The sequence below is a fragment of the Manis javanica genome, chromosome 9, assembly GCF_040802235.1.
Source record: "Manis javanica isolate MJ-LG chromosome 9, MJ_LKY, whole genome shotgun sequence".
Taxonomy (NCBI): Eukaryota; Metazoa; Chordata; class Mammalia; order Pholidota; family Manidae; genus Manis; species Manis javanica.
Window position 1 is genome coordinate 120250138 of NC_133164.1, and position 72089 is coordinate 120322226.

Genomic DNA, 72089 nt, shown 5'->3' on the forward strand with positions numbered 1-72089 from the left:
CTGAAGTGATTCTCGTGATGGAAGTCCACAGCAAAATTCAGTTAGGAAGATAAAACAGAGCTCCTATCATCTGTGGGAGGTGAAACCACACGGCTTTTACCCTTACAAATTCCAAGTTACCCTACTGGTTTTGGGAATGGAAGGGAAGCTCATTTCATTTAGATTTCATATTTTGGTGTAATGTTATTATATAGACTCACACGGATGCCATTTTTTTAAGTTTATATTCATTTAGATCTATGAATGAACAGGAAATTTTGATGAATACTTTTTCAAAGGAATTTTGACAAGACTTTTTCTTTTTCCTTTTTTTGAGTGGGTGAGGACTGGATCTGACCAATCACATCATGGGTAGCTAAATGTGACTGAATTATAGCCCTCCATTGGCAAAGGCAGTAGATATAATTTTTGGTGAAATATGTCTGCAAAAATTACATTTCAAAAGGCTAGGCAAATATATAAATAGACTTGATTAATGATTGTGGCCAGCATCAGTTAATGTCTTCACAGTGTTATGATCTTTAAAAAAAGGTTCTGAGCATGAAAAATGTAAAATGATAAAACCGAAATGGAAATCACATTTTCACTTACTTCAGTACATTTCATGTGCTTGCTCCTTAAATGCCAAGAAAAGTAATTTTAAGAGTCTCAAGAGAACTTATAGGCTTGATTTTTAAATTTTAAAATACGTTTGTAATATCCCATTTTAGTAGCAAAGTGTCAGCTTTAGAAATAGAGTTCCAATGACAAATAAATTCCTACATAAGCTAGATAAAGGAGCAAAAACTCATTGCAATTCTATGGTTATTCCAGTTTTACATTTTCACAAGTGTTTTTACAGAATGCACAGTAAAAGCTTTAGAGTGATTCAGTGTAATCTGCTCCGAGTTCCATCATTTATTTACACCATCTTAAATATAACAGAACCTTTAATTCATGTGCATCTATGTATTAGATTATTATATACTTCCTATGCTGTAGAAATAGAAACATTAACTATTTATTCATGGCAACATTATTGCAATATTTATTTCCTTATAAAAGATTGCAGAATTACGGGGATGCAAATTGACAGAACATTCTTTGCTGCTTTTGCGATGCAGGAGGCATGCTGGAGCAACCCATGCGTTTGTTTTGATTCTATAAAGTGATTCATCAGATTTCTCTTCTAACATATTTCTAGATTCCGGGAGAATGTAACCAATCTATGTATTTTATTTTATATCACTCTGATAAAAATCAGGTGTATCTGTTCATGTAGGTACAGGTAAACACTACATATGCTATAGTTATGTATGTGACTTGATATCAAGGAAATAGTACAAATAAAATTATAGATTCAATAAAGGTTTTGGTTTGCTATGTGTATCTTTTATAACTTTTCTGATGCTTGATATCATTAGATTTAGCTGCAAAAAAAATTTTCAAATTAAGTAAATATATAATCTCTACAGTGTTCCATTAGAATTTGTCCATGCCAATATTCAGTAGGCTTCATCACCTTTGCTGTAAGCAGCCATACTAAGTACAAACTTTAAAAATGTGAATAATTTCATTATACATGAATACAAAAAATATCAGAATGCAAAAAAGGGTCAGAAATTACAGATGATAAATACACTTTCTTAGACCTGGGGTTGAATTATCAGGGTTGTGTTTAAAATTAGAATATATTTAAAGTTAAAAAATAGTATTGTTTTAAAAGAATTTACAGTTTCTAGGATTATCATTTATCAACTAGACCAACTTGTTTCACTTGTGTTAAAAATGTTCTAGTTGTGTATTTCTATAAAATGTTGGTATTACATACTGGAACAGAAAGGTGGGCTTTGAGCCCCAAGGGGTAGTCAAATAACATAATTGAGAACTGAGTTAATATGAAAATATATAGATTTTGATGTGTTCATTTTACCATCATTCTTTTAAATCAGATTTCCATACAGTGCTACAGTTTTAATAAGATATTCAAGAATATGGAAATTTACTTTCACATAAAAATGTCATCCTGTCATATATTCATTTTAAATATTTCTCATAAATGTCAGACTGAAAAAATCTGATTTTCCAGAAACACCCACCCTACCCTATAAAGCCTGTTTTCAGGTTACTTTGCGGTTGGTTCCCTGAGCACTTCCGTGCGACCCTCCCAGCAGCCAGGTGGGGTGTTCAGAAAGTGCTGGTGTGACTGTCCTGCTCTGTGGATGGGAGAACTGGGGCTCAAGCTGGGGCTCCGTGATCGGGCGACGGATAGCGTAGATGGGGCTTTCTTTTCCCAATTAAAGGAAAATGTATTTCCAGTTTTGATCTGTCCTATATTTTTACAGCCCACACACAGCAGCTTCATCTCACTCAAGATTCTTAGCCAAACAGAACCTTGGCAGATGCTGCAGTGAGTGATAAAACTTTTGGAACACTAGGCCCTGCTTCTCCCTAATGTCAGTTTTGGCATCTACCTCAAAAATAATAGGAGTGGAATAAACAGGATGCAGCTTTTTTCCTAATAAAAGCTACTAAAATATACTTATTTTTAGACTGGTTCATTTAGTAACTGTATAACTGTAAATATATGTATGACCTGTACATACATACAAATATGTGTACTACATATAAGTAAACAATACAAATAAGGGCTCTTGTATCTTTCAATCTCTGAAGTGCTTTGTCCCCTAATGAGGTTTGCTATTTGTTTGAAATTGAGCAGGTTAATAAAATAACAGAAAGGGGACTAAATAACTAAGGGTGATAAAACACGAAAGAGATGTTAGCTAACATCCTGCTGTTTATGTCCTTAGCATACATAAACGATGGTCATGCCTAGGAGTGTCAGTCCCCTAACCAGAGTCCCAATATCCCAAATGCTTTTTGGTTGATATTTCTTGATTTTATTTTTCCCTATCAAAATAGATCCCATTATGCTCTGCACCACAGGCCAGTAAAACTTAGACCATTAGTCAAACTATATTTTTTCATTTATAAATCCCCACTGCATTTCTTATTTGAGAATGAAACCCAGTGCGTGCCCATCCTCACACCTATCTCAGAAACAACTGATGCTATATTCAAATGTTCTTTTCTCTTAGATTTCATTTAATCAGTTCTCTGATTAAAATACTGACTTGAATTTGCAGCACATTGTGGGTTATCGATGACAAAGCAGATTGCCTATCTATAAACCCTTTTCAATGCCATCTCTTCACACAGTATCTCAAAAAAAATCTTCCATTGTAAAAAATATGTATGTATAAATTGAAAAGTCTGTAAGTGCACAAATTCATTTAGATCCACAGCTAGATCTGCACACAGGGGTGTGTTCAAAGAGGCACAGTATGCATTTCTCTGTGTTCCCCAAATCCTTGACCCTTGGCGTTTACTTACACACATGTTAAGAGTTGGGAGACGATGTGAAGGGAGAAGAGCGAGCCAGACATCAAACCCATTTATTCTGAATCTTAAATTATGACTTTTATCATCAATATTTGGTTACATTGTTACACAAAGGACAAATTAGCATCCAGTTTGAGGTCTCTTCTTTGATTGCTTTGGGATCAGTGACATTTCCTTGGCATACGAATCCTGCCCCCGTCCACTCTCAGCTGTATATTAATAATATTGTTGTACAAGGTGGCAGAGCAAGGATTTCTGACACGCGTGCTAGCGCGCTGCTTCCAGTACTTCCAACCACTGTGACTGCCAGGTGGCTTCCCGCCAGGTGCTCCCAGGGGAGGGCCAGCTCATTCCTCGGCAGGTCAGCAGAGGGTCTTGAGGGAGGGTGGCTCTTGCTGGTGCCTTTGAGCACCTCATCCTGATGTGTTCACGCAGAGATGGATCCAGGTAAATGGGACCTGCTGCTGGGGAGATCCAGGCACCCTCAGCACAGAGACCGAGGGCTGAGGAGATGCGCTCATCACCCACCGTCCTCACCTTACCCCATTCAGGACGCCCAGCAGCACCAGGTTCTGGAAGTATTTGAGAGCGCACGTTAAAGAAAACCAGATCCAGGTTGTTAGCTCTGCAGGTGCGTCTGAGAGCATCTCTTTGAGAGAATAGGCAGAATCGTCCATTTGCCACCTTCCTTTTGTTTGTTGACAGCTACCTTTTGTTTCGTTGGGTCTCATGAAAACAAAATACACAGGTATTTTTCTTTGTTTTGTTTTGCTTGGTCTCATCTAGGAATTTAACATATATTTTCTCTCCCTGACCCAGCACAAAAAGTAAAAGTAGGGGTGAGGAGAGAGAGCTGAGTGTGGGAAAAAAAATAAAGCTTTTGAGGGAAAAAAAACACACACAAACAATACAAAACAGAATTTGCAGTCCAATCGTGCAAAATTTGCTTTTCCGGATAAAGCACTTCCTGACAGGTTCACAATGTCCCTTCCCCTCGCGAGTCCTCCCATCCACCCAGGGGAAAAATACAGAAAGAAAGTGAAGCCATTCTCTTTTCTTAAGGCTGAACAGACACACAAAGAACACATTTCAAGGACTGTCCGACGGGTGGTGATCTGCAGGCTCCTTGCTTTGAGCCCTGCCTGCAACCTGCCGTCCATCCTGGGGTCAGCGGCCCTCCTCGCACTGAGGGGGCAACGATACAACGTACAAACAAGAGAAGAAAAGCCAATGTCCCAACAATAAAATCCAAGATTGACTTTACGATCACAGGTACAAATTGCTCAAATCGATCATTTCATTTCTCCTTAAGACCTTGTTGCCTAAAACTAATTAGAGGCCAGGTTCCCGAGGAATGGTCAGTATTCAAAGAAAATACTGGAGGTTTAGAAGGAAATCATTCTTCTACAGTAACAGTCCGACAGAGGCTGGAAACAAGGTGTCCTATTCTGGTAAGTTCAGGATGTGAGGAAGGGTGGATTCCTGGGTCCAGATTGCAACATGCCCACCATCCTGGGCTCTGTGTCTATAGCGGAAAAACCAGGAAGCCAGAGAACGTGGAGTACTTCCAGCCCCCCATGAGATTGCCCCTCTCCAGCTTGAGGTGCACTTTGTCCTCTCTTTCCATCAGCAGCAGGACGCCGTTGCTGGCAGCTTCTCTGGTAACGTCCTGGTCCCCTGCAAATGCTGAGATCACTGGGTAGCCGTTCTGCATTAAACTGACCTGCAATGCAGAGAGTAAAGCTCAGCAGACCACGGGGGACCCTGCTTCCACCCACTTGCTCTTCTCTCCCCGACTGCCCACCCTGCCTGTGGAGTCCACACTGGGGGCCTGGCCTGGGGACGCAGCCCCTTCCGAGTCCCAGGTCCTGGTCAGCCCAGTGTCCCAGTTCGCCAGCCTCTGGAGGCTGTGACAGGCCCTGCGGCAGTGAGGGGCTGTCCACCCAGTGCCGAAAGGATCCAGGCAGCTTTCAAAACTACCCACCTGGATGGTCTGTCGGTTGTACACTTTGACCACGTGGAAGCTGAAACTATAAATCCCTTTTCTTGGAGCTACAAATATACTGGAGGCAAGATCGAAATGGTTGCCAATATTTACCAGGACCTGAAAAAGAAGAGGGAATACAGCACACCCATACCAAGCCCCGGCTCAGCGTATGCTTTCCCCCAACTGGCGAAACCAGGACCCTCATTTCTGTATGAGCTGCAGGCAGGGGCACCACCTCAGGTGCCAGAGATGCCCCAGGGGTGAGATGCTGGTGACAAGATACCCTGCAGAAGGAGCCATTCCAGAGGCAACCTAATGGGTGCCAACTAGTACAGGTTCTATAAGGTGTGTTTTATTTATGCACGAAGAAGTGAAGGCACATTTAGTATGTTGGGGGCAGAGCAGAGAGAAAGAAAGGGAAGACAACCAGGTCAGTGACAAACTGCCAATTGTGTCTGCTCAGAGAGTGTGGGGCTCCGGGGACTGGAACAGGGCCCTGCTGCCTGGCTGGGGTGGGGCTGAGGAGTAGGGGCCAATTAAATGCAAGAACTTGGGTCAGTTCAGGCTGGGAACCTAACCTCGTGTGCTCCGAGAAAGAAGGACAAAGCAAGACTTCCATCTCCATGCCTCCCCGGCCCTGGCACACTTCCAGGCGGTCCCCAGTAGGTGCTTGGCAACGGGTGCCAAGACCACAGTCAATAAACATTGGCTGCGCCTGCTTCTCCTCCCGTTCCACTGAGCAAGCATTTGCTCCATAGATGAGCTATGATGTCATGCAACTCAGCTTGAATCAATAGAGAGTGGGAACAGCAGCTTGCACACCCCTAGCTCCAACTGCAGGAATTCCACGCCATGCAGGAACATGACAAAATTAGCCATGGGATATGAGATCATATGCCCCACAGGGGACACGAGTGTTACAATGTCATAAGCAGACTTGGAAGAGGGGAGGGTCCCCCATTATGACCCAGGTGCCTTTCAGATGTGTGAGACAGAACACGGCCACCCTGTTAGGACTGTATTACCCCTCCCACTCACACACAAATGCACGACTTGATTAAAATAATTTTTTTTTAATGGCCCTCCTGGTGTTCTTGGCTTTTAAACCAAACAACAAGCAACAAAACCCTAGATTAGAGATCCTGTCATCTGTTCAGAAAATACATTTCAACAGAATACCTTTTGCTGGTATTTCCTACACACTCATTATAGAGGGGTGACATGCAATTCCCGAAGCGGTGAGCAGGGCTGCCCATAACGGCTGGGCTGTCTGGGGGACTAAGCCTGCCCAGCTTCAGCAGAGCTGAGAGCCACTTGAGCACCCCCCTGCCTCCCACACACACCCCGGGGACTGCAGGGCACCCCCAGCCCCCCAGGCTCTGTTGTTAAAGGCATGTGCTTAAGAATGCCTTCTCTCAGATCTCCCAGGCTGTGCTGTGAGGCTGCCTTCCTGTGCTTTAAAAAAGCACAGAGGATTCTCCATCTAAGCCCGTAGAATCTGTTTCACTCAACTCCCCTTGAATCAATAGAGAGTAGGAACTACCCCAACTCTTTCACATCAGTTTCAAATTCAGGCAACTGGTAAATTCAGGGCCGGGCTGCAGACCAATGAACACCCCATCAGCCCCAGAGAAGCGGGGTTCAGTGCTCCGCTACTGGGGAGCCAGACGCAGCAGTGCCCCTGCCTGTGTCACAGTTTGCTCATCTGCAACATCAGAATCCTACTGCTCATCCCATCCTACTCACGGGGTTTTCTTGACACCCAAGAAGACATAAAAATGCTGAGAAAACTATTTGTAGGACATTGGGAGGTGAAAAAATAATAACACATAAAGAAGAACTTATTAGTAAAATAGTTACCAAATACCTATTTCACTGTTGTCTACCTTATTTGGACATAATTAAAAACTTCTATGTTTTATAAAAACCAGAACAGATTTAAAAAGACCCTCTCTCCCAAACAAAAACAAAACAAAAACTCTTCAAATACATAATCCTTAACAAGGACTCAAATAATGAATACACCGGCCTAAAAGGAGGCAGAGGTGTGTGGGGACGTGACCTCTCGGGAGGGAGAGTTGGTTAATAGAGAGAGCATCCCTGTGCGCTGTGAGCCCAGGGCTCCATTGTGTGGGAGGCATTTTGGCAAAAGAAAAAGACCGAAGACTTTGGAAACCACTATAATGTTTCCAGTTTGCTTCTGAAAAACAGCAGAAACCCAGGCGGGGGGAAGGTCACCACCTCTGATCCAGAAAGACTGCCGGACCTGATCATCTCCCAGCCCTTCTGCCTTGAACCACGTGGGAGAAGTTAAGTGGCTTAGGGCAACTTAAGTCATTGATCTTTATTTTTAAAAATTTATATAACCACACTACATAGTATATTGATAGACTACACAGTGTATCTGTATGTTATGCTGCATACATTGTATTTACTATACACTGTATTTTTGTAACCATGCTCTGTTGTGTTGTGTGTTTATATAACCATCTCTACAATCTTCCCCACATGGTTCCCCACTTATGTTTTGGAGATAAACGTCCTCTCCTAGTCTGTTTTCTGAGCGTTGGCTGAGACCTTCAGAGAAACCCCCTCTGGAACGTGGAGAGTCTTAACTGACTCAATCCGCGCTGGCCCCGACCCCAGGGAAAAGTAAGATTTGCAGTTTCCTTTTTGGGAAATGCATGTCCGATCTCTTATCTTTACGGGACTCTCGGAAAACATAGACAGCTTGATGGGACTCCCGGTCATCAAGTGCCAACTCTGCTGATAGTTATAAAAAAAGCTGCCGTGTGGAAAGGGGGACTGGGAAGGCCAGCTGACTGGAGGAAGGAGAATGGCCTCAGCAAGGCCGAACAGGGGCAGCCGCCCCCGAGGCCAGGCCGCCGGCGACCCCACCCACGGCGCGTCCCCGCCACCCCGGCGGCCGGCCGGCTGACCTGGTCGAAGTAGATGGTCATGGTGCGGTTGCTCATCTCGGACGGCTCGTGGTTGGTGCTGCGCGTGGCGGAGAAGGCCACCTTGGCGCTGCCGGAGCGCACCGAGATGCCCAGGGACGAGGTGACCGCGCCGTCCGCCGACGGGCTCGAGTCGCACACCACCAGGCACTTGCCCTCCAGCACGATGGGCTCCGTGTCGTTCTGCGCGAGCGCCGGGCGGCCGGCGGGCAGCAGCACCAGGAGGGCCAGCGCCGCCCCGAGGCAGGGCCCGCGGCCGCCCGGCTCGCGCAGCGCCCCCCGGCGCCCGGGCATGGTCAGCGGGGGGCCCCGGCCGGGCGCCGGCACGCGGGCTGCGGGGGGCGCGCGGGGGCGCAGCAGGGCCGGCGCCGGGGCCGGGCGGGCTCGGGAGGGCGCGCGGGGACGCGCGGCGCCGGGCGCGGCCTCCTCGGGTCTCGGTGCCCCGCGGCGGTCAGGGCCAGGGTCGTCCTCAGGGGAACGGCGCCAGCGGACCTGTCGGGCAAAGAAGCGAAACCCTCAGGCTGCGGAGGGAAGGTGTGGGCAAGGGCGCGGGGGGCGGGCACCCTCCCCGATGGGCAGGAGGGCAGCACGGGTCCTGGGCGCGAGCCGGCGCGGGTGAGGGGCGCGCGCTCCGCACGGCCTCGGCACTGGGGCGGGTCGCCGACCTCCGGGACGCCGTCCCCGCCGCCCCCGCCCGTCCCGCCCAGGGCGCAGCGGCGCGCAGACCCAGGCAAAGAAAAGACCCACTCCTGCGTTCCCGCCCTCGTTGGAGCGGCATTTTCTTGAAAGCCACACCAAGGGATCGCTTTTCCTCTCTGCGCTCTCCCTTCCACCCGCTATTTTCCCATCCTGGAGGTTTGTAAGCAGACCACTCGGTGACGATCTTACCCCTTTTGCACCCAAAGAACAAACCCTCCAGGAAGCTCCTTAGGGTTTGTAAGACCGAGAGAGGGAGGGAGACGCTCAAGCCGAGCCCCCACCTCCCCGCCGTCCCGCAGCCGCCCGACCGCGGGCAGAGCCCCCCAGGCGCCCCCGGCGCAGGGCCGGAGCCAGGAGGGCGCGCCGCGTGGCCGTGCTTCCCGAGCCCGGCTCCTGCCCCGGCCTGGGAAGCGGCCCCGCAGCTGTCCGCTAACGTGCGCCCCGGTTGGCGCTGCCCCCGGCCCCGCTCCCCCGCTGAACACGGCCGGCCCTTTGAGTACCCGGCCCGGCCACGGAGGGCAGAGGGGCCTCCTCGGTGCCCGCGGCCTCCGGCAACTCCTGCAAGTCTGCCTAAGAGGGAGAAGTTGTTCCCCGACGAGAGGCCGCTCGCCGCGCCCCCGGCGCCCAGGGACTCCCACCCTCTCTCGCTCTCTCCCCGCTCGGAACGCGGGTCCTCATTAACGTCCACGCGGCAGTGCGATCAGGGAGCCCCGCGGAGGGCAGGGCGGGCCGGGGTACCTGGAGCGTCCATGAGGAGCGAGCGCCGCGGTCCGCCCAGTTGCTCTGCTCGGAGGAGACGAGCGGGGGCTGGCGGGAGGGGACGCCCGGCGCGACCCTGCTCCCCGCGCGCGGCCAATAGCCGCGCCGCCCCGCCCTGCCCCTTTCTCCGGGTACGCCCCGCGCCCTGCGCCGGACCCGCGCGTCCAGCACCCCGCGCCCGCACCGCGCTCCCCGGACCCGCGCGTCCTGCACCCCGCGCTCTGCACCAGGACCCGCGCGTCCTGCACCCCGCGCCCTGCGCCGGACCCGCGCGTCCCGCATCCCGCGCCCACATCCCGCGCCCTGCACCCGGACCCGCGCGTCCCGCGCCCTGCACCCTGACCCGCGCGCCCGCACCCCGCGCCTGCACCGCGCGCCCCGGACCCGCAGGTCCCTTGCCCCTCGCCCCGGACCCTGCGCCCCGTGCCTCGCGCTTCGCACCGGTACGTTCCGCGCACCGCGCTGGGCTTGCACCGCTCGCGGCCGGGTGTGAACCTCCCCTGGGTCGGCAGCCTAGGGGCCCCCGGCGCCCGTCCCTCCGCTGGGCCCCTCGGTACCGGCCTCCCCGTGCGTCTCCCGAAGGCACAGCCGAGCGCGGCGAGCGCCCCGAGGACCCCACGCACTGCCCCCTCGCCCGCCCCGGGCGCGGCCCGCTCTGCGACCCCCGCCGCGCCCTGCGCCCAGGTCCGGCTCTCACCCGAGCACCCAGAGCGAAATTCTCCCAGACGCCTCTTTTAAAAATTAGGCTCCCTCAAAGGCACCAGTCGCGCTTCTTCTGGATTCTTTTTCTTTTCCAAATTCCTTCCAAGTCTTAATCCTGAATATCGTGTCCACTTTCATAATTAGGAGGTAACGCAGTTTTTCTTTTCCTTTTTTTTTTTTTTTCCTTTCCTTTCCTTTCTTTTTTTTTTTTTTTTTTTTTGTCCAAGAGGACTGGGATGGCGAGAAAAGCTTGGGATCTTAGTGGTTCCGGAATCTTCGGACCGGGAAATGTGGGGTTCGGGCAGGGATTAAGGAGGCGCCTCCGCCCGGGTTTCTGCGTCTGCTCCTCTGAGCCTCGGGCCTCCGGGAGCGCCTTGGCACCCGCGCTTATTTATTAAAATACCTGCTCTGAGCTCCTAACGACCTGGGAGAAGCCGGGTTCCCGAGCTGCGCCCGGGAGCGCGGACCTGGAGTACAAGCACGGAGGTGGGGCGCCACCTACGGGAGCCGGGGCGTCCCTGCCGCGGGCTGGAGGAGCTGGGGAGTCCCAGGGACGGGGACGACGCTGGCTGAAGGTTTTCTTTGACCACCAAATGCAGCCCTGGCCTCTACCAAAACATAACGACAATAAAGGATCGTTCCGGTTTCCTTCAACACCTTCGCCCTGAGAAAATGCACTCCTGCACCCTGCAGGTCTTTATTGCTCTGTCACCTCTGCCAAGACCATGCCTGCTCAGCCGGTCGTCATCGTCGCACAGACCCCTGGGCTGTGGACTCCCGGCCTCCCTTAAACAAAGACAGTATTTAAATGTGCAGTCTCCTTTACAACCAGGTTTTTAAATAATTGCGCCCCCTGACTTGTATAGTCTGCCTCTGCTGATAGGCTGATAAAAAATAAACTGTGTGTCAACGGATGCTGTTCCAAAGAACAGAGCAAAAGTATTTCGTATTCCTCCAGACTACACACCGACACCTCTCTCCTGGAGACTGCAGCCAGCGTTCCGGTTGCACCCTGTAACAGGGGTCTTTTCAGGTAGGGAGTTTTCACAGCCTCGTTTCCCATCGGCTCTACATGGCGCTTCTTCCGATTTAGAGCTGCCACCGACTGGACTCACCTCTAAGCACGGACATCAAATCCACTTCCAATCAGTTCAGCCGAAATGGACGTGCAGAGGACAGAGACGAAGTGAAAACACAATTGCATTTATTATTAAGACAAAATATTTAGTACAGTTGTAAAAATGTGATTAAGGGACCTTCTGAGCCAAATGTTGCATACTTAACATGCAAAATAGTACAAAACAAAAGATAGCTCCTAAATCTATTATCCTGCTAAGGATATTCACTCAAAATAGGGACTTCACTTTTTTATAACATTTTTATGGCACGCTGGTTAGATGTACTGGACTTTGCCAGGAAACTTTCGAACTTTTACTACCATTTTTGTGAGTTAAACACAGTGGAAATTATTCATTCTTACCTTCAGGTAGTTACTTTATTCCAATATCTCATCAATTTGCTCATCTCATATTGCCAAAGTAAACACAATTCTATCCTTCCATCACAGAAAGCACTGATTCATAGGCTCACATAAATAACAAAGGAAACTACATCCATGAATGAAATATGAGGCCCTGACTGATAATTAGGCCACTTTGGGGATATTAATTAAGTGCAATACCTCTTATACATCTATACATCTTTAAGTAACACCTCTATTAAACATCATCTTTAAGTAACACCTCTATTAAACATCTCTCTTAAATGTTGTGCTTTAATCATTTCCTTTGACTAATACAAATGCAGACATAATAAAGCAGATTATTAATCACCACCTTGGGGAATAAAACCAAAGCTGCTTTCTGTATGGCAACAAGAATGTTTAAATTATACTTAAAAAAAGAAACCTTTAATCTCTATAGTGAACTAAACTATGGAATTAGAGTAAGAACTATTCTTATATAATGGGAAAAAACAGGCTAGGTTTAAATTTAGGCTTGACATTATTCTTAGAAGGAAGTTGGTAATTGTGAAAAGTAGCAGATGGACAGAGAAATGGAACATTATTCCCTGATTGATTGATTGTTCTGTCTATAAGGAGATATGTAGGTAGTCTCTTTATACAGTGTGATGGGATTTTAGCCCATAAACATAACTCAAAAGATTTTCAGAATATAAATGAAAGTACAAATGTTTTCTAGTTATTACAGAGATTGCTTTTTGTGTCGCATCTTCATGTTACTAGTAATTGTTGCCATTACTACTAGGACGGTAGTAGGTAGAATATTCTTTTACATGTAGGGACATCCCTATAAACAATAACAGTATCAAGAATGCCATTTACTGAGCATCTGCTGTGTGTCAAATATTGCACCATTTTCTTTACCTAGGACATAGTATACAGTTTAACACCACAATCACCAGTGGTAGACAGATGGTCACATCAATATTCAGAGGGAAGTATTCTAATGTTTTTAAAAAAAAGTGGGAGGGGGAGGCTAGGATAATTCAAATTATCTTCCTTTCATTCATCTTAAATATTTATCTCTGATAGAGATAGAGCTTCAATTTGTTTTCTTTGGATAGAATCCATCGCTGAAATGCATCTTCAGCATCCATTATAATCTTTTCTTGCTTCTTTAAACTAATCCATAATGTTTATGATTTCTAGGTATGTGGTAAATATCATCTGTGTATTTCATACTTTTGGATATGAAGACCATATACATGCTTAAAAAAATAAACATTTTAAGCATTAATAAGCAAAAATAATTTTATTGGAGAATAATTGACACCCTAATTGCATATATTTAAAGCATAACTTGGGATGCTTAGATGTATATGTATGTGGTAGAATGAATACACCTCACACAGTGATCATAGCTAACTCTTTGGCTCTTTTATGTGGTGAGAATACTTAAGATCTACTTTCAGCAACTTCCAACTATACAATACCATATTCTTAACTATAGTCACCAAGATGTACATTAGATCCTCAGAACTGACTCTTCTTACAACTGAAAATGACCCTTTGACCTCCAGCACCCCACTTCTCCAGCCCTGGCAATCACCAGTCTATTCTTGGTTTCTATAATATCAGCTTTTTTTTTTTTAGATTCCTCATGTAAATGAAATCAGACAATATTTGTCTTTGTCTGGCTTATTTCCCTTAGCATAATATCCTTCATATTCATCCATTTTATCACAAATGGCAGGATTTCCTTCATTTTTTGTGGCTGAATAATATTCCATTGTATATATGTACCACCTTTTCTTTACCCATTCATCTGGTGAAGGACACTTAGATTGTTACCATATCTTGGCTATTGTGAATAATGCTGCAATAAACATGGGGGTACAGATAGCTCTTTGAGATCTTGATTTCACTTCCTTCAGACATGTACTGAGGAGTGGGATTGCTGGATCATAAAGTAGGTCTAGAATTTTCTAAAATTCTTAGTAAATATAGTTCCCAAGTGGTCCAATGCTATTCTGGAGGGTTATGAATGTGGAAATCATTAATTCTAAATATTGCATATCCTTAAGTCATACATACTAAACTGTGTAAATAATACATGTTCATATTTCTCAGCATAATATAAACATATTGAAGTGCATATTCATTTAAAGATGTATAACAGCAATGAAAAGCATATATAGTCAATACTACATGGAGACTTCAATGAATTAGCAATATAAGGCCCCATCTTTAAAAACTGGGACCAGTTCCACTTCAGTTCAAGAGAAGGCCAAGAAAACTTTGTCTATAATAAGCAACTGGTTTGTAACTTTTGACTGGAAATACTAAATAATCATGATAATATGGTCAAATGAGCTAAAATTTTGTTGACAGCTAAATATTCCAGATTAGCTGAATTTGATTAAGACTTTGTATTATATAGTCCTGTTAGACTAAACAAATTTCCTCTGCCATTCAAAAAGCATACTGAACTATTTCCAAAGACCATATGCTAGCTTTTTTTTCAGACATACATCCAACATTCAATAAATATTCTTTAAAAATGTGATTCAAAAAATTTTGCTTTTATAAGCCAACTGATCAACTATTTCTACAGTCTTACTAATGAATATATTACCTCATAGAATACATTTTGTTTTTCCAGAATGCATTTTAAACTTCACAAAAAGTCTTGCTATCTTTTTTGGGGTAAATATGCTTTATGGCTCAGGGTATTGAAAATATACAAAGTAATCCATGTTCTTGTTACTCCAATGTCACCTGCTACCAGATTCTTAATAAGGCACATCTTGAAATTAGTATACAAATGAGCAACTTAATGATTCCTAATATTTGAAATAGGGTACAACAGCAGGCATAACAACTATTATCTGGAAAAGAAACAATTCATCTTTACTCTTTTCAGCTATGTCTCATTGTCTTACATAATCCTAATATTTAATTTCTTCTATTTTATGGCCGGAAATGTCTCCACTGCTTTACCAAATTGGGTCGAGTGCCTAATGTTAGTCATTCTAATCCTATCAAAACAAAAGTTTTATAAACAAAGATGCCATTTGTCAACTCCTATTTCTCAATAAAAGCTCGATTGTATTGCTAGTTGAAACTTCCTTCTCCAAGCTCTTGCTAAGAATTTTTTAGGGTTCTGAAGGTAGCAGAGAATCACTAATATGTGGTTAAAGCATTTCCTGGAATTTTATTTAAATGCATTTTCTTGTAGCAAAACTAGAACTTCTGTTATGCAATGAGCTATGTGTATGTTTTCAAGGCTCTTTGTATTCAGGATATTTTGAGTCCAGGTGATACAGATAAATCATATCTTTTTACCTAGAAACTCATTTCCAGAAAAGAATATACATGATTTAAGGAAAAACAAAACTGGTAGCTGTTGTACTTTAAACTATAACATGAGGTTATAGGTCAATGTCTATTTCCATGTCCTATAAGAAGAAATTATAAAGGTATGTCATATTTGTAATTGCTCAATAATGCTTTAAGTCCAAATTTTGTGTAGCCAACTGCAAACACTTTTAAAATCATTAGGCATATAACCATTTCAGCTTTCTGAAATATGTCTTATTTTCAAATTGTCATTTAACGTGGAAGCTAGTTGTTTTTACCAGAAGACATGCCTACATCCTCAAAATGAGTGATCTTGTAGGTTCTTTGTTTGAAGAAGGCATGAGGCCTAAATGGGGCCAGACTCTCAAGCAGGTGGTCTAGAGTCAGCAGAGCTTCAGTGCACTCCTTGTCACTATCTCCCAGCTGCGTCCAGCTAAGCTCCTTCCATCACCTCAGTGACCTAAGAATCAGAAGGTATTTCTATTGTGTTGCTGGAGCAAACCAGACTGTGGATGGGAATTATTTAGTCCAACATAGAATAGATGTAACTCAAACTCTCTGTTGTTTCAGAAGCTATTTGGTAGCAGGAACTAATTATTTCATGCTTGACATTAACTGTTGATCTGAGGCTACTCTTTAGAAATAGAGCATCCTAAGGGAATATCAAGTAAGCATTTATAGGACTGTTACATTTTCATACTGAGCAACTTGAAGGCTAGTGTCCCACAGAGTTCCACCTTGCCCAGCTAAGAACAGCTGGTTATCCTTTGGGAGCTATTCTTGTGATGTAAACCAACTACAAAAGCCATTTTATGCTGATCAGAAGTTTTTAGGAGAAATATGGTTATCCTCTGCCCAGAGATCAAGTGCAGAAAGAAATATATTTAAGAAATGTTTCTTTACGGGAAGTGAGCAATGTGCTGCCTGGTCGTTTGAGCAAGCAGTGAGCTGGCAACTTCTAAATTCTCTTTCTGATCATGTCCACGTGGCATCTCTGTTCCCCAGATGCTCGCTGCACCCCTCCTTCATTTGCTCCCCTCCCTGTAACTCACCCAGACTCTGGGGATGTATATCCATGCCATATTCTCTTGGAAGGGAGGCAATAAATTTGAGGAAGGGGATCATACATGCTTATAATTCCCAAATGCTAACAAGCACATAAGTCACCTGGAAATCTTGTTTAAAAAAATGGAGATTCTGAATCAGTAAGCCTGGAGTGGGACCTGAAATTCCACATTGCTAATAAGCTGGCATCTGAGGACAACACTCCCAGTTGAGGCTACACATTGAGTAACAAAAGTCTATTCCCCATTCTTATGGAGAAATAATCAACACCTGAAAAATATTCTGAAGGTTTGCTATTAATATTTTTATAAAGAGAATATGCTTAAATAAAGAAGTTCAACTCATGTCAGAAAATGGCCAGATGATCATATATAACAGCCATGGCAGCCAGGATCCAATAGTATGATGACAGCTGTGTCCTTATTGCCTGCGGAAGCCCTTCTCTCACGTTTGACATGCTATGCTCTATACACATTATTTCAAAAGGAAAATAATAGCATTTGTGTTAAAAATATCACACAAAATGTTATTTTTGGCTTTTCTAAGAATTCAACTTTGGCAAGACAAATTAAGGACAACTGAGGAAACGGGAGAAACAGCTTTCTAAATGCATTTTTAATTGACTCCTAGGGACAGTTTATCATTCTATGCAAGATTACTCTGTCAGGAGTTACTCCATAAATGTCATGAAAAGGATCTCAGTTTATTTACATATCACTGGGTAATACCTACCTAAGGTTGAAAGTTTTACAGTGTGTCTTTGTGAAATGTGTACTAGCCCTCTGTCTCCTGTGTCAAAAGGTGTTATGGTTCCTAGCAGCAAAATTAAAGGGGACAGTGAGACTAATATTTAGATCATACAAAACCTGCAGACATATACAAAAGCACCTCAAGTTATTATTTTTCTTTATATGAAATTGGGGCTTTGTTTACCCACTACCAGAATGTTTGCAAGTGAAAAATTAACTTTAAAATAAGCAAAATGTGGAATGAGATTCATCCCTTGGCAGGTTGACTAGATTTATGTTTGATAAATCGTTGTTCTGATTTCTCATGATAATCTACAAGAAAGCATAGGGATTTCCTTTCAAGGATCCGCATCATTTCCACTAAGTACAAACATTTGTTAAGTTTCTAATATATCTGAGGCACAGATTATATTGTATCACCATTTCTCTGGAGGAAGTGCTAACCATATACAGAGGTAAGGCAGACACAGAGTCACAATGCAAAAAAACAGGGAAGTCCTGATTGATCATGAGCGCTGAGAGGGCGGAGGGTGCAGTTAACAATAACTAAGTCTGAGAGACGGCTTTGTTGTATGGGGTCCTGGAGAAGATGGCTTGGAAAAAAGAAAAATAAGCACTTTCATTAGTGAAGGGTTGATATTAAATTTCCTAGACTCTGAGCCTTAAGCCACTACAAATATTTTACCTAGCTTTCAAAAACACTGAAACAAAAAGTTCCTATCATAAAAAATTATATGAATTTCCTTACTTGACAGAGAGTTTTGTTTTATTTTCAAATCCTCTATGTGCCTGTAGGAAGCTTTCAGTGACTCTTAAGAATTAGATTAATTTCAGTTTAATTCGTAATATTAAGGTGTTCTGCACAGAATATGTTTTAAATGTTGGACTAATACTAATATAGCCCATAATTTATGTCCATGCATTTAATAATTCAATAAGATGATCTATGGTTATATTCATATCATCTTGGAGTCTCTGTTAGGGTGCTTATGGGGAGTCCTACATTAGGATTACATATACGTGTCTTGCCCACCCACAGATTATAAATTATTTGCAAACAGATTCCATGACTTTTTTTTTTGTTTTGCTATTTTTCAACATGTCTCAACACCCACCTTTGCTTTTTATATTTGCCTATTGATAAATTGATTCTACTGCTCGTTAAATAGCAATTTTAGGGACTTCTAGCATACGTCTTCATGTGCACTTTCTGAATGCCTAATGGGCGACATGGTTTAAATAAGCAAACAAAAATTCAGAAGTTAAATATAATTTGTTTATTAATCCACCAAGAAAAACTAGATTGAAGATATTTTGATTTTGCTAGTGTATTTGTTGTTTGTTTGGTTTATGGAGCTGTCAGGCTTCCATAGCCTGGTTCAGGGACACTGACGTGCAAGCGGGAGATGGGAGTGTGTTTTAATCCTGTGCGTCCAGTGTTCGCTTTTGTGTTTCTGAGAGGTCCAACTCTCGCCTGAAGTAGAACTGAGTCAGGCAGCCTCACGGCAAACCGAACAGTTCCCGAGGGCTTCGGACACAGAAGACCCAGACCCACAAGCCCTTCCATCGCAACCTTCACTACCGCGCATCTCCGCAGAGCCGGACGGTCACGCGGTCTCTGTCCGTCTGCACGGGTGTGGTGTAAGTTGTGTAGAAACACACTGATCCATTGGCAGCACAACAGTACTGAGGTTTTGCAAACCTATACATCCCACGAAGTTGCAGGAGTGCCTTGGTGTACGTAAAGCTCACTGTAATCTGTAGGGCGACGTTCACGAGTACAGCTCCTTATCTCATTAAAGCGATACTGTCCTGACTCCCATTACATAACGTGAAAACCCAACCGACTCTATAAACATAGAACTGGAATTTTCACTTTGATGATTTTGTGACTGTACAATTGTGCTGATCTTTCAGGTAAAAAAGTCAATGATAATTTATTTTTATTTTTATTTTTTGGTGAGCCTGTTACCCTGCTCCTGTGTTCACTTAACCTGCCGCCTCTCGTGTTCTGTCAGTATTTTTCCAATTGCACTGCTTACTAATGCATTCATCCGAGAGAGAGAGCTTTTTTTCTTATAAAAGAAGGAAAACATTTGAATTAGGCTATTACACAAATATTTAATCCTTTATGTTTCTTACAAAATATATTTTTAAAATCCACAAACTCCTTGATTAACAGTGCGAATGGAACAGCCTGTTCTAAAGTACAATGCTACCAATTTGATGATGGAAAAGCAAAAGTGAAACTCACAGGATGTGGAGGGCAGCCAGGGACACTCCTGTCCTCATTTTTTCATAAAATATGTGGCGATGCTCACTGAAATTACAAAAAAAGAATACATCACTTCCGGGTATAAGGTAACCAATAATATAATTAAAAATAATGTATTTCTCTCAAATGTTGATGGCGAAAGGAGACAAAGGGACACTAGTATCATTGAGGCAATCCCCAGCTTTCGACCAGGAAATCAGCAAACACTGAGTAGGGCTAATACTTTTATGAACAGACACAAAATCATATTATTTAGATGTTGGGAAATAGGAGGTGGGGGAAGGGGGAAAAGAACAAAAATAGTTCTAAAAAAAAGTCTGTAGGCATTAGAAGCTGTCAGGTAGGAACTGTTATTAGCATTGTTTAACCCTCTGTGCTCCTGCACTTTACAATTTACTGTCATGTCACTATTACTTGGAAATCATTTTTATTAAAAGACATGGAATACATTTTCTTGATATATTGTTTTCTGATATAAGTGCACTTCTGAAGTAAGTGCAAAGCAACAGTGAGGGGGATTGGACTTTATTCCAGAGCTCCCGTGACAGGAGCAGAGAGCAAGGCTCAGGCCGGGGCCCGGAGCAAACCTGTGTCTGGGCGCCTGTCCCCCCCACCAGGGCTCCACCAGGTGACATTCATTCTCACTCAGAAGAGACCAGGATGGATCTCAGTGCCAGCCACGCCTAAGGGGCTCTGGGAAGACAATTACAAGTGCTAGTGCAAATGGGGACCCCCTCCTCTCAGGGGGTCAAAATGGAAACAAGTCAATGAAAGAAGAGATGAACTTCCTTTTATGGGCATAAAGGGCACATAGGAAATAGAGCCCAGGAAGGATAAGGACGAATCCCGACCGACGAGGCTTCGTGAATGGACTAGCAATTTGCAATACTGTGTACGTGTTTTACGGAAAGTTCACTTATTAAAATGTAATTTAAAGAGATAAATAAATATAAAATATATTTTAGGGATAGACAGCCCAGACAAATCTTTATCTTTGGATAATTTCAGTTACAACAGATAATTTACTACTGGTTGATCGATAATCTCACTGCAAGAAAATTTGCCTAATCCAGATCATCGGATTTGGGGTGTGATGGGGCAGTGGGAGCAGAAAAAGATGACGTCCCCAGTTGAAGCCCATAAAACTGACGAGAAAATGTAAATTGATTTTAAAATATCACACTATTAATTCTGATTGATGTTATAAACTCTGATAAAAGATCTGGACTGGGAGAAATTTGAAACATTTGGCTAAAAGGAGATTTGAAGACAACTGTCAGATTCATTTTTCAGCTTTGTGCCGATCCTTCATTTCTGTGCCTCAGTGCAAATTGATTATATTACTGGGGACGTGCATATTTCTGTAATGAAGAAATATTATAACATCCCTTGGTTCTCAATCCTGCAGGGAAGGAATTAATAACTAATCACATAATCTCTTCTATAATTTATTCTTCATAATCTTTAGAGTATAGCATGACTAATAATGTGAAAGGAAGTGAAAAATCATAAGATCGTTAATATTGTTGTTTCCATTATGCTCTTCTTATGTTGGTTTGTGATGAAAGCACTCAATTTGAGCTGTATTATAAACTATAAATCTATTATGCCTGATTTACCTAGCGGATGTTCAGAAGAAAGCATCATTTTGCAAAGAAAAATAAACTCTTTTGCCAGCCTTTTGAACTTCTGCCAAATCCAAAGCAATAAAGAATATGGAGAAAAAAAAAAAAGAGTTTAAGAATGATGATTTCTAAACTTACTTTAAGTGAGGAGATTATTTCCTTTCCTTCCAAGTTTCAAGTAATGGAATTCAGTGTCAGAATTTAGAATTACAACTTAAATGTGGTTACATATTAAATTGTCCCATTAACATTTCCCATTAAATGAAAAGATTGGCATAAGGGACTTTTGAGTTTAAGCAAAGTTAAATGCCTTAAGAAAAGAAAAGGCAATTCAGTAATGAAAAAATGTCAGGGACAAATGTTAACAAAACATAAATATGATCTTGCAATACTCTAAGCCAAAGCATCATGCAAAGCCCTGCAGCAGAGTTAAATTAAGAAAGGAAAAAAGTATGAAGGCTCATTTCTCACCACTGCAACGCCTATCCCTCCCCAAGAATGACTAAAAAAAGAAAGAAGAAAATGTAAGAAAGTTCATTTATTTCTCCTCAAGCTTCCATTGTTAGGTATGCAAAGAGCTGAAGCACAATGTTGTGTTTAAAATGGGGAGAAACTTTTCTCTGAATTTGCTCTCTGTGAGAGACCGCAGGCCCTCAGAGAACTCAAGGAATACCATGAAACCACTTCAGTTTGTGCTCCAAACCTTCTACTGTTGTAGAAGGGAACTAGCTGTATCTGGAGGGGAAAAATATCCATTTACAAAGATCAGAGAAAATTACTATGGACAGTTGCCTGTGTGTATGTGTGTGTGTGTGTGTGTGTGTGTGTGTGTATGTGTGTGTGTGTGTGTGTGTGTGTGTTGGGGTAGAGGAAATACGAACACTTATTTTACAAAATCTGGAACCACATTTGACATTAGGTTCAACAATCTGCTCTATTTAATTTGTCATGGGCATTTTAAAAGTCATTATAGGTCAAATCTGACATTAAACAACAGCAACTTAGAAATACTTCCTGCTACAGAGGAAGGAAAGGCAAGTAATGTGACCTCTTCATGGTCTTGTGGCAAAGCAATAACAATGCTATCTAATTCCTAGTCAGTATTTAGATTATTAGCACTTGGAGCTCAGCACTGTTCCAGAAAAGGGAGAGAGAAACTGGTCACTAGTTCCCAAGGTGAGGTTGCACTTTGGCACCCTCTTATGGTTGAGCGGAGTAGTGACTGTTTCTGGGGGCACTCGTGGGGTGGAAGTGTGTGTTTTTGCTTCAGTGGCTTATGGCTCATGGGAAACCCCCCCAGAGCTGAGTTGTTTGCTTCTGCCACAGCAGCTTGCAGCGATTGCTCATTCGCCGCTCCATCTGCCTGGGTTCCCGGGGTACGGAGATTCAACAGAACCCCTAACTGCCATGCACATGACCTATGAGGGAGGTAGAACCCTTTGTGTTGCAAGGTACTAAGCTTTGGGGGTATTGGAAGCATAATGTAATCTCTACTGGCTGGAACACACACAATACCTAATGTAATCTTTTCGATGAGCTAATACACTTGGAATTCTTAACTAACCGCAGTAAGCCAACAAAAAGGAAAAGGAACACATTCAGGGAGAATAATATTTGTCTAGCTAGCAAATGCCAGGTCCCTAATTCCAAACCTGGCCTTATTATTATTATCAATTTCCTACTTGTATGTTCGACCACATGTATGTGAAGTTCAGTTAGTAATAACCACTATTTATTATTATCTGTAGAGAGAAGAAAGGAAGGAAGGGATGGAGGGAAGGAAGGAGGGAGAAGGGAGGGTGAGAGGGAGGGAGGAAAGAAAATTCCTCATGCATGATTTAAAGGCCTATTTGCCGTGAGTTTGGTATGGTTGAGGATGAAGCAGTAATTGCTCAGCGTAAGAACAGTCCTTTTCTGTCCCTGCTGCACGGCAGTAAGCATGCAGGCGGGGTCTAGTGTAATGAAAAGACCTTACTGTTGAGACTATTTGCTGTAAGGCTAAAGGGAAGCAGAGACTTTCTCTAGACTATCTTGAAGAAAATAAGAAAAGTGAAAAGTAAACCAACTTAGACCAAATTACTGGTGGACAGACTTGGGGTGCTCTGTGACATTCAGGAGCTGAAGATGCCTAACCACAGGAAAGATGGAGAGCAACCAGCAGGCGGTCAGGAGGGAAGCTTGAAGCTGACAGAATAGCAGCTAAGGACGTGAGATAGAAAAACCTGAAGTACAAACAGATGCATGTTTTCCAAGCACTCTTATAAAAACGGAAAATGTTTTTGTTCTTATACTGACATCTAAAGACTTATTGAGGCAGGAAAATATATCATTTTCTATCCTGTCACAGTGCTTTGAAATCTCCTATATGGTTTTTCTCCTACAATGTTTCCAACATAGCATTTGTTCTTGTTCGCCTTAGAAACACATGAAAATATGACACATTTAGTGCATACAACTTTATTTTGCCTTAATTTTAGTCTGCTTTTTAAATATAACATGTGTGACTTTCTCTTAAAATAAATCCAAACTGAGTGAAAATGATAGAAAAAGTAGGAACAAGGGCCAGAACATAGGAAGAACAGGCCACCTGGTCAGCTAGTCAAGGGTGGAGGGGAAAAAGGGAAAAAGGAATGGTTTGCATGCAATATGAGTAAAGGGACCTTGAGGGGTGGAGTGACAAAACAGTTAACACCCAAGACTTCCCTAGTGAATGTAGAATGCCTGTGACTCCTAGGACCCTCTTGGAGAAGATCTGTGCTAACAGTGTGCTTTGTGGTGGCGGCCTTGGGCCATGAGGTGTCAGCCTGAGCCCTGGAGGGGCTGGAGACTGAAGTTAGCCATATGGGGGCTCAGTCATGTCAATGAGACCCATCCCCAATAACATCTCTGGACACCAAAGGATGGGTGAGGGTCCCCAGCTGCCAGTGCTCCAAGTGTGGTCACACATCCGTCTAGGACACAGAAACACTGGTCCACCCCATTGGGAGAAGACAACTGCCATCTCCAGCAGGTCTCTCCAGACTTTCCCTATAGCCCATGTCCTGAAATGCAGTAGACTTAACTGTGAAGGTAAGAGCTTTGCCCAGTCCTGTGATCCCTTCTCCTGAATTCTGGAACCTGAGGTCATCTTGGGGATTTCTCCAACTCACAGATACTTTCAAGGGAGGATGGGCCTCAGCTGCCCCAGCAGCTGCTGCTGCACCCTCACCACCCTCCCCCATGATGAAACAGCTGTCTGGAGGCACAAGAGGAGAGGCAGGCTTCGGAGCTACACCAGATCAGAAGTCAATTTATACGTGACGATATACAGATTTCCTCTCTGTGTTGTGCAGTCTGAAGCAGTGTGTCATCCCTCAGCCCACCAGCACTCCCGGGGCTAGCGAAGTTAAATGTCTTTGATGTGACAGCTCTGGGTGCCCACGCAGCGGTGCATGAGACATTTTGTGTGCTGCAGCACAATTAGCAATGGGGAACCAGCCAATTTCTCTTGGTAATTTGCAAATCCACTTTCCATACATAAAAGGGACAATTTCCCTGCAGCCTGTATGACCCTGGTGAAATAAGCATTCAACAATTCCTAGAATCAGGGAGAGGCCTCTCAGACCACACGCTTAGGTGGGGGCCACTCTGGACTGATAATGTTTATGCATCTATGTTGTCCTTTCATTTTAATACAAAACATAGCCCATCACCAAATTTTTTAATCAATACATACTTCATTGATAATTGCAGCAGAGGACAACAGGAAAGACTAGTAGATGAAACATTTTGGTCAATGTGGGTTGGGTGTGTGTTTGAAAAGCAATTTGGAGAAAACGCCTTTTAGTAATGACCAGCAGCCAGAATTCAACTCAGCATCCACACGAGCACATCCCTATGGCTTTTTGAAGATAATGCAAAGCTGGGTGACAGACACTGGTGACATTATTCTGCTTAGATTTTTGAAGGGCAATTGATATGGTGCAGGAGTTGAAAAGCCATTTTGAGATGCAGTCTCTTGGGGTTGTTGAAATCAAACAAAGTATACTGAAAAGTGCTTCAAAGAAAGATACAAAGCACCTTGATTTGTGGTCAGTATAAGGCTCTCTCCTCGGTGGCATTTGTTAATTTTTTATATATACATTGATCAACTGTCTATCATTTTGACCCTTTTTTTCCACAGGGATAATGTCACCAGGGAAGAGTTCCCTGGCCAGGGGCAGGCAGGAAGGATGCGTATTGTCCTAGCTCCCTGCTGTTTGCTGTTCAGAGCAAAAGGGCTGGGCGCACACACCCAGCCTCCCCCTCCCCCGCCCTCTCTGCTCTGAGGAGGACGATGCCGGCTGCTTGGTTTCTCCTGCACTCAGAATGCAGACCTGCCATGGAGATCGGCCACCTGTGCGGACAGGGACACACCCCAGTCTGGTCTAGGGCACCCGGGCAATCCACAGGAACCCAGGCAGAGAGCTGGGCTGTCTTCACGCCTCCAAAGTACAATATTACATACTTTTCCAGCCAATGGAGGATTTCCCAAGCCTTCCAAAAATGTTACAGTGACCTGGGGAATTATTGGAAAAATTTGGAATAAACTTAGGGATTAAGTTCTCCTGAAACAGGGCATGGTGAGCTATGACCCAGGAACCAAAACATGGTCACCTACATTCACTTGCGTATCGTCCTGTTTTCTGATTCATTCCAGCAGCCAAGCAGTTGTGACGGGGGCACTATGGCTATAAAGCCTAAATATTTACTATCAGGTCCTTCCTAGAAAAAGTTTGCTGACCTCTGTACCTAAAAATACATATACCCGTGAATGTTTATGCTGGTGCTGGAGTTTAAAAGATGAGACACAATCACTGCCTGTAACATTGTTGAAATACTGACAGTGTTGTAATATCATTAGTATAAGTTGTATTGACATGAAAGACAGACATAGTTATATGTGTGTGTATATATATATATATATATATATACACACACATATATATGATATATAAATTAAATATATAATAGTGTATATTCCATTAAGTTAAAAGAATGGTAAACTAGAAGTGACTCTCAGGAAACCAAAAAATAATAATAATACAGATATTTGAAATTGACTTTCATAAAATTTGGTGGACTTTCATAAAAAACTGGAAGTGAAATAGACAATATTATATAAAATATTATATAAATTTAAAATATATATTTAAATTTTTAATTTAATTAAATATTAAAAATATATTTAAATTTAAAATATTATATAAATATAAAAAAAATATTATATAAAAATATTCAAGGACTAGAACAAAATTTTCAGATTAGTTCAAATGTATGAGTTTTAGTTTTCCTTTACAGTGAAAATAGCACCCTCGACTTAAATATACCTTTAGTTTTCTTCCTCTCTCTCTCTCCTCTTTCTACCCGCTCCAATTCAATATAGCACTTCTGTGATGATTTGGCACAATTTCCTTCTCTAACAGGAACTTAAGATTTGGGATCTATTAACAGGGCATACATTATTTATTAACTTGCATCAGGAGTAATTTTGTAATTGGCAAGCCTCAGAAAGCTGCAGAAAATTATCATAGCACCACCATCGTCTGTATTACTTCTCAGCAGTCCATGATAGATAAAGACATTAAAAAGGGAGTCTTCTCTTCTGTCAGTTGGGTATGGGAAGTATAACAAATTGCCTGTTTCATTCACAATTTCCCCTCTGTCTATGCAGCAATAATGTGTGCATCAGCATGAAGGCATCAAAGTACATAAACATTAATCTCAAGAATGCTCTGGAGGTTCAGATGAATTATTATTATACATTAGTTTGGGGAAAATAAAAGGTGTCCTAGGACATGAGCTGTATTTCTGTGAACCCTCGCAGATGGTCTGTAATGCTGAGCCACAGACCCCTTATTTGGGTTCCACAGCACCTTTCACCTGTAATAACTGATCACAAAGAGAAGGAACTCTGAGCGCTGCACCCACAGAGGCATCACTTTCTTTACGGGACTGCTACTACCCTTTAGGGGACAGTCAGTGATACACACATTTGGGGCTTCCATGTATAACAGGTGACAGCTATCTGCAACCAGCTATGCAGCCAATGAATTGAGGGCATGTGTGCGATAGGCGAGGATGGATCTGGTGTGTAAGCAGCCTGGTGGAGGCGGAGCATAGCAATGTAAGAGGTGTGGAACAAAATTATAATTGAGAAACGGTTGCAAAGAGGACATCTTTGCAGATGCATCTCAAGCTTGGAATCATAAGGCAGAAAAAGAAAGCAAGTGAATCTGAGTCTGTTCTCTCCCTAAGGATAAAGATATGATCCAAGTTTTCCATTTAATCTCTCAAATATTTTATTAATGTAACAGGAACACATGTAACCTAATTTGACTGACATGTTTAGGCACCACTGTTTGACTAGCTTTGATGCAAAAATAGTGAAAGATTTTTTTGAATTTCACTATCTTGTTTTGCTTTTATTTTGGGTTTAAAAAGAAGCCAATAAAACATGAATGCTGAATGCTTAATTTGGAGCCTTTGGAAACAGACAATAGTAGGAAATGAACCCTACTTTTAAGGGAACAGTTTAAAGTTTTAGTCTTCTAAGTATAATTTAGGTTTGACATTATGTGAAAGTGTCTTCATGATTCACAGAGATTTTGGAAGCTGGTTACCTTAGTGATTTTATTTATCTCTCTGATACTGTCTGACAGTTGAAATGTTGCTCATGTACTTGCTGGCAGATGTTAGTTTAAACTACAGGAAATTGAAAGCAAGTTGTTTCTAGGACACTGAACTTAGAATTCTTTCTCTACTTTGGTAAACAGTGCACAATTAGTGCTAAGACCACTGTAAGGTTTTTGTCTTAATATTTGGAAAAGCCTCTCCTTAAAATCAGTAGTCATATATCTAATGACATAAGTTTCCATATAGAAATCCATAGACCTATATCTATACATACACACATAATAAATATAGCTTTGGAAAGCAAAATACATGCACTATAAATCCTGAGATTAAGGTACAGTTGAGTAAAACCAGATTTACACTATGAGAAGGGAAATCTAAAAGGTGCAATAAGCATGATTAAATTTTCACAACTAAATAAAAGGAAATCCGTTAAATGGTCAAAATTTCACCAAACTAGACCAATTTAATAAGTCATTAATATTTACATAAGTCCTGAAAGATGAGTAGAAAATGCTCCTGAGCCAAAATGCTATGGCCTGAATATTTGTGCCCCCATCCCCCCACCAAATTCCTATATTGAAATGCTAATGCCCAATGTGCAAGTATTAGTAGGTAGAGTCCTTGGCTGATAATTACTCAAGAGGATGGAACCTCACGCTTGGCATCAGCACCTTATGAACGAGGCTCCACGGAGCTTCATGACCCCTTCCACCAAGTGAGGACACAGCCAGAAGGTGCATCCAGAAGCCCTCATGTAACTGCAGAGGAGAAAATGTATTCCTAATCTGGTGCAAAGAAACCTTTGAAGCCAAAATCAGTCAAAGGGAGGAATAAAGTGGGAGAAACCCATTCATTGCTCACAAGCAGTTGTCCACTTCTACTCTCCCATGTCTCTTGCAACCCAGCTATCATATCATGAGGAATATAAAGAAATCAAGGAAATAGCAAACCTCTCCAGTCCAGGTACCTCTCCACCCCCCTTGTAATCACCTATTGATATGGAGATGCACTAAGGCCAGGCAAGAGATTCTGGAAATGTTGCAATTTCATGCACACCTCACTAAACATCAACTCTGCCAGAACCCTAATCCTGGACATCCAGACCCCAGAACTGTGAGAAATAAATATGTGTTGTTTATAAGTCACCCAGTGTGTGGTGGTATTTAGCAGCTCAGACAGACCAATACCTGAGGGATGTCAAAGGGGTGTGGCTTTATGTAAACTAGGGTATAACTGCTTCTGGAGATTAAAAACTGAATTCCCTACAAAAAATCCATTTCATATTCTATGGAACTTTGAAGCTCTTCCTAAAATTTCTGTGAGTTCTTTAGAAGAGTCTATATTCTAGCAGTTACCTCTTCCAGATTCCTGCCTGTGAGAAACAATGTCAGCTATGAGTCATCTCATTGCTGTTATCTGAGGTACCAGCCTCAGGTAACCCAGGTTCCTGCTGAATCTGTACACAGATACCCATGTACATGAGAGCATATGCATGTGAAAGCATGTGCATTACATACCAGTGTGCAAGGTACATAAACTGCAGAGTATAGAGGAGTGGAGGGAATGTGGACCTAGCACTTAAATTGACTATTTCATGTCCTTAGGCTACATTTCATACAGACCCACCCCTTAGACCATTTCTTCTCTTCCGCCTTTTCTTTTCTTCTGACTGTCTTCCTCCCGAATAACCTCAGAACTCCAAACTCTCCATTATGCACAGGAGTTCGGCTCCCTCTGGCCTTCAGGCTTAGTTTAGACCCACTTTGCATTTCAAACCTCTCAACACGTTAAGCAGATCCAAACACCTCTCTTGTATTAAGGTGCTAATAAGCAGTTACAAGTATTCATTGCAATTAAATTTTGCATTCACGTTTATCCACTGCAGTTAAAATCAACTTAGGAAACCCTTTCATATGGAAAGAGAGGACTATGCTACAATGTTAAGATCAGTAAGACTCACCTCATTTCCTTTTGAACAACTTATTTCCACACCTTTTCCCCCCCACAACTTTCTAGTTCACTTGCCATCACTTTTTGCTTGTTGAGTACTCACCTGCTCTGTCAAATACTGCTGTGTCCCTGACTCTGTAAGTGTGACATCTGTGTTTAATCAAATCCCATTCTGACCTGGGACTTGCCAGGACCAGCATCCATCCATGCCCCTGGCTTCAGGTTTCAAAACCAATTGACTCATGAGACTAACTCGGCCATTCTCAACTGTGGTCTGGGAGCTCTGACCATTTTAACAATATGGAACACCCTCAGAGAGTTTCTGCTTCTGATGGCCACAGGCAACAATGTGCTGGCTGACCAGCACAGACTCTCTAGAGCTGCCCCTGAACATTTCTCCCAACTTTGCACAGTCACTCACCATAGGAGCTAGGAAATGCCCATCCTGGGAGTATGGCAGCAGGGTGGTGGAGCCAGCGGGCAGGAAGGAACTAACAGTTCAAGAATTTTGTGAGCCAGTTTTACAAAAAGATTCATTATTAAAAATGAAATTACATAAACTTATAAATAAATAACTTATTAAAAACAAAATTAATAAATGTTACTACATTTCTCTCTCATCTATGCTTTTGAGGTTACTTATGTCTGGTCTACACATAAGGCAGAAATAACTATATACTGTCTCCCATGCTTTTGCGCAACTCTTCACAGCTCCCTGTTGGCTGTTAGGTCTGTGGCTTGACATTGGCTATGGCAGGAATATTTACACCACAACAATGGGCAGTGTTACAAAGCAAGTCTTGATTTGTTCTGTTGATTTAAGAAAATCATAATGAAAGTTTAAACTTTGTAGGACCTGCAGCTGTCATATTATGAAGAGTATAAACAAATTGAGGAAATAATCTTCCAGTATTATTAGAAACATTCTTTAATTCAGCCTAAAAACTATTCATATGAAGGAATGAAGTTCCAACTCATATGATTTGTTGCTTTGTACTTGTCTCACTTATAAATGCAGATGTTCACGTTAGACCTTCTCTCAGAGAGCTAGTGAGTAAACGTTTCACACATACTGGAATATTACCACAAGGAAACTAGCAAACACCTCAATTCAGCACTTCTTTTTTTAATGTCACATTACCAGCATGATACTGGTATGTTTACCATATTAGAAAAATTCTTATTACATGTAAAAATAATAATAACCCATAAGATCTTAACACAAATAATATTTTATAAAAAATTGATAACAAATCTAATTTTAATCACATTCACTATATTTACCAACATAAAAAATAAACTGAAAAGAATAGCATTGTTTTACATGTTTACAAATCTTTTGAATGTCTGGTTAAGTAGAAGACAGCTAGGTTCTTATGTCTGGAATCGATCTGTTCCAGTAAATTGGTTTGCTTTTCTGATATGAAGAAAACTCAATGTTACTCATATAAGTAGTTTAAAAAGGGAGAAACTCACCTCTCATTTACAGGTTCCCAGGGACTGCTATTTAATATCTACTGTTGATTCATTAACATTGAACTCTTGGCTAACAGTGCAGTAACTCATGCCTGAAAGAAGCTTATCTAACACGCATATTTTCCCCAGAAGACATGTCACAGCCTTCCTGTGCTTAGGAACTGATGAATCAGTTAAACAGAAGGCCAATCCGAGTGGAGTGGCTGCAATGCACAGGCAGCCTACTGTGAGCGACCAAAAGGGAGGCCTGTGAATGCCTCAGGGTCACAGAATGGAAACCTGAAGACCGCCAGCCCCTCAGGGCCAGCTAGGCTTGGAACTGTTGTTATCAATAATTTCTACTGAGCTTCCACCTTTCCCGAGAAATCTCTCCCAGCTCCTGTCAGAGGGGCGCCCCCAGCCACACTCGGTGTGGCGCTGCCCGATTCCAGGTTTGCTCAAACAACTCTTGGCATTTTTTTAATGTGCGTCAGTAGATCTTTTAAAAGGACCTCAGCCAGATCTTCAGCACTCTTCTTGGAGGCCAATTTAAGCAGCAAAATCACCAAGAAAAGCCCAGAAATAGAAATCATGGCACAAAACAAGGCATGAAGAGGAGACTTGATTCCACCATGAGAACAGAATCAAGGAGACAGAGCAGATCTTGAGCAGCCTCAGCGGGGAGCAGTACATACACACACTCCCGTATTGACCTATCACCTATCTACCTACCTACCACCTGTCTATCATCTATCATCTATGGATCTATGTATCTATGTATGTGTGTATCTATCTATCTATCTGTCTATCCATCTATGTATCTATCATCTATCTATCTATATCTATCTATCTATATCTATCTATCTATCTGTATCTATCTAATCTGTCATCTATCAATCTATCTATATCAATCAATCTATCCATCTATATCTATCTAATCTATCATGTAGCTAGCTAGCTAGCTATCATCTATCTATCTATATCTATCTATCGTCTATCTATATATCTATCCATCTATCTATCTATCATGTATCTATCTATCATCTATTTATGTCAATCAATCTATAATCTAGCTAGCTAGCTATCATCTATCTATATAGACCTGCTACTTCTAATTTCTTAAAATACATGAAACCACACTTCCAAGGACCCTGTTTACCTAAGTTAATACGGAGTGCCCATGATTTTAAGGTCTGCAGTATCAGTACTTCAGGAACATTTTTGAGCACAAATTTTGTCAAGGAAGCCTTAACACGTGAACACTACAAAATGAGTGGTAATCAGGTTACTAAGCTTAAAGAAAGTGCAGTGGGATGGGTCCATTCTTCAATTAGAATGATCAGTGGCTGAATGTGGGTACAAAGGAAAGCTGACTGGTGACGAATCCTAAGAATGTGGGGGAAGCCAGAAAGAAGGGGAAAAGAGGAGAAAGTTGCCTAGAAGGTAGCAGGCAGCAAACGAGAGTAAAGGTGTGGAAAGAAATGGGGAAATCGACGAAGTACACAAAAATTACCCCCTTAAATAAATGGAAGGAACCACCAGGACAGACATGAGAGGCAGGGCTGCCACCTTGACAGGCAGCTGTGTGTGTTCTGGAGTCCCGGAAGGTCTCATTCTCATAAGAGAAGGCACATCAACCACTTGGTCCACCACCTTTGGTGAAGATTCCGCAGAGAGTCCCTGCAGACTGAACCATAAACTCCAACAGCGTATCAGTTACACAGAGAAATATCAAGACAGAGCTAAGTTATTGCAGAGGAATGTCACCAATAAGGATTCTTCCCACAAAACCCAAAGAGAAGGAAACATAGGAAAACTGCAGAGAATAGAAAAGAGCACCGATCTCTTAACTTAAAGGGCTGAGAATATTTTTTAAATACCTTATTAATTTAACATAAGAGTCACAGTACCACCAAATTCCAAAGCCAGGAACTACCTTCCATATTACTGAAAAGAAATCCCTCATCCATGTCACACAAAGAGGTGACATGACCTGCTTGACTACACGTTGCTAGTTTTAACTCTAGAGGTTTTTCCCTAACTCCTCAAGGAGGCTTTTGCACTGACTGATCCTGTTGAATCAACCATCTCCATTATGGGCTCAAGATGGAAACTAGAGCAGTGGGTACAAAGGAAAGGTTTACCCCCTATTCAGCTTTGTGTGAAGTCTGGTCATTGCTGTATCATGCACATGGCTTCACTGAGATGTTTGCATTTATGAACTAAGGATACATTGTCTCACACGATTATTGAGACAAAATGTTTAGAGAGTTTTATATACAAATTTGGATATATTTTTAGGATAGTGACTTTGGCATTTCAAAGGTATGATGCAGCAGTAGATGACTACTGGGATATTTCAAAGTAGAATTAGAAAACCATGACACTGAAAATAATTTAGGATTGTGTCAAGAATAGTATTTCTGACTATGGTGTGGTTCTTGAAGGGGTTTTAAATGTTAATTTATCTATCCTGCTTCCTGAGTGACTGCCAGATTTGTCTGTAGCAGTAGTGATGATTTAATGATATCTTGAATTACAGTAGCTTTATTGATTTGAATGACAACCTAATTAAACCCTTTTTTAAAAGCACTTGGATATTAGAATGTCATTATCATAGAGTTGTTGAATTGAGCAAACTTTACACATTTCTTCTAAAACACATTTATATAAATATAAGGCAAGCATATTAGTTATACATAAAAAACAGTACACTTTCTGAATGCAGGCATGTCAAAGAATAGGAAAGAGTTTTGACAGCTACACAACTTACTTGCATGAAGCAAAATGATTATTTTTTAACTTGTCCCAGTTTTTTCTATTCACAGTATTATAGAAAATTTAAAAAGTTTTTATGTAAGAACTCCCAAGAATGTTAGAGTCATCATTCATAGTCTACAGAAGACATTTGATTTTACTAGAGAATGCTATACTAGTCGGGACAATACTAGCTGTTCTAACAAAGAAACCCAAAAATGCCTAATGACTTTAGCATGAAAGCATTTATTTTTTCTCATATAAAGTCCAAAACAGATGTTCTTGATCAGCAAGAGAGCTTTCCTCCAAGAGAAATTCAAAGATCCAATCCCTTCCTATTTTTGTAACATTGTGATCTTCAGCAAAGTTGCCACAACTGTCTTTAATAAATCATTGGAAGATGGAGGCAAAGGGTCATGACATCTTCAGTGCCAAGGGCACATGCCCATCACTTCTGCCCAGACTCCTCAACTGAACCTGAAAAATTCAAAAGCTGCTCAAAGGACCCTTTATAATTGGAAGAGCAATCGGAAATTAATCCAAGTTTGGTTGCTGATATCTAGCAAGAAACCTATATTATTTAAAAGTATTTAAAAGAACAACTGGGGAAAGAGGAAGACATGTATTTGTCACAAATGAAATGCAAACTTTCAAAATTTAAATCTGATATCCTATTAAAAATGAAATACTAAGCTAAAGAGTACAGGTATCATGTGGAATAGTTTCACCGCCCTAAAGACCGACCTGTCTTCTGCGTCTGCATCCCTCCCTCCCCTAAGCCCAACAACCACAGATCCTTTTACTCTTTCCATAGTTTCACCTTTTCCCAAATGTCATATAGTTGAAATCATACAGTGTGTAGCCTTTTCAGACCTGCTTCTTTGACTTAGAAACATGCACTTCAAATTCCACCAGACCTTTTCGTGGCTGGATAGCTCATTTCTTTTTGGCACATTTTAGCATTCCTTTTAAGATTCCATTTTCTGAATATACCACAATTTATTTATCCAGCCACCTACTGAAGGACGTCTTGGTTGCTTCTAAATTTTGACCATTATGAATAAAGCTTCTTATAAACATCTCTTTTCAGGTTTTTGTGTGGACATAAGCTTTCAACTTCTTGGGTAAATAGCAAGAAGCATGATTGCTGGGCCCTAGAGAAGAAGGATGTTTAGTTTTATAAGAAGCCAAATTGTCCTCTGAAGTGGCTGTGCCATTTTGCATTCTTGCCAGTAATGAATGAGAGTTCCTGTTGGTCCACATCCTCCCCAGCATTAGGTGTTGTCTGTGTTTGGGACTTTTTGCCTTTCTAATAGGTGTACAGAGAGGTATCTCGTTGTTCTAATCTGTGTCACGATGATGACACGTGATGTGGAACATCTTTTCATATGCTTATTTTCCATCTGCATATCTTCTTTGTGGAAGTGTCTATTAAGGTCTTTCATCTGATTTCAACATTATGTTTATTTTCTTATTGTTTACTTTTAAGAGTTTTTGCATGTTTTGGATAACAGATGGACTGATACATTTTCTCAGTCTGTAGCTTCTCCTCTCACTCTCCTGACCTTGTCTTTTGCAGAGCAGAAATTTTTAGTTTTAATGAAGCTTCATGGATCATGCCTTTGGTGTAGTATCTACACAGTCATCACTGAACCCAAAGGTCGCATAGACTTTCTCCCATGCCATCTTCTAGCAGTTTGATGATTTAGAGACTACTTTTGAGGAGTTTTGCAAGCTAGGGAGCAACAGGATGTGATGGCAGCAAGAACAACATTAACGAAAGCGATTATGTCAAAAGCAGGGGATGGCTGAGGTACAGCCTTGTGTCCGTGGGAGGTGACGGAACCTGCTGTACAGACGGAGGGGACAGCCTTTGATGGGATCATGGTGTGTTCATCTACATGAATAGCAGGGATGCGAAGTATGTGGGTGCAGATGCCGGGAAGTAAGATGATGCAGTAGTGGGAGTTTGCAAAATTCTATTCTGAAGCTTGATTTCCTCAGTGAGAAGAAAGCCAAGAAAAAAAATGGGAAACGTGGTGCCTGGGGTTTGGGGAGAGAGGAGAAGAGATTGGGAAAGTACATGAAATAAGAAAGTAGACACGGCTGCCATGAATCATTACGGCCGGTTTGGGGCTCCCAGTGAGGAATGCAGGGCGAGTGCATTGCCCTCTGTGGTGTGCGTGTCTTCAGCCACGCTCCCTGGGGGAATGCAGCAGGGGAAGGGGGGGCGTTAACTCGGACTGCTGCGCTTTCAAGGGAGCAATAAAGCAAAAAAGAGCCCGGGAGTTGAGGGATGCACGGAAATTATTATCCTGAGTAATCGTGGGGCCTAAGCGAGGTGGTCCAGGAAAGGAGGTCACTGAAGACGGATGACCAACAGATTGAGAACCGGGTGGGGCTGAAAGCTGGCTGGACCCGGGCCGCCAAGGGGCCGGGGAAGAGGTGGTGGGGGCTGTAGCGCAGGGTGCGCAGATAGCAGAGGGTCTGCGTGGTCAGCGACCACGTCGGGGATGGCCCTGCGGGGGAGGGATCCCGGCACATGCACGGCAAGATCCCCGTGGAGCGGAGGTCCGGTGACCGGAGGCTCCAAGGCTGGGACTCACCCACCAGTGCTCTCGTTGCTACAGTGTCAACCGCGGTATTGTGGACAGAGCGGCAGTGGGAAGCCGGGCTCAGGGTCCTAGGGTGCCATTCAGAGCTGCAGAGTTTCAGGGAGCAGGAAGGACGTGTGGTCTGGAGGCAGCATGAGGGGAAAAGAGGCGGCTCCCAGGTCCCGCTGTGAAGGGCGGTGGGGCGGGCAGGGCCCTTGTGCCAGGAGGTTGAGGACACAGGTGATCTTGCTGATGAAGGACGTTGTTCAGAGAGCCAGGGGTGGGATTCGGCGTCTGGAGGAAGTGGGGGAAGGCAGTAGAGCAGGCGGTGTGCAGTGACCCCGGCCATCTAAGTGACCCTTTCTTGGGGGGCCATTTTATTTGTCAATTGATGTGGTCAAACCTTCCATGCTAAGGCAGGCCGTCTGGATGAAAACAGAGGAGGTGAGCCGGAGAGAAGTCAGTCTTTCCCTCACTGCAGCACACGTGAGCCCACGTCCCCCTAAACCCCCACCTGATCCGCTGATTTTCCTTCATCTCAGAGGCGCTGCACATCCGACAGCATTTATTGAGAACAAACTGTAAGCCAGGAGCTGTGCACGCGCTAGAGAGCAAAGGAGACAAAGATTTGCCAACTTAAAATGAGTGTAAGGTAGACACAATTATTTTCATCCTAGAACCATATAAATTTTTAAATGAGAATAACAGAATCTGCTTTTGATATTATTCTAAATCCAGAAAAAGATACAGTCATTAAAAATTACAATAACAGAGAATGTGAATGACAATGAAAACATTTATTATGAAATATTAGCTGAAAAGAACATGCAGTTTCAATATTACATAAACTTGTGGAAATACATATCTATGGAAGAATAAAGAATGTACTAGCAAATTAGCAATTGTATTTAGAACACTTTCATTTCCTTATATACTTTATCTTTTAATAAAAAGATACTGTACATTACAGTAAGTTTTATCATCATAAAAACAATATATTTTAAAAGTATAAAAGTGAAGAGGGAAACTTTCTTATCGATGTATCATTTTACTCTAATTTTGTCTACATTTTTATTGAATTAGTGTACCATTCTGTATGGCTTAAGCTAAACAATAATTATCTGAGAAAAAGTAAAACTTAAATCATTAATTAAGTCCGTGCTGACCTCTCTTTACTACAATGGAGCCTCCCCTTTGAATATAAAGTACAGTAATAGTGAAAAATACTTGCATTAATGTCCAATATTGAAATGATGACTCCATCATATTTTATTAAATTAGGCTATTTCTCAAATACATTAACCTATAGAATGGCTCCATGGGTAAGGGGAGCCCAGCATATAAGACTCTCCAAGAGTTTGGCAGGGTACTTACTGGGGTCATTTTACTTCTGATGTACCTTGCTGTAAAGACAGATGGGTTCATCAGAACTCATTTTATTTCCATCTTGTAAGTGCATATTTAAAAAAACATTAAGGCATATGCCATTCTCTGAGTATAACAAAAACTTATAACAGTTTGTACCAGGAATAACACCCTTGCAATCAATATTATAGCATTGTAAAGTGAACACAGTGAATTAAGATCATTTTCAAATCCAGTTCTGATCATTGACTAATAACAATGTGTTATGCTTCAAAAATTATGGTATGACAATTTATTGTAGTTAGCATTCAATCTTTGCCATCACACAGATCTGGACTGCTGTGTCAGCTCTGCACCGTCTGTTCTGGGTTAATTAGCAATGTGGTTAGCCTTTCATTCACTTGTAAATGGAGATTTTTTTCCTTTTGTTTTTTTTTTATTAAGGTATCATTGATATACACTCTTATGACAGTTTCACATGAAAAACAATGTGGTTACTACATTCACCCGTATTATCGACTCCCCCCCATACCCCACTGAAGTCACTGTCTGTCAGTGTAGTAAAATGCCACAGAGTCACTACTTGTCTTCTCTGTGCTATACTGTCTTCCCCATGATCTGCCCCACACCATGTGCACTAATCACAATACCCCTTAATCCCCTCTCACTCCCTCTCCACCAATCCTCCCCCACCCTCATCCTTGGTAACCACTAGTCCCTTGGAGTCTTGTGAGTCTGCTGCTGTTTTGTTCCTTCAATTTTTCTTTTTTTCTTATACTCCACAAATGAGGGAAATCATTTGGTACTGATCTTTCTCCGCCTGACTTATTTCACTGAGCATAATACCCTCTAGCACCATCCATGTTGTTGCAAATGGTAGGATTTGTTTCTTTCTTATGGCTGAATAATATTCCATTGTGTATATGTACCACCTCTTCTTTATCCAGTCATCTACTCATGGACACTTAGGCTGCTTCCATAGCTTGACTATTGTAAATAGTGCTGCGATAAACATAGGGGTACATACGTATTTTTGAATCTGAGAACTTATTTTCTTTGGGTAAATTCCTAAGAGTGAAATTTCCAGGTCAAATGGTAATTCTATTTTTAGTTTTTTGAGGAACCTCCGTACTGCTTTCCACAGTGGTTGAACTGATTCACATTCCCACCAGCAGTGTAGGAGGTTCCCCCTTCTTCACATCCTTGCCAGCATTTGTTGTTTCTAGTCTTTTCGATGTTGCCCATACTATCCAGTGTGAGGTGATATCTCATTGTGGTTTTAATTTGCATTTCCCTGATAATTAGCGATGTGGAGCATCTTTTCATGTGTCTGTTGGCCATCTGATTTTCTTCTTTGGAGAAGTGTCTGTTCATATCCTCTGCCCATTTTTTAACTGGGTTATTTGCATAAATGGAAATTTTTAATACCTGTAGTATTGTTACAGGACAAATATCTCTAATCTTAAAATGCTTAAATTATAATATTGAAGATATTATATGTGTTACCATGTTAAAAATTCATAAAGCCCCACAGAATCCTGGAATTCACTTACTGTGCACAAATATTTGCCAAGGAAGAACTGCTAGAGTTTTGAAGACACTGAAATTTAATTCAAGGATGACATGATATATATATATATACAAAATATTCTCCACTTGCATGGCGATGATAGAAATGCCATGGAGCAGCTCTGAGGACCCATGGCTTGAAGTCATTCCATGAGGAGTGGGAGAAGTGTGGGCACAGCTTGCTACTCTGTTAGAGACCATCCTTCCTATTGACTGGGATCATCTGCCCCCTCCTTCTATTTGGCATGTTTATAAAGTTTGTTTTTGAGAAACCTTACATTTTAGTCTCCTTTTCTATTGTTTTCCTAAACTGTTTTGGTGTTTAAGTTTTAAAAGCCTTATAGTCGAGCTTCTGTGGCTTATGGTATTTACTGTAGCACAGAAAGAATTCGATCCGTATTTTTTTCATTCCTTGCTCCTACAGAAATTATTTAATGTGTTATCTGCCTAGAAAATGCAATAATGGTTAATGGTGGGGTTTAAGGAAAGTGTGCTCCTCCTAAAGTACATTCTCTTGCAATGCATACAGTGAAAATAAGTCATGATGGGGCTCAACCTTCTGTTTTTCTTCCTGAAGCACCCTTGACCTTTCATTTCTCAAAGTGGTTTAAAGGTCAAACCTAACCATTAACTCTGACACTCTTTCTTTGATTGACACCTCCTAGAGTCTCCACACTTCCATTTCAGGTGGATCCTTAGAGATTACATCCTTATTTTTTATGCCTCTTATCTAGTACAATGCTTGTCCAAGGTAGATCTCCATACACTGTTAGGGGAAGTAGGACAGCGGGACAGACCACTAACTGAACTGCTGGAGTTACAATATGACTGCCTTTTTCACTCTTTGAACTATTCCAGAAGAAGATGATAAAATCTTCTCTGACTTTGACATATATACCATTCTGATATGCATAGACTTTGCACCAGTATTATCCCATTCCCAAAAGCATAATAACAGTATCAATCATGAAAAAAATATACACAAAATTTGCTTTAACTAAAATCTATTTATTTGATATAATGCTTCTAGGGAAGTTTTTGGTATCATTCAGTCAAAGTAATGTGGCTAGCAGTTTCCCGTTTTAAATTATACAGTGTCATTGATCTGGTAGGATTTAGGTGTATTCTAAAAACTAGTAGTAAGAGAAAAACCTATCCAGTCTTTTTCAGAACCCGTGAATTGATTGACATAAAGATTTATGGTCATGCTTTGTTTGTCTCATAAGATTTAGTAAAGTCAATATTGAATTAAGGAAAATATTTTGGAATTTTTGGTCAATGATGAATGATAGGTCAAAAGGTCAATGATTAATACTTGTGAATAGAAATATGAAAACTGGAGTTTTTGCCCTTTTCCAAAAGGAAGTACAATTGCAGAAGCACAATGTACCTATTTAAAGATTGCACTACAATCTATACATAGGAAAAAATTTAAAAATAGATATAACTGACACTATAATTAATTATACCTCTGATTTTAATATGAAAAGCCATTGTCAAAGTTTCTTTTAAAAACTATAAGAAAACTCAGTTTTAAATATTATGCTTATTAAAATGCTTTAAATACATTTGGATAGATAGATTTTAAATCCTTTTTATAATGAAATGTGAACTCATGCATAAAACTGCTTTGAAGAAAATTATTCAGCTTATTGAGTTATTGCTTAGAGAACATACACATATAACTACCAGCTACAGCAGGGGCTAGCGTACTGCCAGGAAACCAGCGCACCTCCAAAGGTTTATTTCTATCATGACCTTTTAACCTCTTGCTTACTTTCTAATGGTAACTACTTCCCTGAATATTGCTTTTCTCTTTAATACCTAAGTACCTATAACTGAATACTGTAGTATAGCCTTGCCTGCTTTTAATTTAATATAAATGGAATAATAAATATGCATTTATTTTACTTACCATCATTTGTCTACATTAAACATTATGTTTTTTGAGATCCATTGATGTTTTTTGTATATATTTCAAAATTGTGAAATATATACAAAATTACATACATACAGTATTACATTGTAGGATGGCACCACCACCTATTTATTCTGCTACTATTGATTGACATTTAGACTGCTTTGGAATTTGAGGAGTTATAAATAGCAGTGCTATGGGCATTCACATGCATGCCTCACCAGTGCACACACATAGATTTTTGTTGGTTATTGACAAATACTCTCTCCTTGACCAACCTTTCCTCAGGTTCCTCTACCATCTTCTCAACTAGGCTTGAATCTGGGCACCCGTCTGTCTTCTGCCTGGCTGGCCAAGCCTTTGCAAGAATCCTGCTAATCAGTTTAGTGAGCATCCCCCCACCTTTCATATCTAATCAAGGTCCTCATGCCCCACCTTTGAGGCCTACGTCTGTGGCCTGACTTGAGCGAGAATCCTAGGAGCTCAGTTTACCCTTGGTGTCTCCTCCTACTCCGAGGTCTCCTGTCAGTCATTTTCCAGCCAATGACCCTCACTCAGCTAGTTGTCTATCAATCCCCCACTGACTTTACTGCATTGGAGACTGAGCCCAATCCCTGTCCCCTATTGCAATAGTCTCAAAGTCTTCCTTACTTTTTTAGCATATGTTGTGTAAGCACTGAAGAATGGGTTACCTAATAGGGCAGCAGCATCTTCAACTTCATCAACATTTCCTGTTTTCTGCAATGGATATAATGACTTACACTTTCACCGTCAATACATGAGATTTCTGTGGTCCGCATTGGTGCCATCCCCTGGTTGTCTGAACTGTAGCCCTTTTTATGGATGGATAGTGAATTTTATTACTGCCTGATTGATATTCCCCTGGTCACTAATGAGGTTAGGCACCTTTCCATATGTGTACTGACCGCTTGAATCATTTGAATAGCTGCCTTTATAGCTGTCTATGTCTGTGTATGCTCGCTTATATTTTTAGCTCATTTTCTCATGGGTTTTCTGTATTTTCCTTGAAGAAAAGTGGAAATTCTCCACATATTCTCAAACTAGCACTTTGTGATTATATGTGTTGCAAATAATCTCTCTTTCACTCTTTTCATGCTGAATTGTGGTGGACAAAAGCTCTTACATGTAATGCCATTCAAGTTACAATATTTTCCTCTGCTGCATATTTTATCTTCTCTAAATATTTTTATACTCTGGTATCATGAAGATATTCTGTTAATCACATTTATTTATTTGATTGCCTTAGCTGGTTGGTCAGCTCATGCGTATGTGTGTGTTGCATCTATATTTACAATTCCTGTGGATTGTTTTTGTGAATGATATGCAATGAGGTTCAAGTGTTTTATTTTTTGTTTTTGGTGAAGTTCTCTTGTCCCCACAGCATTTATGAAAGGACCACCTTTCCTCTACTGCTGTAAGGTGCCATTGATGTCATACATCAAGTGTCCAGACATGCTCTGGGCAACTTAGAGGCTCTCTACTTTTCCCCTGTTCTCTTTGTCTGCCCTTGCAGCAGAACCATATGCTTTAGTTTGGCTTTATATACGGCAGTTCAAATCCTCCCACATTCTTCTCCTTCAAGAATGTTTTGGCTAATTTTGGAGTTTTCCATTTCCATGTAAATTTTAGAAACATCTTGTCAAGCTCCACTTAAAATGTTACTTTTATGGAGATTTTATTAACTTATAGACAATTTGTGATGATCTGACATTTTTGCAGTGTTGAGTCTCACAATATATGAGCATGGTCTACAGCTCGAGGTATTAAGCCTATTTTAAATTCCTGAATATTTTTAATCTTTTTTCTGACCTTCTGTGCATCTTTTGTTGAATGTGTTTTTAGGGATGTTTCTCCCAGATCATTACCCAAACTCTAACTTCACCAAAAGCAAGCATGAATGCATTCCATTTTTCCCAGACATCACAGAGGCCATGGAATTTTAGCTTTTTTTTTAACTTAAAAACGTTAATTTGATAAATTAGGTATCACAGGATTTATAACCCTTTTCTGACATTTGTTCTTTTTAAAATATGCCAGAAGCCTCAGAAGATAGTAGTGGCTGGGACTCTATCAATTCCTGAGAAACCGCAGCGAAGGGGTAACCCAGTCAACCTTCTTACCACTGATAGTTACAATGAAATCTGAAGAATCACGTCTTAGCCTTGGCTGCCTGTCAGATTCATGGCGCAGCCCATCTGACACCTGCCAATTTTCATCTCTAGCGGGAGGACTAAGGCACTTCCAAAGGTTCCCTGAGCAACTTCATCGCACAGTCAGAGCCGAGATCACTGGTCTCAGATTTGTTAAGCTCATGCTCGGTACAGGATCGTCTGCTAAGCACTTTGGAGGTATTTCCTTGTATTTCATGTAACCTCCCTGTAGCCTGTTACCATGGCCTGTAGGGCCCAGGGTCAATGGCTCCTTCTACACACCGTCTGCTGCAGATGCTCCACCTTCTGTTTTTCTGTTTGTCCATCTGAACCACCAGTTTCTGGTGGAAGGACTTGAATCACACGTTCCCTGGGCCGGAAAAACCTTCCTCTACGTGCTCCTAGGCTCTGCTTCTTTGTCTTCAGGTCCCCATACCCACACCTGCCCTCCTCCTCCCCGCTCCCCTTTCTCCGGTCACTCTCTGTCACAGTCCCTTTGGTTCGCTTCAGAATTTTCCCCTTTAAAGTCACTTTGTGCACATGGGTGTTTACTGCTTATACATTCCTCTACGAGAAGGCTAACGCTCTCTGCCTTCTTTGCTGCTCTATCTCCAGTAGGAAAAAAACTGTCCAGGACCCAGTAGGTATTCAATAAATATTTTTTCAATAAAAATGCCTGTGTAAACTTTAAGTCTTCTTGGTTTTTTTCTCTCCCTTTTCTTTTTCTCATTATTCCTTCATGTTATAACTATGGCTCATGCTCCCCTTCTTCTTTTTTAATAGATGATGTTCATAGAACATTTGAGTTCGATATACTAATGGTGGGTACATTGCCTTGACTTTTCTTACCAACACTCTCATTTCCGTAACTCCCCACATGGTGCCCAGAGGCCTTCTGGAGCTAACAGAGGGCAGAGCAGAGGAAATATGACCCCAAACAAGGGGCAGCCCTTCTCAAAGAATGACTGAAAGGAAAGAAAAGTACTGACCTATTATTCTAGAATAATCTCTCATCTCATTTTAATGCATGAACTGTTGAGCATTCAGCTGAAGCCAAACTTGAATATTTTATTGATCTGTTCAGACTATTAATGAAGATCGTTTGTACTCATACAGTTAGTGACTGGTGTTATTAGGTGAAAATGAAATCCAGCTAAAAGGAGAAAAAGTTGGCCTATGTTGGGAGCAATTACCATATAAATAGACATTTACTATCTAAGGGACTTCTCCAATGGAGAACAAGAGAAACAGGTCTTTGGGGGTTATTTAACAGATTTTAAGTTGGAATTGTACTTCCATCTTCTTTTATTTTACTTCTTTTTGCTCCACTAGCAGTAGGAAAAAACCCTGAATGAGAGATCAAATTTTCAAATGTCCAAACTACAGCTGCAAAATATCTATGAGCGTACTACCAGTTACCATGTGTGAAAGGGCACAGAAGTAGATACAACCTTAGGCATTTTTAATATGGAAGTGACAAGAGCATACCATGAACATTCAAATAACACATGTATTACAGAGGCATACTGAAGTCATGTGGATTCAGAAATACTCAAGGCTTTAATGTGTTCTTCTGTCCATACTTAAGATTTGTAGAAGCATTTCCTAAATTCACATTGGCACGAAGTGATAATATTTTTAAGATAAATAAGAAATATGAGAGAAAAAAGAATCCTTTCAAATGTAATTCATTATGGAAGCTAAAATACTTACACTGATTGGCTGTGCTGTTCACTTAGTATGTCACTTGAGATACAAACCAACGCTTTCACTTTGTTCACCTAACAAGTAAATTAAGAATCTTACCATAATAAAATGAAATTTAAAATAAAAGGAAGACAGAAGATAAAATGGCAGTTACATTTGATTCTCTTTATGTGGATCCTCAGTTTTTTTCTGTAGCCAAAATAAGGGGGGTGGGCATTAAGTATATTTAACTATGAATATAGCTGATAAAAATGATGATGAAGTTAGGGAAGTTTGTTCTCTCTTCTGTTTCTAGTTTCTGTTGTTTCTCTTTTTAAAAACCTCACAGTTTTTGCATATTTGCTGATAGTAACAGGCTACTTTACCTTTCCATTTGACTTCAGTGAGAATGATTACTTGCATTTAAATAGTGCTTTCCATTTTACAAAACAATTTAACATACACAAACATAGTAACTCTGTGAAGAAACCAAAAGCTCAGTGAGCATGGGTAATATAATTATAGTCTGGAGTTAAATAAAGTCTCGTTGTTGAGACATAAAGCTTCAGCACCTCTTTCTCACCACTATACTATCTGCCTCTAAAATAACAATGCAACTAACATGTTCAAGTTAATGAATTTAAACTTTTCCTGCAAATATGTACATCAGCTACAGAATGTAATGTACAGAATGCATAAATGTTAGGCAAGACAATGTTTGGCTTTACCTGCTACAATAATCATTGTAAAGATTACATTGTATTTGAATAGCACCTGAGAGTTTATAAATTGCTGCTATGTATAGGTGGCTTATTTAGCTGTAAACAAGCTTAAGGCTTAGTCCCTTGCTGCATCACCTCATCCTAAGAAAATTCACACAGGAAATTTCCCTTCCTGTCACTTACCCAGGGCTAGGATCTGCAAGGGAGTCTATTTATCAGTCTTTGGAAATTCAAATAAATGTGAGGTCACGTGTATCCTTCAACAGTCCCCACACCAAAAGTCGATTCTGACATCTAAAATGGCTCAGGGTCTTTCTGAATTCAAGTTTATTCAGCCACTGAATCTAAATGTTTTGAATATACAAGTAGACAAATGTATTTTTTCTTTTTCTCTTCTATTGAGGTGAAATTCACACAACATAAAATTAACTATATTAAAGTGAACTTTTTGTGCATTTGTTTATACAATGCTGTGCAAACACCACCTCCATCTGGTTCCAAAACATTTTGTAGTTTGAGTTTTTACTGCTTTCTCAGCTGGGCCCTAACAGAAGGCTGAAGGGACAGCATTTCTGAGCCGAGGAACCTCCCAACCTGGCGGGGAAGGCAGACTTCCACTGGGAAGCTGCAGGGCTCCGTGGTGACCCTGGAGAGACCTGCGTGCAGAGCCATGTGGGCTTTGGAAGGTGAGGAAAAGCGGGGAACAGTGCAGCCTTTCTCATCTGATCGGTTCTTTGAAGATTGAAAAGGATTTACCCATCCCACGGAGAGAGAAGGCAAATTTTCCAAGCAGACAGAATGCAGAGAGGAAACATGAACACAGGGAACAGCATGTGTGTTAGGAAACGTCAAGGACTTCGCTAGAGCTGGAGCTCAAGGTGCGAATGGAGCCCGGGACTAAGCGGTGGGAGGAGATGGGACTCGGCGTGGGCAGGAGCAGATCACAGAGCCCTGGCGAGTGGAAGAGCACACACCCTGGGAGCTAGCGAGCTTCATCGGGCACACCCTGGGCAGCTGGGCAGCCATGAGAGCTGCTGGTGCCAGATTCTCACCCCACTTGGTCATCGGGTTGCAATGTGGCCGCTGATCCGAGGAGGGCAAGAGTGGAGGCAAGGATTCCAGCAGGGGTGTCAGCTGCTGAGGCTGCTGACGGCCCTTGTGCCTACGGGCCGTGGCAGGACCAGGAGGAGAAAGTGTAGACGGTCTTAGGGAGCAAAATTGGCAGCACATGGAAATTAGTTAAATATGATTGCTGAGAGTAAGAGCCGTGAAGAATGGTACCAAGTTTCTGGTTTGACTGACAGGAAAAATCTAGTAACAACACACTGAAAAGTAAAAGACAATAAAGGAGTTAATTGGGATCGGACTGAGTTCCGGTTTGGAGCAAACTGTATTTGCACTGTGAGTGGGCCATGCTGCTGGAGTAATCCTGGAGTTTGCAGCAGACGCGGGGCCATGCTTGCTGAGTTAGCGGCTATAGGCTGTAGTTAAATCCAAGGGCATGGATGAGACAGCTGGAGTTAATGAAGAATAAGGAACTGGGGGAACAGGCAAAAACAAGGCACAGAGGAGGCCCAAAATTTGAATGAAGAGGAAATGTTTAGCAACCAGCATGCTGATGACTTTACTGGGATAGTTTTGCATTTAAGAGGTAGAGACGAGATATAATCCAGTGATCCTGGAAACCCTGGATGAGACAGAAAGGAGCTGTGGAAATAAAAAGTCTTTCTGTGGCCTAAAGAAGAGGCAGGGGCCTTCTGGGACCCTTGTTATTTGAAAGTTTCAATAGTATTAGTCTTGACAAATAAATAGGAAAATGCATTACAAATTAATATATCATTAACAAATAAATGAAATTGCAATTGGGTAAAACTGACTAATACTGACCAAATTTTTTTTAAAAATCACGTTAAAATAAAGCAAACAACCACAGCTCCAAAATCCCTGGCTACAGAAATATGGTATTGGTGCACGGATTTTCATTTAGGACTGGTTGCCTGTGATTGTGAATCACTGAAAATCAATAAATATTCTTGCAAATTTATTATCCAGTCAAATAGCCTATAGTAGAATAATAAATTGCTGATCCCTTCAGGTGAATAATGTTTAAATCCTAACTTTCTCATTTCTAATTGGCTAAGCAGCTGCAAATCCAAGTCATGAGGACCCAGAAAAGTAAAATATAAAAACAAACATGCAAAAAAATGTTCCAGTAGATCACTGTGTTTGTCACACTTTTCCTGTTTAATTCAAATGATTTTTTTAGGAAATACTGCTTGTACATTTATGATACTGTCTTTTTGGCATTAGCAAAGACAAAGAGCTGTTGCTATGTTTGATAGCTTCTTGACATATTTGGGCAATTTTTAGCTGAAAGGATGTGTTTTCTGAATCACACCATCAATATAGCAAGAGCCAGTGAGAGAGCTGTTTCATCGTCAGCAGAGTTTTTAAGAAAAGGGGATTAAAATCGATTTTCGTCCTGTAATTGATATACTGACGACAGAAGTAGACACACATTTTAAAACACTAAGTATAGTCACTGTCTTGTTTGCATGTCTTACTGTAACCCTATTAATTTGAAAGGATAAATGATACATGGTGGCTGGTGTAGGTTCCTGGTGGGAAGGCCCCGAAGCCCAGCTCCGCGGACCGAGGCGGGTGGGCGTGGACAGGCTCTGAGCCCCGCCTCCCGTGTGCTGCGCGGGGGCCGCCCCGACTGCCCTTCCCCAGGTCTGCAGGGTCACACGCCCACCGTTCTGGAAGCGCCCTCACAGACACGCCCAGAGACAGTGTTTTCCCAGCTCCCGGGCCTCGCCCAGGCGCTCAGGACACACACAGTCACCACTCCCTGCCAGGTGGAGTGCGTAGACGGCCAGGTTTCCGTTCAGATCTCCTGCAAACATTCATGTCAGGGCGGACAGAACTCCTGTCTTCAAACGCCTCCTGGGATCCGACAGGCCCCTGGCCCGCGCGCAGCAGGGAGCGAGCCCTCCGATCCGGGGAGGCGCTCAGGGTGCCTTTGTTTATCCCTTTCAAGTCGTTTCCCTTCCAACTGTTACAGTTTTTCCAGTATTCCTTTCTCCTTCTTCTACCTCTTTCATAGTGTTCACCGGGCCTCTTTGCCCGCCTGTTTGCACCTCCCTCAGCCCCACCCCCACATTCACGCAGGTCAGCGTCAGTTTTATGTGTCAGTTTATCTAGGCTGCAGACCCGGGTCAAAAGACAATCCAGGCATTGCTGGGAAGGCATTCTGTAGCTCCAATTAAAGCCCATAGTCAATTGACTTTACGCAAGGGGAATTATCCTAGATAATCCTAGATATCCTAGATAACCGGTTGAAAGATTTTAAGGCATGAGATGAGTTTTCCCAGAAAAAAAAATTCTGCCACTGGACCACAGCTTCAGTGGAGTTAGTTCCCAGCCTCCCCCTCCTGGCAGCCGGCCCTGTGGATTTGAGACTTGCCAGACAGCCTTCTGATCACGTAAACTGATTCCTTGCAATAAATCTCTTATTATACATACGCTGGCTCTCTGGGGGAACCCTTACTGGTAGACACACGTTTCCATTTTTACCCTTTACTGTGTGGTGAGGCCCTCTGAGCCTTGCCACTGGCCAGTAGACCAGGTTACAGAAGTGATTTCATCACCTTTTATAAAACCACACATAATAAAGTCCACCTTCAAGGCTACTGAGAAGATTGCATGGGTACTAAATATATATATGTATAATGCCACAAGGAGAAATCTCAATCAGTTAATTCCACTTCTTTCCCCTGTCCTGTTTTTCCTTTAATTATTTACGTTTTTCCTCTCTTTGTAGCATACGTTACAATTTGTATTTAGATGGTGTAAGAAACCTTACTTAAAAATCCAACATCTATAAATAATAAAATATCTCTTCAGTGGCATGGGCCATCAGCATTTGAATAAACTGAGGTCATCAGAGGTTTTACCTAGACCTCTGCATTTTTCAGGTTTTAATTCAACTTTTCTTTGAGATATTTTACCAGCGAAAACCTCTAATCCAAAATGATCTATCCACTGCATCATCAGAATAAACGGATAAAACCACAATTTAATTATAGCTTACCTAATATATTTCAATGAAAGACCCACGACAGATAAAATAAATGCAATAATTACTTGAAAGTAGCTCCAATAATTAAAGTAGTCAAAGAGTCACTCAGCTGTCAATTGGGGGAAAAAAATAGTTTCTCTGGAATATACTTTCTCTGAAAATTAATCATTGTTTTCTGAAAAGTAGAGTTCCATTTACATACATGAGCAGTTTTCCAACTTTGCTGCACATAGAACCACACAGTATCCTTTAAATATCCTGATTCCTTGGCTTCCATCCACATCTGTTTCTTGAACACAGGGATGAGGTGACAGTATTTTTGAAAAGGTACAACCAAATTTGAGAATCAGTAATCTAGAGCCATCTACTTCTCCTCAGTGTCACCTTATCAGGGACCCCGTGGGACTTGCAGATACTGGTCCGTCCCACACATGTTGAATAGCGGCTGGCTTTATAAAAGGATCCTCAGATGAGTCTCCTGCCCCAGTTAGGTCACAGCCTTATTCCCCTGCTTGTTGCCGTCAAAATGCCTTCCATAATCTCTTCGTTATTTCCTCCAAAATGAGGAGCAGAAAATCTACATTCTTCAGTATTGTAAGCAATATCCTAAAGATCATTGTTTTTATACTATTTATCTTGCATAATTCAAACTCTTTTTTATCTATCTGCCTATCTACCTGAGTAGCTAGCTTTGTAGGGCGGCATACATGTGTCTTAGGGGACACACGGCTAATCAGTCATATTCTGTCCTTAGAGATCTTTTCCAGTCTGGGCAGACCGGGAGGAATGGCACGCACTCAATCAAAGCACAAAGCTGAAGTGGTCTTCTGCACACCTGTGCCTGCCACAGAAGAAAGGGCTTCAGCGCATTACAGAACTTTTCTAGGAGGATTTGTCACCCCGTTTTCTATCTAATTAGGTGCTTGTCATATCTAAATACTTGACCCCACCTTTCACAATGAATTAACAACTTTTCTATCTTCCTCTCGCAAAAGAAGTTTCTAATTGAAATTAATTCATAGTCAAGCAAAACACAATTGCTTTTCCCCTTGCTGACACGCACAGCTCTTCTTGGGCTGTAAAGTGACATTTGAACGCGGTTTGGAAATGCAGGCATCCTGATATTTAATTTCTCTACCCACTCCTCCCTTCCCTCCTTCACCCTCTCGGTAGATGTTTCAGGATTTCTTCCTAACGCCATGCAAAAGCTAACTGCTGACCTCCTGGTCCCAGTGCCCAGCAAGTTTAGAAACTGAAACCAGCTGGTTCCTGCTAATTTTTCTACTTCTCATCACAAAGCCATAGAGATAATAAACAGTTTGAAACATGAAATAATATGTTTATTAATAGATTTTTCTAACTTCTGTACACATATTTTTACTATTTGCGAAGGATGTCATTTCATACTGACTTGTGCCTAGGGATGCTAAAGAAGGGTCAAAAATAAAAGGAATTTAGGGAATGTTTTCCTAGGGAGCCTTGAAGACACGGATTCTGCATCTGGAGCTACTTCAGATTCACAGTACTGTGCGGGTGAGACAGAAACTCCTGGGCTCTAGTTCAGAGTTTTCTGACTTACTATGTTCCCTTTTTGTTTGAATTACTGCCGAGAAACCAAAAAAGCAAAGGCCCCTTAAAGAGATGGCTTATGGCCCCGTCTGTCTCCCTTCTCCACCTTTATCTCCGTCTTGTTTACACATTGAGGCACACAGACTAGGCATAAAGTCTGACTATGGGCGAAATACACTCGATGACTACCACAGTCTCATTCTCTTCAAGTTAAATCTTAAAACTCACGCTCTCCCGCGCCGATGCAGTCAGGCGTGTGGCTGTCCACCAGTCCCTCCTGGGGCCGTGCTGCCTCTCACTTTCCCACGAGACTCTTCCCAGGGGGACAAAGTTTGTATATTCTTAAGGCACCATTGGGCAGAACAGGGGTGCTTTCTCCTACCTTTTTGTCTTGCATTTTTTTCAAGCCCTGATCCAAGATAATACTTTCATTTGGACACCATTTTCATAATCACTGTGCCATTTCAACACAGTTGTCCTCAAAAGCTGCTATTTTCAATTTTGTGTACTCTTTTTTTTAACCATTAATGCAGAACAGTTTGATTATAGATGACCACAATATTAATTTATAGAAGATATGATTTTCTTACATATTAAACCATTCATTTTTTTCTTTGAGGGACCTAGTACTCACCTGTAGAGGCACCTACGTGTGCTCTAAGACACAGACATACCTGGACGTGTCTGGGAGCCTGCACAATACAGCGGAAGTGGTGACTCCGGGCACATAGACACGTGCCATTAGCTCAGTAACTCATATCTGAATCTAAAACCTAAAATCTTTTGTAGAAATCGGAATCAAACAGCAGTGTTGCTTTCAGTCACTTTTGTAATAGTGACTTATTATTTAAGTGACTTATTATTTAAGCACAGAAGAAACTTAACTGCTTGAGACAGGCCAGCAGCCTGTCTGGCCTGGGGAAGACGGTGGCTCAGGCAGGCCTGCGGGGGTGCTGCTGCGGCCTTGGGGAGGGCGGCGGAGGCCGCAGTGGCCTCAGCCGGGTCTGGCTGGCAGAGTTTTGAGTAACAGCCATTACTCAGGGAGTCAAAGTGGTAAGATAGAAATCGGAGGATGGCAAAGGTGGGAAGATGGACTCTGCCCTTCAGTGCCTGCATTGTGTCCCCCAGATACCTGCATAGCTGTCGGATTATGTACCCCAAATGTAAGTGCTGACATCCTGACCCTCACTACCTCAGAATGTGACCTCGTTTGGAAACAGTCTTTACAGAGGTAACCCAGTTGAAATTAGGTCATTAATCCAATATTGGGCCCTGATCCGACATGACTGGTGTCCCTGTCAACAGGGGAAACATGGACGCAGGCACTTCCGCAGGGAGGAGGCCACTTGAATGTGGAGATGACCATCTGCAAGGCAAGGAGAGGGGCCTGGGCCAGTTGCTCCCACACCACCGACCTGATCACATGCTGATTCCGGACGTGTAGCCTCAGACCACGGGGCAGATTTCTGTTGTTTATGCCACCCAGTCCGTGGCACCTTGTTACAGCAGCCTGGGCAGATGGCACAGCCACATGGGGACTTCCTGGATCAGTAGCTGTGGGGACATATCTACTCCCTCGGAATGCATATGTTTTCATTTTCCCGTTGGCAGATAATGAGCATGTCCCTCAAGGAGAAAGGACGAGTCCCCTTTCTCCTGCAGGATCGGCCAGGGAGACTCCCTTTTTATTCAAGCCCCACAAAGATAAGAGTGTGTAAGGCTCTCTTTTTCATTGCTTCTGGACCACCCCACCAAACAGATTGCTCGGCTTCCTTTCTGACATGCCACACTGATTACCCCACTTCTGGTGACATTTCACATCAGGGTGTCATCAAAATGAAATGTTGGCCCGGCCAATACTGATAGGGACTACATCCATCTCTTTTTCGATCCTAAATTTGAAATTAAAAGACTAAGTAAGTGATTGAGTCCTTTCCTCCCCCTCCAGTCAGTTTTTGAATTCCTTCTTTTTAGTCTATCCCCCGAATCAGGCTTCCATCCGCTAAGCATGCTGTCACTTTCATTGTGAGCATCAGACGTATTAGAGGCTTTTTTTTCTGGCCACGTTTAGCGGTAGTTTCATCAATAGCTTTTGGGCAGTTGTTTTATTTCCAAAGAGAATGGTATTTAGTACAGGCATATTTGAAGGCACATGCCCTCAACTCTTTCAATAGGCTTGCAGCCTCTCATCTGACCAATTTTGCCAAAATGAACCATCTATATACCTGTACTTTTTTTCTCTCTGAGACTCATATGACTGCAAAAATATCTTAGACTTACTTTTGGTGAATTTATAATAACAGTTCCCATGATACTTTTCATCAGGCAACCGCTTTGTTCCTTGTAAGCAAATCCTGGAGAGAGAAATCCTTCCTAAGAAACCTCTCTTTCCCTACATAGCTTTTGAAGCATTGTATAAATCTCCATTTTAAAACCTCAGATTTCTGTTCTCCAGGGATGGTGAATGCAGGGAGAGTAAAAAACCACAGTTCTGTCATCCTTTTCCATTTTCCCTTCTTTCCTTCTGTCCCTAGGACCCCCACACCCCACCCGACTGGGCACTGAGGAGCTCAGGGGGCAGCTGCCATTAGAGGAGCTGGGACCGGCTCTCAAGGGTCCTGGTCTAGCATCTTCTCCCCGGTCCTGCTTATGCTCTGTCTGTGAACAGCCCCTTGAGCCTGAAAGTGAGTCAAACCAGCTTGTGTGTCTGATGGAAGGATGGCCCCCTGGCCCCCAGGCTGTCCCGGGAGCCCTGAGCACCAGCAGAGAGGCTGGAACAAGGACGGGGTGAGTGACAGGAAGCATCTGAAGGAGGGAGAGAGAGAAGGCTGTGCCTGAGCACAGCCCAGGAGGGGAGGTGGCTGACCTTCCTGTAACGTTAGGGCATTGATGCATTTCCATAAGTAGGAAAACTTATGGGCTGAATCGTGTCCCCCTCAAATTCATGTGTTGATGATCTAACTCCCAGGTCCTAGAGCCTGACTCCAGGTATATTTGGAGGTAGGGTCCATAACGAGGTCATTGACATACAGTGAGATCACATGGCTGGGCGCTGACCCAATATGACTGGGGTCCTTTTAAGAAGAGATTAAAACACAGGCAGGCCCAGAGGGACAATCATGTGAGGTCACAGGGACAGACAGGTGTCTACACGCCAGGGAGGGAGGCCCAGAGAAACCGACCATGCCAACATCTTAATCCCAGACACCTAGCTTCCTGGACTGGGAGGCAATACATTTCTCTTGTTTAAGTCCCCGGTCTGTGGTTCTTTGCTGGAACAAACCGTAATGGAGAGCCGCCTTACGTGGTTTCTCCTTACAACTGAATGAAGCTGTAAAATAGCAGTGTATGTCACGGACCAATTTCGTATGTGAGGCTCCAATATGTCATACCTGGTGCACATCCTGTCACTCCTTATCACTAATCAGCCGGATGGGGACAAGAGAGCATTCACTTCATCCCTTTCCAGAGCAAACTTGGGGTGTTCTCATATTTTGAAAGTCTTCCCATTACCTGGCAATACTAGCTGGTGTACAAAGCTGTGACCCCCTTCCCTGTGCCATTTAGATCTTGGAATGGTTCTATCTTGCTCACAGCTGTTATGCATGAAGGGAAGGTGTCTCCTTCGGCTGGCCTGCCACCCCTGCTTCCAGTCTCACTGACACGGAGGTTCATTACAAGTCTCTGGACTCTGGCTTTTCTGAGATGAGCTTTTCGGTTTTTTGTTTTTTTTTTAAGCTCTGTCTCTCTCCCATCTTTCCTCCACGCTGGTTACCCTGTGTTCCTTCTACACCAGACATAGCCCATCTGAGGGTCTGGGAACACGCCATTCCCAGGATGCCCAAGCCTGGGAAAGACCAATGGCTTTTTCCCTTCCTTTTGGTAAGTCTGCTCAGATATGTTTCCCCTTTAGGAACTTCCCTGATTGTCTCACCTAAAAATACACATTATCCACTTTCCTGCCTCTAGACTTTTCTTCTCATAACATTTACCACCGCCTGGTATTACATCAAATATTCATGTAGCTCTGTGTGTATTTGTCTCCATTGTAATGTAAATGCCATGAGGGAAGGAACTCTCTGACTTGCCCCCTGCTATAACCCAGCACCCGTGTGTGTGTGCGCGTGTGAACAGGAGCTAGCATGCACTTATTTGTGTGTGCATGCTTGCTGTGTGTTTTCAGAGAACATTGAAGGTCTACTGTTTCTGAATTAAGTGTAAACTCCTCAGCCTGACATTCAGGCCTCTGCAGAATGGCCCGAGTTCTCCTTTGGAGCCTTATTTCCCTCGATTGAGATGCACATTTTCGCTATTTTTCCTGTGCCAGGTGTCTTCCTGAGTCAAAAGTCTCCTCTCCACACTACACACAGTCCTGCCTCACCTGCCCCAATTCTGTCACTTGTTTTGAGGTTTACTTTGAGTGTCACATTTTCTGCAGAGATTTTTCTGGTCTGTAACACCCCCGTACCTCCACCTAGAACTTTAAAACTACATATGAATTTGCTTGTTCTTCTCTTATGATTTGTATTCTTATTTTGTATTTCTTCTCTTACTCTGTCAAGGAGATTTCCATACTGCCTCCAGGGACATGGTTTTTTCCTATCATGTAACTTTCACAGCGCTAGTTGTAACTCTCACTTTGCTGCACAATTGAGTGATACTAAGAAACATTCACTGGACTCAACTATGAATGAATTTCACCTGTTACCTTTGAACATGAAAGGCAACTTTACAAACAAACAAAAGGATGCATTTAGCTTAACAGTTATTTGTGGACTTTATCATAGACAACAAATCTATTAAGTTAAATCTCAAATTGGAAATAAATAATACAATTAAATAATTTCCTTGGTCTTATTCATAGATATCATCTAACAATTAGTTTAAAATGGGTATCTAAACATGAGGATGGGTTATTAGAATTCACCACGTAATAATATTACTTCTGAGATTTTATTTCTTCTTTCACTGAATGCACTAGGAAGGCCAAATAATCCTTATTTTTGTTTAGTTCTATTTTGGTGAGCAGAAGACTTCTTTAGGGAAAAAACTATGTGGAAAGTGGAAAGACTTATTCTGCTCGGTTTGGTGGTATAAGAAATGCATGTCTGATTTCAAAGAGCCAATGACTTATTTTTAAATGTACGATAACATGCCACATTCCCAGTAATCTGACTATTGGCATTAAAATGTTGCCTGCATATAATTCTAGGTTGTTAACTGAAAAAAACAGTTCTCAGAGGGAAGCACCTACATCAAGAAATAAAATTCTCAAATAAACAACCCAACTTTACACCCCAAGGAACTAAGAAGAGAAGAACAAAGTACAAAGGTAGCAGAAGGAAGGAAATAACAAAAATTAGAGCAGAAATAAATGAGACTAGAAAGACAATAAAGAAGATTTTTGAAACCAAGAGCTGTTTCTTTAAAAAAAGTTAACAAAATCAACAAGGCTTTAGCTATATTCATGAAGAAAAAAGAGATATGACTCAAATAAATAAAATCAGAAATGAGATGTTACAATTAATACCACAGAAATACAAAGGATCACAAGAGAAAACTATGGACAATAAAGCACCATCAAATTGAAAAACCTAAAAGAAATGGGTAAGTACAACCAGCCAAGACTGAATCATGATGAAACAGAAAATGTGACCAGACTGACTACTAGTAAGGAGATTGAAACAGTAACCAAAAACCTCCTAAAAAATATAAGCCCACAGATGGCTTCATAGAAGAATTCTGCCAAATATTCAAAGAAAAATTAATACGAATCCTTCTCAAACTCTTCCAAAAAATAGAAGAGGAAGGATTAATCCAAAACTCATTGTATGAGGCTAGAATTACCTTAAAACCACACCCAGACAAGTGTGTCACAAGAAAAGAAAATTTCAGGTCAGTATCCCTGATGACTACAGGTACAAAAATTCTCAATGAAATAAGAGTAAGCTTAACTCAATACTACAGTAAAAGTATAATATACCATAATCAAGGGGGATTTCTTCCAGGGGTACAAGGATGGCCTAACATCTGCAGATCAATCAACATGATTCACCACATTAACCAAATGAAGGAGACAAATCATACGATCCTTTCAATAGATGCAGAAAAAGCATCTGACAAAATTCAACATCTGTTCATGATAAAAAGTCTCAACAAAGAAGATAGAGAACGAATTTACCTCAATATAAGAAAGGCCATATAGGGCAATCCCACAGCTAACATCATATTCAGTGGTGAAAAGCTGAAAGCCCTTCCTCTGAGATCAGAAATGTGACAAGGAAGCCCGTTCTTACCACTTTTAGTCAACATAGTCTTGGAAGTCCTGGCCAGAGAAATTAGGCAAGAAAAAGAGGCCTCCAAATTGAAAAGGAAGAAGTAATAATGTCATTATTTTTTTTTTTGCAGATGACAATAATATTATATATAGAAAACTCTAAAGACCTTATCAAAAAACATTAGAACTCATAAACCAATTCAGTAATGTTGCAGGATACAAAATCAATACAAAAATCTGTTGTGTTTCTATACACTAATAATGAACTATTAGAAAGGGAAACAAAGGAAACAATCCCATTTACAACTGCATCAAAAAGAATAAAATACCTAGGAATAAATTTAACCAATGAGGTGAAACACCCATATATTGAAAACTACAAGACATTAATGAGGAAAATTGAAGACACAAATAGGTAGAAAGAATTTCTGTGTTCATGAATTACAAAAATAAATATTGTTAAAATGTCCATACTACCCAAAGCAATCTACATATTCAATGCAGTCCCTATCAAAATTTCAATGGCACTTTTCAAAGAAATAGAGAAAATAATCTTGAAATTTGTTTGGAACCACACACACACACTCAAAATCCTGAATAGGAAAAGCAATCTTGAATAAGAGTAAAGCTGGATTTGTTCTCTCTGATTTCAAGCTATCCTACAAAACTATGGTAATTGAAATTGTATGTTATTGGCATTAAAAACAGAATGTAGATCAGTGGAACAGAATCGAGATCCCAGAAATAAAACCACATATATAGGACCAGTTAATTTATAACAAAGGGGTCAGTAATACTCAATGGGGAAAGGACTTTCTCCTCAATAAATGGTGTTGGGAAAACTATACAGCCAGGTGCAAAAGAGTAACTTAACTATATTATATAGTGCCCCAAAATTAATTCAAGTGATTTAAGGACTTCAATTTAAGACTCAAACCCATAAAACCTCTAGAAGAAAGCATAAGCAGTAAGCTCCTTGACATAGTTCTCGGTGATGATTTTTTAAACCAACATCAAAAGTAAAAGCAACAAAAGCAAAAATAAATAAGTGGGATTGCATCATACTAAAAATTTCTGCACAACAAAGGAAACCATCAACAAAACAAAATGGTAACTTATACTGAATGGGGGAAACCAGTTGCAAATCATGTATCTGATATGTGAGTCATACATCTGATAAGGGGGTAATATCTAAAATATGTAAAGAACTCATACAACTTGACAGGGGGAAAAAAATCTGATTTTTAAATGGCAGAAGTTCTGAACAGACATTTTTCAAAGAAGTCATACAGATGGCCAACAGGTGCATGAAAAGATGCTCATCATCATAATTATCATTAGAGAAATGAGATACCACTTTATACCTGTTAGAATGACGATTGTCAAAACAATGAAAAATAACAAGTGTTGGCCAGGATGTAGACAAAAGGGAACCCTTGCACACTGTTGGTGGGAATGCAAATGCAGCCACTATGGGAAACAGTAGGGAAGGTTCTCAGAAAGTCAAAAATGCAACTACCTTATGATCCATCAATCCTACTTCTGGGTACTAATCCAAAGAAAATGAAACCACTAACTCAAAAAGATATATGTGCCCCACAAAATCCCCCATAATTTCATTTAATTTTATGTAACTAATTCTTGTTCTACTCTATCTTGGGTTTATATATATTGGTGTTATTGTTATGTCAAGAAATCCAGAGGTAATCTCTATAAATGTTTTCCCAGTATAAAGTTCCATGCCTCATATCTTTTCAATTGTTGCTATATCTCTTCATTTTCTTAGAAAGCATATATATTTTTTTTAGTTACATGTGTTCGTCTTACTCCTTTCAACACTCTGGTTTGCAATACCTTCTTTATAGTATGTTATATTTTATATGGGAAAAGACATAGGAAAAATAGATATTTGTATTTGGTTTTAGTTACATAAAGAAATACTGTAAAGATAGATAAAAAAACTGTTACCTACAAGTCAAAGTAGGCAAGAAAGTAGAGAGGATAGACAGGGAAAGAATATCACTGACTATATCTTGTATGGTTTTAACAGAAAAATTTAAATGATTTACATATTGAAAAGTTCAGTTAAATTAATAAGAAAGAAAATAAATCTCCAAATGAATGTTAAAGCTAGTGAACTAAACATATCTAGGAAAAAAAAATTAAATTAATGTAAGAACACCAAGACTCTGTGTGCACAATAGTATGTATGCAAAAAATAACTACAAAAGAAAAAACCTACAACTCACATCAAATTTTGAATTTAGAGTTAATTCTTTAATATAATTATAAATAAAGATAGTTATGATTATTTTGGAAACTATTTTATAGGGCTAACTGAGGATAAAGCAATTCAATAATGATGTTAAGATTATTAAATATCTTTTTTAGGAGAAAATCTACCAATAAAAAAACAAGAGATGTTAATTAAAAACTCAATAGTGCCAAACTTGAATTGAAAGTATTTTTATGAACTTATAATTTTTTTTCAATTTTCAAAAATATGCACATCTTAACTCTGTCCTTTGGAAAGGCCTAGAAGCAATGCCAATGGGAGAGTAATGAGCACCCTCACATCAGAAAGTGGTTTCTAAATTCCATTCCCCACTAAAAAGAATCAACGATCCTCCAAGAAATGGCCAATTCCAGGTGTGATGTAGGAAACACACAAGATGATCCTGAGACATCTTGTAAACAACCATGCAAGGTCAAGTGGTAGTGCTGAAGGACACAAAAACCAACATGATGTGCCCATTGGCTGAAACTGTGAAGTTTAAATATCAAAAGAGAATAATGCAATTTATTGAAATGTCTTTTATGATACAAACCCGTAATGGCATTCAGATAAGAAGGGGGGAGAGACATCCAGCAGAGCAGCAGCAATAACAGCATTTTGTACATCACTGGAAAAGATAAACATATCACATCTTCCTCTAAAAATTGGACTGATGAAGGAACCAATACAGCCTTTCTTTGTATGCAACTAGTTTATGATATCCAAATAGATATAGTTTATTTGAAAAAGTACTTTACAGAAAATTTTTCCTATTACATGTGACAGGAATGATAAAATTTGGAAACAGCTGTTCATCGACAGTTAATAAAAATTGAGTTGTATAAAGTTCATCTCACCAATTAAATGAAAAATTGATCCTTTTGATTTACAGAAAAGGGGTCAATCTGTCATCACTTGAACTCATAAAATAACCAGAACATAACTAAAAATGGAATCCTGATTTCATTTGAATATGATTTAAAGTTAACATCACACTACCTATATTCTTGCCAAAATTTTTAACCTTACCAATCCTTGAAAGCTAACTTCAACTTATAACATAGATAACAGAACAAATTAAATGATCCCAGGGACTCAAGCTGACAAATTCAGAATATGGGATATTTTATAGGACATCCAGTATATGCAATACATCAGTGGCGTGACCAAAACAAATAAAAATAAACAAAGTAAACAAAAAAGTTTACCTTCCTAAACTGTGTTTCATTTAAAAAAAAAAAGAAAATTTGTGAATGGGAAGAGCGAACATCTATCAAATAAATGAGACTGAAGAGAAATACTTAAAAAAAATAAGATGTGGACTTCAGATCCTAATTTGAATAAACACATTTTAAGGATGACTTTTTGGGCTGTGAAAGGTTATTATTAATTTGGTATTAGATATGCTAAGGAATAATCATTAATTATATTAAGAATGATATTTTTGTCATGGCTTATTACACTGGGTCTGGTATTTTCATTAGAGGTGATACTGGCATTTTTTTAAAAGACGTAAGTGATAAAATTTTAAAACATTTAAAAGAGATGAAGCAAACTTGGCAAAATCTTGAAAATTGTATGAGGTGATGAGTGTTTAAAAATGGACTCTACTTGTCTTTCCACTTTCTGTAATCTTGAATATTTTCATAATGTTTTAAGTCAATAACCTCTGGTCAGCTGAGCTATTCCACAAGTCCCTCCATCATATGTTCAAGGATGTAATGAACCAAGTGTATTAATCCATCCTAATAGCTTAAATAGCTAGCAATTTTGTAATGGCTGTTAACAGTTTTGTAATGGCTTCATTTAGAAGCCTCGAAAACATCCCAAGATCAATATGATAAAAACGGAACCAAGGATCTCTCGTTAACCTCAAATACAAGTGGTTTTCTTCATTTCCCTATTTTAGGAATTGTATCACCATTGATCAGCTGCCCAAGCCAGAATCCCAAAGTTGTCATTCTCACTTTCTTCCATTTCCTGTATGCAATCCATCACCTAATTATGCTAATTTTGTCTATAAATATATTTAAAACCCACTTGCTTCTCAGACTTTTCTTTTGTCTTCCTGCATCTATCTACTCTTAACCAATTATAATCTGTTTTATAAACAGAATACTCTTTTAAGAATGTAAGTATGAAAGATTTTCCATTTTTTTAAAACAAACACAAAAACCCCTCATGTATCCTACTAAGGGTGTCAGACATATAGCCCTCTGTCTTTCTATGCAGCCTGTATCAAACTGCTCTCAGCCTTAGTAAACCTTCTAGAGCCTTACTGCAATAGATCATCTCCACAGGGCTTTTGTACATTCCTTTCTTCTGTCTTGAAAATGTCTCATAACCTTCCAACTGTTAAGTTCCACTGATGGTTCAGACCTCATGTTTTTATTTTCTCTTTTGGATTCTCTTTTGGACTTGATCAAGTGTACCCCTTATACATGCTCATAATATCAGGTTCCTTTCCTTCTTAGCACTGACCACTCTTGTACAACTTTTATTTTATTTGTATGATCCCTTAAATTTTCTTTAACTAGATCTTAAGACCTAAGGAGTGCACGGACCATAACTGTTTTCTGTTCATTCTTGTATCTGTTATGCCAACACAGTGCTTGGTACACAGGACCAACTGACCAATTATTTCTTAAATAAATGAATAGCCTCATAAATAAATGAGTCTGGGGGTGATACAGTAAATACAGGTTTCCTTGTCTCTTTGGCCAACTGCTGGAGATTGTGTTTTAATATTGTTTTGGATGCTTTAAGATCCAGGCTAGTCCTGGGCCACATTGTGTAGAAAGCATAAATTATTTTTACATTTTCCACTGTCATTTTTAGCTATTTTTATTTCAGCTCCCCAACCAACTATCACCTCTTATCTCTATGGGCCAGTGACAGCACCTCTATCTATCGTCTCTCCAGTAGAAAACACCTCATGTAGAGGCTGAAGATTTCTCTCCCGTGCAGTAGTTATTTTTTACTCTTTTTTTTCAAAAGCAGGTATAAGGCATTTGCACGGCATTGCACTCAGAAAGAATACAAACGATCTACCTCCTAGAAAAGGGGTACTTTGTCACTTTTCCTAGAGGATTTTTCATGAGTAGGAGACAATGTCATAAACCAAAGGGAATATCATTTGTAATATTGGTAATAGTGGAATTTTTTTCAGATATGAGTCAAGTTAGCTGGGAGTTATTTTGGTGACATCAAAGAAAACTTTCCCTTAGCCATCACCTTGTGTGACAACTGGTCATCAATCCTCAGTGTATAAGAAGGAAGTCAGGCTCATGATCTGGAAGAAGCTGGACGCAAGGTCAGTGAGCAAGAGGTGGGGAGGAAGAACTGGGACATCTGCTCCGATAAGAACCCGCAGAGGGAACCGCGGCTCACGGGACCTCGGCCTCCGGCTCCACGCGGCTCTGTCTGAAGTCCAGGGCTCTGGCTCACTCCAGCCTCTTGGCTCCTGACACCACATGTTCACTTTGTCTGCGTTTAAACACCATTGAACAGGCTCAGACACGTGTTCTCTCTGTCTGGCTTTTTCCACTCTGCACCCCTTGGTGAGACACCCACACTGCCTCACGCAGTGGAGCTGACGATTCTCACGGGCGGCAGAAGATTCCGATGTGTAAACATGTGTAGCCATCATTACCCAACACTACATATGAGAATACCCATTGCAGCGCTAATAGACCCAGACTGAAATCTGCCCAGATGCCAGTCAAGAGCAGAATGGATCCATAAATCTAATCTGGATTTACGTAGTACAGCACAAACTACCCAACAGAGGTTATTCTAGGAGATCTTTTAAAAAGAAAATGAGTCAAATGGTACAGGAGTTCTGTAATATTGTTATTATGTGTGGTAGTAATATTATGATTATTGTTATTTTTCTAAGGAATGTGGCTGCATGGCAGGCCCAGACATCACAATGCCTTCCTCCAGTGCTATTCCAAAAGGCGAGCTGTGCTTCCCAGTTTTGCCTACTTTCTCTGGATGCTGGTGTCCTAATTAGGCTTGTCTGTGGTTGTCTACTAAGCCTCAGGAATTATCCATATCATTCATTGGGGCCCTGAGGCCCAGGGGAGGATGCTTCGGCTTGGACTGTGTATTGAAAACTACAGAATGGCTTGAGAGAAGGTGAATCTTCCCATGGAGTCTTTTCATACAGTCTGCGGGGTCTTCCATTCAAACAGGTTGCAACATACATGGGATTGTGAGTGGGTGTACACTTGCTACATATTAAAACATTATATGGCATAGGCTGACCATTCATCTCCAATCTCTTCTCATTAGAAATTGGATGAATCTTTAGCTGCAAATGTAAAAGAACTGCCTCTAAACTATTCCAGTGTGGATTCTCTTCTTGTGTTACTGTGCAGGTCAAGTATTGTGCACAGTTTTTTTCTTTGCATGATGTAGGGTTTGAATGGGCTGCTGGAGCAAGATTTCCACTGATCAAACCCTGCTATTCTGACTTGCACTCTTTTTTCTGCCTCAGTTATCTCATGTGTAGAATTGGAATGACAATGTCTGATTTGTGGAGCAGGGTGGTGGGATGGGATAACAAACAGTACATCAATGCAGGCCAACAAGTGGGGCGATGCCTTGCACATCAGCAGTCATTGTCACGTTGCCTTGGATAAAATCAGAGCCTTTCTAGAAATTTAAATGTTTTCCCTTTTTGTTCCAAGTGTTTGAAGGTCAAAATTTGAAATAAGAGTTGTTTTGTTCTGAACAATTATAGCTTCAGCTATTGCCAGTCTAGTTTTCACAGTAATCAATGAAATTATGTTTCTTGTCAAATTATTTTACAAAATGCCTAGAATCTATTAGTCCATTACTTATCACCAGGAATTTATTTGCGTGGTTCTAAAACTGTTGTCTGTTATTTTGTGTTATCTGTTTCACTGGATCATCAGAAGTAATTTTATATTCTGTAACTTCTTGGTGAAAAGAGTCATCTCTACTTGAATAGGGTCGGCCCGCGTGAGGAGTCTGTGTCACCGCAAAGGGCCTGCGCCTCCAAGACCCCACACTTGGTGCAATGCTCTGAATCACTGAAATTGTTAATAATTTTTCAGAAAGTGGCCTGCATTTCCATTTTACACTAGGAACTGCAAGTTATGGAGCCAGTCCTGACATTAGGAAGAAAATGAAAAGGCCTTTGCAGCAGCCAGCTTCCCCAGGAGTGACAGAATGTTCCTGAAGGATACCCTTTGGATGCGGAGCCGTGGGAGGGACAAGGAAGCCAGCTGGGCACAAGAGAAACTGAGTTGTCATCCAGGAGCCCCCACAGCCCCAGCGGGCCCTACAGGCCACTCAGGAGCTAGAATGTCCCTTTCGAAGCATCCAGATTTAAACTAAAATGGTCCCGCCTTTGTGCCTCCTTCCCTTCCACATCCGTTATTGTGACCTGGGCGAGGCAGCTGTCTGCAGCTGAGCAATCCTTGAAGGGACCGAGAGCCGCAGACCTGTGTCAACAACGCTGGAAGCATCTGGACAGAGCCCTTCATCTGCTGCGAGCCGCACAGCACGTCGCCACACCCACTGCAGCCTGCCTCTCTGAACAGGCCCTCGCTCCCGAGATACCTGTGTGTCATCCTCAGATACCCTCTCGGCACTACCAACCAGACAATTTGTCCACTGCTCAACCATGTCCTAGTCACTACCTTAGAAACGTTTTTTTTCTCCCTTAACTTGTGATGAGTTTTTATGGACCCATCCACGTATTCTCATTATTTCCCCTCTGGCCCGTACATAGATGTATTTGATGAGCGAATGTCTATACTTAGAAATTTGGCCCATGGCAATAGAATGGCCAAGGCGAATTGAAGTGGCATTGAATCTATGACCTTGACATCATTAATGTGCCTCTTAGACCAGGAAAATGACCCCATTTGCCTTACTAACTGGGCCGCTCCAGTGCAAGCAGAGTAGAGTAAGGACCGTTCAACCATCTACTGTATTTATAGGTACAGCTTTCAAAGTCCAGCAGATTTTGGAAACAATGCAATGGCTATCTGTTTTAATAAAATAAAATCAATTCCTCATTATTGATTAATAACAAAACAAATCAGTAAGTGCTTAAGTGTGTTAACTATATAAACTAGCAGAATTTGAAGTGCAAGATAATCATTCTGCTTTGGTTTGCTTTATAAAAATTGGATACAACATTAAGCATGCCCACCTCACACACACACACACACACACACACACACACACACACACACACATGATCAAAACCTTAAAATCATGTACCAGAAACTAAAATACCCAAATTAGGCATTATATTAAGATCTTGCTGACACTCTTTATTACAGTAAAGAAAGGGTAAAAAAAAGGAAGTTCATTAATTTAAAAAAATTAACAAGGGATGGTCTGGCAACCAGATGGTGGAAAGAGAAAGATGCATTGCATTGTTTTCTTAACTCTTTTCAGAGATGCTAAATGAGGCAGGAAGAACGAATTTAAGTTTAATGGCAGATCTATGATTGCTGCTGATTTGGGTCACTACAATTCCTTGAAACTGAAGCAAAAAAGAATCTTACTGTTTGCAAGTGCAGTGTTGACTCTCAAAGCCTAGAAGGGTTCAACATTTCTCCAATGGCTTGACTCCTTTTCCTTCAGGATTATATATAAAGCTGGATAGGTCACAGTATCTAAAAAATTCAACAGAAAATGTGAAAAAAAATCATTGTTGCCTACATGCTTTCATCATCCTAAGTATTTAGAATAAACGATTCCAAATCTCTCTATATGTTTCTGCTACCACAATTTTTGATATTGGATTACAGAGATACTAGAAATCCATTTGAACCAAACAACCTGTCTGTCAATCAAAATATACCAAGCTGGAAGTTATCAAGGTAGCATCCAAATCACAATTGCTCAGGAAGGGGAAACAAACCTTACATGATATGATTTTATATATACTGCAAGGGTCTTGCACTTATATATACTGCAAGGCTGAAAATGTATGCATTCCATAGGTTCAGACAGTAATAATATTGTATACCTGATAAAACCTGTAATCTCCTAGAAGAGCACACCACCAACCTGGTCGTCCTTTCTTAAAGCCCAGGAGAGGCACAAGGAATGTAGAGAGAGAGCTTAAGCAGTCAGAGGACAGATTCAGAGCAAGATAAACCAAGTGAAAAGCTGTCCGTGATTAGCCCTGCTCTTACCCCTAGCCTTTCAATTGCCTCCCAGTATTTTAACTGCCTACTTCTTGTCTATCTCCTCCATTGCACTGTGAAGTTTCCTGTCAAGGATTTTTTTTAAACCTGAATTTCCCAAGCACAGTGTCTGGTTCCAGAGAATGCTCCATGAACGCTTGTAGAAATAATAGGTGATAGACTTGGTGATCGCCTGCTGCTCCAACACCACACACACAAAGACATACACCCGTAGACACACAGACAGAAACACACACAAACACACACAATGGCTCCACTATTTAGATAAGAAAGTCGAGATCCAAGACATGCCACTGATGCAAGGACACTCAGGCTGTTGACAGATCTGATTATAACACAAAGTCCCTTCATTGACGGTCAGTGATCTTTTAAAGGCACTGACTCTCTCTCCCTCTGTAATCATTTTAATATCTGCTGAGTTCTGTGGCTGTTTCCCTTCCCATGGAGCTGAAGAACACAGCCTTACACTGAAACTCTTCTACTTTACTCAGACACATATTAACAGATCCATTCATCTTGTGAGATTAAAATCCAAGCTCTGGAAGCCTCCTGTGGGAAAACAGTCCTCCCTGAATTCTCAAGCACAAAGAGTAAGAGCAGTTATGAAACTGTTTCTGCCTTAAAACCAAAATCTTCATAGTAACTAAGAAGAATTGCCACCTATCTAATAATGTGATACTTGTTTTTCTCTATAAGGAAATTGGTAAAATACGCTTTCCTGTGGAGGATCTCTGTGACATAAACATACTAACCAGGAGATTCCATGCTTTGCAAACTTCTTTATTAAGAAGACTGCTCAATTTTTTTTTAGTGGGCATGTCTGTTTCCTAGCAACTGGAAAGTCCTACACTAATCTATATCTGCTTCCTTATGGGAATAGATCACCTCAAGTGGTATTTATGGCACCTGAGCATCGGGGAAAAAAGGAAAACAATAACCTGAAAAGAATTTATCATTGTGTTTTGATACTGAGTGTTGATTCAGATTATATGGTTCTGATTCAACTTCCTTGGGTTGTGCTTATAACACTGAAACCAGTGCAGGGGAGGAAAACTTTTCCCTCCCTTCCCGCTAGGTTCTTTGGCTGGTCTCCAATAATTAAACTGATGTAACACAGACTTTCAGGAGAAAAACAAATTTTATGTCACACATACCAGAGCTCACAAAAATAAGTGATTCAAAGAAGTGACCAAAGCAGGCAGCTTTTATACCTTTCAGACAAAGAAACAATAAATTTGTGAAGAATTAACAAGACAGAGGAGTTTGCGCCTGGGGTAGGAAATGAGTGAGGAAGTGACAAGGTCCATTTATGTGGCCTTCTGGGGCCAGAATGCCTCTCTCTGGCGTGAAGGGTCCCAGTACAGGGAGGGGACCTTCCACAGGGAGATGTATTTTCTGCTTTGAGGGGCACAAAGGAAGGTCAGAGTCTCCTTTTGGTCATTGGTTGTTTCTTAAGAAACATTAATTTAAAATAATCAATATGCCAAAGTAGCACATTTTAGGGTAGCCTTTCCTGAACCCCATCACCAGTTTACATAGGTATTCTATAATTATTAAATAGGAATGGCTAGTATATATATCTTAAAATCTTTTTCTATTTTTCTTAATTGGAACTAGTTGAATTTTTTTACTTCAAAACCCACTCCAAATCCAGGAAGTACTTTCTAGACTTGTGTAGTTGGAACACATGTGTCAAGCCACAGGATGTATGAGCCTCCATCCCCCCACATCAATGTCACCAAAGAAATTCAGGAAAGGAATGTCACAGTGGCATGTTCCAACCTGCTTATTTATGCTAATGTGGGGTTAGAAGTCATGGAATTAGAATCTCAGGACGCTTGTTTTCCAAAATTCAACCCTCATAAAGCCTGACACTCCTGTCTTTTATTTTTTTTTAGTTGAAGTGTAGTTCACGTACATTATTACATTAGTTTCAGGTGTGCAGCATAGTGATTCAAGATTTATATACATTATGCAGTGATCACCTTGCCGGGTCTCGCTGCCATCTGTCACCATACAGAGTTGTTACCTATTATTAACTATGTTCCCTATGCGGTACATTGTGTCCCCATGCCTTATTTATTTCATAACTGGGAGTCTGTACTTTTTAATCCCCTTTTCCTGACACCTCTGCCTTATACCAAATCTCCTCAAAATATTTCACCAGCCACAGAGCTACAAATATCCATCTGAAATTCATTCAGGAAATGCAGCTCAAACTTGCACAGATTTAGGCATTACACAATGTACTCGGCATACAGAGTGAATCAGCAGGTTATAAAGATTACACATGCATTTTGAGGGAATAAGATCACCACGTGGTTGATGATTTTGGTAGTACTAAAATACTTCATTCCGAATTAAAATAAGACTTATCTCCTGTTTGGGTTATTTGCTTCTTTCCTATCCTCCCATTGTCTGCAGGAAATCTCTTCCCATCTTCTCGTCTAAGTTCTTTGGCTGGTCTAATAATTAAAATTGGCATAAGATAGATCAACCGGAATGGGGAAAACAAATTTAACTCTGCAGTTACATAAGCCCAAAGAAGACAACTCACAGGGATATGAGAAGGGCAACGTTTGGCACACAAATGTTTGCCATGCCCTGCAGGTAGGTCCTTTTGATACAAGAGCCATGTGGCAGAAGCTCTGTCCCTGGGCCAGGCCCCCCTCTCTGAATTCCTTTCGGCAGGAAGGGGAGAGGGAAGTTCTTCTGAAGTGGCTGGGCCTTAATTGCCTTCAGATCAAAATAAACCTCAGGCCAAGGTGGCATATTTTGGCGTCACATATTCAACTCCACCTCACTATCATCTCAGTCCATTCCTAATGAAGAAACTACTTTTTAACTGATAGGTTAAAAGAAAATTCAGGGACCCCAATAAGCAGATGTGTCTGAACAAGGGTCTGTAAGCAGAGTGGCTAGAGGTTAACACTTGCAGGGTACAACCCAACCAAGAATATTTTCTTTGGTTAGAGAATATTTTCTCTGTTGTAGCACCAGACAAATTCCTCTTTTGGAAGTGCAATGAATTAAAAATATTAAGAAGTTAATTTGAGAGACAAACTCAAAAAATTTAATAACCTGAAATACAGTGAAAGCAGAACTATTGGTATGATCTGCATAGTAAGGATTTAGATGTAAACAGAACGTTTATTTTCATGATTTTAAAACTAATAATTTGAGTAATATATTAAGTTCATCATTCCAGAATATATAAGGGTTTTTAAGATGCTCTGGAAATAGTGATGTGAGAAACAAAGCATGATGGGATGCTACTCATGTGCTCAACTATGTCAGAGAGGGTTTAATGGTACCCACTGCCTTTTCTACCCATTTTAGCAACTTCCTGTCATGGCCAATGACATAATTTAATTAAATTAAATGCCATTTATTTTTTGACCTGCTATTTGAAAGAATCTATGTGATACGTGTGATCTAGAGTGAACTCATATAAATTGGATAAGATCCCAATAATTATTAATATTATAATCTAATTGAAGCTGATGTTTAAAACCTTTCACCTGCCAGTCATGATTCACTTACTCATTCATTCCCTTTAATGCTGACTGAGCCCTACAGAAAGCACATCCTTTCTGGGAATGCTGGAATAAATAAGGCACCAGGGATCTACAAGACCGGGGACGCGATGTATGTGTGGAGAGATATTTTATAACATGACATGAGGAATGTTATACAAGAGGCATAAACAAGCGCTTGAGGAGCCCAGGGGAGGAGCAACAGGGCAGAATATTGAAAAGCGGCCTCCATTCCTTTGCAAGGCAGGCCGTTGTCAGGGAGCCGTAATTGCCGTCACAGTGGCCTCCTGTGGCCACAAGACATTTTTACAAAGTCTAATAGCCTTGAGTTATTCTCAGATACACTTACAGTTCATTCGTATACATTTTGCATTTACTCAAGGGCATAGGGGGGTGACGGGGGAGGTGGCCCAGAACAGCCCCTCCTCTTCATCACTTTTGTTAACAGAGAATATTTGTTTTCAACAATTTGAGAAACCCAGCTGAGGAGAGCTGGCAAACCTGAGAGGGGAGGTTCTTTTCATGTCAAGCCAGTTGTTTCTTGATTGCACATGAAGACACGTCTGCTTCCCGTTGCTCATTCTCTGCCACGGTTTATGTTTATTCATGTTGCTGCGTCGTTGAGGACACGAGCTACCGGCCAGTGGACTGTGCGATCCCGTTATAGTCGCTATATTTTCCTGAGTACAGTTCCCATTTGGAGAACTGTTCAATGAGTCAAAGTATATCTGAACGCAATCCCAATCTCAAAATAAATCAGCATCAACCCCCTTGATGTGGCTTTGTCACTCCTAGTATCTCAAAAACAAGGTTCCTCACGTTGGTCAACAAATACGTGTGCAACCATTTTACTGAGCGTCTAAGATGTTCTAATCATTTAAGTTGCTGTATACAGAGTAAAGCAAAGTAGAAAAATGTCACTATTTTTATTTCCTTGCCTCCTGGAGGGGGCAGCTAATAAGCCAACAGTTGTGTGTCCCGGACTGGCGAGGGATGAGGAAAGAACGCGGCATGAGAGCAGTCACGTGCCCACTTTTCAAAGCAAAGTTGCACATCCACATTTCAGCATATGATGATTTTCTTTCCATTGTTGTTTTTCATCTTATTTCCTCAGGTTGACTGATCGTATAATAAAATTTTACAAAAGAATATATGGCAGACATTTTCAGGAAAATTAACACTCTAATTATTTTTAAACCAGCAAATAAGTAAGAAGTTGAGGGAGGGCAAACAAATTCTTCAGAACTCAAGAGACTCAGATATTTATCTCTCAAAAGTCCAACT

The 72089-nt window shown here is 41.1% G+C and overlaps 1 protein-coding gene across 1 annotated transcript; it reads right to left on the minus strand.

The window, feature by feature from the left end:
- Window positions 1-3421: 3421 nt before the first annotated feature.
- Window positions 3422-10266, minus strand: CBLN2 (cerebellin 2 precursor). The gene is made up of 4 exons (XM_037008308.2): window positions 9766-10266; window positions 8311-8820; window positions 5369-5488; window positions 3422-5107 (listed from the first exon to the last, which is right to left on the minus strand). The coding sequence occupies exons 1-4, from the start codon at window positions 10066-10068 to the stop codon at window positions 4910-4912; spliced, it is 1131 nt and encodes a 376-aa protein (XP_036864203.2). The 5' UTR covers window positions 10069-10266; the 3' UTR covers window positions 3422-4909.
- Between the last annotated feature and the right edge of the window lie 61823 nt (window positions 10267-72089).

What these genes read in the sequence shown, in the direction of transcription:
- CBLN2 (XM_037008308.2), bottom strand. Translation starts at nt 10,068, where the DNA reads ATGCGGGACGCGCGGGTCCGGCGCAGGGCGCGGGGTGCAGGACGCGCG. An exon ending in GCTCCTCATGGACGCTCCAG is followed by an intron (nt 8,821 to 9,765) that starts GTACCCCGGCCC and finishes TTTGCCCGACAG; the next exon opens with GTCCGCTGGCGCCGTTCCCC. An exon ending in TGACCATCTACTTCGACCAG is followed by an intron (nt 5,489 to 8,310) that starts GTCAGCCGGCCG and finishes CTTCTTTTTCAG; the next exon opens with GTCCTGGTAAATATTGGCAA.